The 72,089-nt window shown below is 39.6% G+C and overlaps 3 protein-coding genes, 1 non-coding gene and 1 pseudogene across 4 annotated transcripts; 4 read left to right on the forward strand and 1 right to left on the reverse strand.

The window, feature by feature from the left end:
* Positions 1–142: 142 nt before the first annotated feature.
* LOC120257569 (protein ABC transporter 1, mitochondrial-like) lies at positions 143–4,644 on the forward strand (the record flags this gene model as incomplete). The annotated part of the gene is given in 12 exon segments (XM_039265024.1): positions 143–193; positions 250–467; positions 563–759; positions 761–1,067; positions 1,371–1,597; positions 1,987–2,099; positions 2,102–2,140; positions 2,413–2,571; positions 2,733–2,892; positions 3,438–3,547; positions 3,830–3,946; positions 4,129–4,644. Coding segments are annotated over 12 exon segments (2,088 nt in total), but the record flags the coding sequence as incomplete, so codon positions are not given.
* A 566-nt stretch (positions 4,645–5,210) lies between these two features.
* Positions 5,211–14,476, forward strand: LOC120257570. Its single transcript, XM_039265025.1, has 22 exons — positions 5,211–5,505; positions 5,591–5,712; positions 6,168–6,257; positions 6,371–6,490; positions 6,608–6,691; positions 6,997–7,074; positions 7,629–7,754; positions 7,831–7,920; positions 8,513–8,548; positions 8,647–8,702; positions 9,006–9,153; positions 9,885–10,182; positions 10,233–10,352; positions 10,469–10,509; positions 10,652–11,201; positions 11,447–11,462; positions 11,494–11,586; positions 12,948–12,989; positions 13,123–13,288; positions 13,390–13,473; positions 13,582–13,697; positions 14,234–14,476. The coding sequence occupies exons 1-21, from the start codon at positions 5,211–5,213 to the stop codon at positions 13,675–13,677; spliced, it is 2,751 nt and encodes a 916-aa protein (XP_039120959.1). The 3' UTR covers positions 13,678–13,697; positions 14,234–14,476.
* A 1,159-nt stretch (positions 14,477–15,635) lies between these two features.
* On the forward strand, positions 15,636–20,391 carry LOC120257568 (annotated as a pseudogene).
* Positions 20,392–23,249: 2,858 nt separating this feature from the next.
* Positions 23,250–24,633, reverse strand: LOC120257571 (transcription factor MYB61-like). Its single transcript, XM_039265026.1, has 3 exons — positions 24,293–24,633; positions 24,035–24,164; positions 23,250–23,913 (listed from the first exon to the last, which is right to left on the reverse strand). Exons 1-3 carry the CDS (start codon positions 24,423–24,425, stop codon positions 23,250–23,252), a joined length of 927 nt encoding a protein of 308 aa, XP_039120960.1. The 5' UTR covers positions 24,426–24,633.
* A 33,048-nt stretch (positions 24,634–57,681) lies between these two features.
* Positions 57,682–57,788, forward strand: LOC120257572. The gene has a single exon (XR_005535721.1). It is a non-coding gene; the product is annotated as a small nucleolar RNA R71 (small nucleolar RNA).
* The last annotated feature ends 14,301 nt before the right edge of the window (positions 57,789–72,089 follow it).

Consider the following 72,089-nt stretch of genomic DNA (forward strand, 5'->3'; position numbering starts at 1 on the left):
TTATTATTATTATGTATCAAAAATCACATGAATATTGTAATAATGTGGCAATGCTTTTAAAAAAAGAAAAAACTATTTTTCGTTTTTTTACACGCACGTATTCCTTTATTTCTTCGTGTGAATCACAAATTTTTCTATACAGATGGAGATGGTTGCTTGCTTGTTTGTTGCTGCCCTTTGTTATGAGTATGAGGTTCTTGATAGACCGTTTCCCATGACTATTATTAGAACCCATCTCGTTTCCCATAGACCAGCTACCACGTGTTCCGCACGCGACCGCAGCTTCTGTTTCTCTTTCTATCTCTCGCTCTTTCTTTCTTTCTTTCTTCGTCGTTCGTCGCCGTCGAGACGCGCGAGGTCTACCGGATCTCTCTCCGCCGGTATGCGCACGTTAGTGCAGCTCTGCCATCTCTGCTAATTGGCACTCTATGGCTCCGTTCCAGAACATCCGAAGGCTCGCCGATGGTGTATTCCTTGTTGCCTTCGAAGCCGCCAAGCGATCCCCAGTCTTCGAGGCCGCGAGGGCTGGGGAGATCGAAACCTGGTTTCGAAATCCCTAAAGGAGGTCCCTCGTCTCCGCTACGGATCTCACCGGGCTTACGAGTGGGAGGTCTCGTGAATTCTCTGGCCCTCGGGCCAAGGAATCAGTAGTCTTCTTCTCTGATGGCCCTGAAACGAACGCTTCCGCATCAGGATCCGTTTGTGAGGTGATTCCATCAGCTGTAATCGCGAATCAGGGGGAAAGTTTGGAGTTTGGCAAAAGAATTGCAGGAGTCTAGTGGGGAGAGCGAATTGCAAAGCTCAGGTGGGGAGACGGAAGAACAACGGATGAATGTGGGTGAATCAAGAGATTTGGACGCAGTGAAGGAAGAAAAAGTTGTAACTTTGGGTGATTTGACAAATGATGGTGCAAGTAATGAAGAAAAGGATGTTAATTTGGTTGTTTCTGCAGAGAAGAGGGTAACAGATGGCGGCTGCGCTGAAATTAGTGCTGGCGTCGCTCCAGTGAAGAGGAGAAGGCCGCGGGAGAGGAGAGTCCCGTCGACTCCTTTCAGTAGAGCTCTTGGGTACGTTGATTGGTTCATTAAATCAGCAGAGTTCATTCTTATTGTTTTTCTGAGCTGCGTTCTTGAACTTTTACATTGAAATCCTACCCAAAAAAAAAATTTAAGAAAAAGAAGGAAAACTTCAAATTGTGAATGCAGTATTCAGGCATTCATACAAACTCGCATGTATAAAGGTCCTTACTTCGATGCATATGGATAATGGATCCTCTTTTGGCTTTTCACTAGTAATCAGGCAGTTCTGTAGATATATGCCTTGTAGTGCTCATTCTTGTAAACTCATCTGTCGTTCCATTTGACCAACAGGTTTGCTGGATTGGGAGCTGGGCTTGCATGGGGCACACTCCAAGAATCTGCAAAAAGGCTTGTATTTGGTACGCCTGATTTGGAAGATAAGCAATCTGCAATCTCACCGTTCTTGTCTGAGCAAAATGCTGAACGTTTGGCACTTGCACTCTGTAGAATGCGAGGGGCCGCACTCAAATTGGGTCAGATGCTTAGCATTCAGGATGATTCTCTTGTGCCAAAACCGGTATTCTCATAATCCCCGCTGATTTTATAATTTGATGCTATGTTCCAATTATTTATGGGATATTTTTTCTGGAAAGTCGGTTAGAAAGTGTTCCATGGTATCCCCTCTTTCCAGAACAGGGGGGGTTTGGTTCCTATGTTATCCTGTGAAAGAGGTTTGTTTCTGTGATTTAACCAGTTTGATGAGCAGTTCAGGATTGTCAACTTCTTTGTTGATTGTACATCACTTGTCATGTATAGAAATGTAGCTAGTGTTCATAATAGGTTGTTGTATGCATTTGGTTATGCATCTCTTCCAGCTGAAGATGTGGTCCATCTTGAACTGGTTTGTGTTGAACTTCTGCACTAAGCTTGTGTCTGATGTATTGCTTGACCCTATGTTTTTTTAGATTTTTGGCAGCTTTGGATATTGTCCGGCAAGGTGCTGATGTGATGCCAAGGAGCCAGCTCAATGATGTTTTGGATTCTGAATTGGGTCTCAACTGGTCGTCAAAAGCTCAGAAGTTTTTGATTATGAGCCGCTAGCTGCTGCAAGTATTGGACAGGTCCTTTTTATTTAATGCTAATGATTTTGAAATATCTTGGAAAGATATGTCATGTCCTGAAGTTTTTTACATGGCTTTACCACATTACTGTATATCCTTTACACTCCTTTATCTGCCTTCTTTGATCTGTGTACTGCGAAATGGTGTCATGTCAAAATGCAAAATCAGTGATTTTTCTCTCTTGTCCTTTGTATTTTTAAAACTTAAGGCAGACAAATGCATGATGGTTTGTGTCTTCCAATCATTAACCAGTATCTCATTTCTCTTGTCAGGTGCATCGGGCTGTCCTAAAGGATGGGTTGGAGGTTGCAATGAAAATACAGTACCCTGGTGTTGCAGAAAGCATTGAAAGTGATATTGACAATGTGAGAAGACTTTTGGATTATACAAATCTTATACCAAAAGGCCTTTTTCTTGATAGAGCTATCAAGGTAAACTGGAGCCTTGCAGCTGTAGCACAGTCCTGCAAAAAATTCTGGACACATTTCTTTAAATAATTATTTTCTAAAGGTTGAATTGTCCTTCTATTAAGGAAAAGTTCTGTATGATCACTTGTAATAAAAAGCTAATGATCTCCTTTAATCTTTTCCAGGTTGCAAAAGAGGAACTAGCTCGAGAATGTGATTATTTGTTAGAAGCTGCAAATCAGAAGCATTTTCGAGAGCTATTGTCCAACTCAGAAGGGTATTATGTGCCTATGGTCATTGATGATATATCAAGCAAAAAAGTGTTAACAACAGAGCTTGTTACTGGTAATTTTCTTGTGTATTGTATTCCTTTTTCTATCATGCAAGGATGCTGAATTTTTTTCCTGTTAAGTAAAAATTTTTTCTGACATGTACTTTTTCAATTGGTGAAACTAAAAGTTTTTCCTTTGTTTGCATTGACATGAAAGAACTCCTAGGAGTCATCACTTTTCAATTAGGTGGTGGTGGCTTATGCACCGCTGCCTCTTGTTCTTAGGAATTATGTATGTCAAGCTATATGTTCAGAAGATAGCTGTAGATGCTGTTTTCTGCATATTGAAAATCTGCATGTCATGAACTGCACTTGAATGACTGCACTGCATAAAGACCCTGAACAATCACACATACTAAATATTGGAAACTGGCCAATCATACCGTGTTGTTGATTCTCTGTTTTCTTTTGCAAGGGAGTTATAAGGATACCATAGGAAGTTGAATAATAATTTCCCCATCTTATTGTTTAGTGGAAGCTAGGAAGCATGGATTATATTGACATTTTTACAGCAATATTGACACATTCTTGTGATGAACCATTCTTTTGCAATGCTCAGGAGTCCCTGTTGATAAAGTGGCACTACTAGATCAGGAAACTCGGAACTATGTTGGAAAAAAGCTGCTTGAGCTGACTTTGAAGGAGTTGTTTGCTTTCCGCTTCATGCAGGCAAGTTAAACACTTCTTTTTTTGTTTTTCCAAGTGTGTGGTTCAAGTATCATGGGTTGTTCTCTTCTAGTTCATGTTATAGAAGTTAATAGAGAATAGTAGACACCAGCCCCCTCCATGCTGTGTGTGCATGGTTGATAACTTCAGTATGTGTAGAAAAATGGTTTCTGATCAGATGAACATCAGATATTGTTAGAGAGTTGTGCTTTTTATTTTGGAACTTCTTTGAACCCTTTCCTCTTCCTCTCTGACTGTCTGACATCTTTGTCTTATTGTAAACAGACAGATCCTAACTGGAGCAATTTTCTCTATGATGAACCCACCAAAATGATCAATCTCATTGACTTTGGAGCAGCTAGAGAGTACCCTCAAAATTTTGTAGATGATTATCTTCGAATGGTAATGCTTTTGTTGCATAAATTTACTCTTGGTAGTTTTTGAGCCAAAATTTCCTACTCTCTCTTGATATATTATGTGATCAAGCATGTTCCTGTCATACAATTATATCTATTATGATGATCAAATCAAATCTATGACGCTAATTATTTATTTTTTTTGACTTGAATCCTTTGGATTAACAGGTGATTGCATGCGCAAACAGTGACCGAGATGCAGTTATTGAGATGTCCACGAGACTTGGTTTTCTGACAGGTGAGGAATCAGAGGTAATGCTAGATGCCCATGTCCAAGCCGGTTTTCTTGTTGGCTTGCCGTTCTCCAAATCTGGCGGGTATGACTTCCGTTCAACCAACATCACCCGCAGCATCTCTGACCTGGGCGCGACGATGCTCAAGCACAGACTCACTCCTCCACCTGATGAAGTCTATAGTCTTCACAGAAAACTATCAGGTGCTTTCTTGGCCTGCATTAAGCTCGGCGCAGTAGTACCATGTAGAGAGTTGTTACTTGATGTCTATAGACATTATTTGTTTAGTGATGAGAGCTCACAACTTGCCTCCAGTTCTGTGTAATGTGTATTCTTTTCTTCTTTCCAAGATAGTCAATAATCTTGTGCTGCAAAATGTAGCTTGATTCTTCTGAACAATGTATCCCCCCACAGTGATGATTTACACTAAAAAAATTTTCAATTCACTACAGTTTCGGGTTGTCAATGGGCTCTGGTCCTGATGGGAAACTCAATTTCTCTACCCCGTTGGGGCCGGGATGGGGAATATCCGTCCCGTCCTCAAAATGTAATTTTAAATTATATATATTTAAATTTTTTAAGTTAATATTGCGGAAGATTTGTTGATAAAGGTAAACTTTGAGTTAGGAGTATTTGTTGTAACATTATTACAAATGATTAGAGAGTGAATCGTTGAGATTTAGATTTAAAAAAAAAAAAAATTATACTTATTTATTTTTGAAAATTATAAATTTATTTTAAATAAAAATATATTATTAAAAAGATAATAAGTATGATGTGTTAATTTATAATCAAGATTTGTGTGATGCTAATGCATAATATAACTTGCTCTTAATTTTTTTTACAGTACAATTGAGTACTCGGGTCTCTTGTTATATCGGGTTTCGGGTCCAAACCCGATAATCTAAAAGACCAGCAGCGCTAAGGACACCGGCTTTCGGGTTTCCACTTTCCATATCGAAGTCGAAGCCGCCATTGCTCGCAGTCTACTCCCTGGTCCTTGATGGCGGAGGAGAAATGGCGGATGATCCGCCCCTTCTTCTTCATCCTCGCGCTTCATTGCCCTCGCTGTCTTCCCTCTACACCCGTGGCTTTCTCCTCACACGCACGGAGCTCTCCTCCTTTAGCCGATGCTCGGATGATCACCCATGCTCAGCTCCCCTCAACTCCACCGCCCATTCTGATCCCTTTCAACGTCCAGATCGAGATCATGATCAGTGGTGCTGGACCAGGCCGGCAGTTGACCGGATTGTCATCATTGTCCTCGACGCACTCCGCTACGACTTCCTCTCGCCGAGCACTTTCTTCGAAGGTGAATCTTGGATAAGGTTTGAAGTCTCTGTCTGGAATTTTATGCAATTTAATGTGTTTTTGGGATGGATTTGTTTTGCTTTCAGAGAAGAAACCATGGATGGACAAGTTGACAGTGCTGCAGAGGTTGGCCGCCAAGGAACCATTATCCGCTAGAATTTTTAAGGCCATTGCGGATCCTCCGACGACTAGCTTGCAGCGTCTCAAGGTGGCATATCTTTTGTCTTTATTGTCAATGTTTTCCTATGTGAGAATTTGTTTAGTTTCGCTTTCTTTTATGATGTATTGGCTAGGAAAATCAGGTTAGAAAAAGAAATTATTATTGCATAGATTTGAACATAGTAAATTAGTGTTTATCTTGTTTAGATGTTAGATATGGTATATCTATAGGTGTTGATTTTAAGGTAAGTTAATAAAATATAAATAAATAAATAAAAGAGGAAAAATATCCATGAATTCAGTAGATACAAAGAATTCACCTTGAGAGAGGAAGAAACTTTCCTGCCACCCACCAGAAAATTTGTTGCTTCATGCTTGCTATGCATTGTTCACATTAAACCCCATACTTAAGTTACACCTTGGAAACAGTGATGAGGTTTTTCCTTACAGGTCATGTCTGTTTATAAAGTTCATCTCTGTTTGTTGAATTTTTAAAATTTATAGGGTTTGACTACTGGTGGGCTTCCAACCTTTATTGATGTGGGAAACAGTTTTGGAGCTCCAGCAATTGTTGAAGATAACTTGATACATCAGGTTTGTTTACATGCATAATGAAGAGTGTCAATTGGCAGAGGAAACATCTTTACTCATTAACCCATGGAGCTTTAATGATATTAGTATTGCATTTCTAAACATGATACAAACAGATGGCTCAAAATGGAAAGAGAGTGTTGATGATGGGTGATGACACATGGTTGCAGTTGTTTCCTAATCATTTCAAAACAGCGTACCCTTACCCTTCCTTTAATGTTAAAGATCTGGATACGGTATGCATGTTTAAAGTGTTTGCTTTTGTTGTAATTTTGTGTTGTTCATTTTGTATGGAATTTCGACTGTTGTGCTTATGTTTCCTGGCTTATTGTAGCTGTGAGATTTATTGGCAGGTGGATAATGGTGTCGTCAAACACTTGTTTCCATCATTATACCAGGATGACTGGGATGTCCTTATTGCTCATTTTCTTGGTGTGGTAAGTTAAGGTACTTAACTCTCTAACGACCAACCCTTCTAAAGATTCATAAGTTTCAGCTATGGATATACGCTTTTCACTCCTGTAATCACATGTCTCTATGAGTAATTCATTCACTTGGTTCAATTGGATATCCACCACTATTATGGAAAACATTCATGATGGGCTAAGAATTGTGCTTTGCAATCTTGAGAAAGCTTTTATGGTTCCATTTAGATTATTCTTACCTAGATACCTATTTTTACCATGCTGATGTTTTATCTGTCCCATAATATATCTTTTTAATGGATGCATGTGTATTTTAGGATCATGCAGGACATATATTTGGTGTTGATTCAATGCCAATGGTACAAAAATTGGAGCAATATAACTCTATTCTAGAGGTATTCTTGTACCTTTTTTTTTAATGAATAATCTTGTATCATATGTTACTTTCTTGATAATACTTCTCTTGCGTTTAGTCTTAGTCATTAATTTCCATGGTATTGTTAGGTAAGTGGACAAAATAAGTATAGTGACTGAAATTTGTAGCTAGTAAATAAATATAATATGAATAAACCCTGATCAATGCTCAATGGGTAATCATCTAACTATTCTCTGTTAATAGCTAACTTAGGATGGTTCTAGGAATGTGGCCTGGGATGACTATTTCTTGGTTGCCACCTCTCAGAGTTAGTGTTCGGGCATAAGCTTTTGATATAATAATGATAAAAATTCTCTTTATCTGTTTGCTAAACGTGGACCCGATCATAAGTTCCTGCATAGTTAATACAGAAGAAACCTCATGACCTTCGAGCCATACTTTGTTTTCACCAATTCTTTTCATGGTCTGAATTTTTTTTTTAAGTATAAGTATAAACTTTTTATTTTACATTGAATTTTTTTTTTTTTATTAATTTTTAATACCCTCAGTAAGTAATTGATTGTTCATTTGTAGAGAGTTGTTGAGGTTCTCAAGAACCAGTCTGGACCTGGTGGGCTGCATGAGAATACTTTACTTATTGTCATGGGGGATCATGGCCAAACCTTAAATGGAGATCATGGAGGAGGAACTGCAGAAGAGGTCTTGTTCATACTCTTGTTCTGGCACCTTTTTATTTTCCTGCATTTGAAGCTGATTATAGATTGTATGCATGAAGGTTGAAACATCACTATTTGCAATGAGTTTGAGGAGTCCTCCACCTTCTGTATCATCTATCCTTGATCACAGCACTTGCAAACTGGATTTGGTAAGGCTATGACCTTGATGAAGTGCATCCCCTATGCTCATTGAAACTGTTCCTGAAATGTCTTTAGTTGTTATCTTACCACCTAATACTCGAACTTCACGTATATCTTCGAACAGAATGCTAGTGTATTCGGGTATAGATATTGAAAATTGAAGGCCTATTGTCATAAGCAGTTTGTGCCATAATATCTACAAATACCATTTTGCTTCCCAATAAAGAGAAGATGTTGGCATAATGTATTGAATTTTGATATTTTTTTTGGCAAAAAAATAAAAAAATAAAAAACATAAAATAAAGAAATACAAAATCAGATGCCACAAGCTTCAAAGCTCCATTCAAGAGGCTCTATAAGAAGATTACATCAATTTTGTAATTAGCCTAGAGTCTTATTTTAATTCACCTACAAGCAATTTTACATTGCTGACATTTGTTAGTTGATGGAAATGGTGCCAAATATGACAAGAGAATTATACTCTATAAACACATTTGCACCTAACTTCTTACTGTTATCTTCTTTCCTGATTACAACCAATGCATGCTCTCTCTTAAATTTCTTTTTATTTGGTGCTATGATTTTATTTTGATTTTTCAGGAAGGAGAAATGATATGCACAAGCTCCATGCAACAGGTTATATGCAATAACTAATTCTGATTATGGCTAAGGTGGATTTTCATTTATTAAGCAGTAACATTTCTTTTCCTAATGTTCTTTGATTATTCATGCAGCTTGATTTTGCAACAACTTTGGCAGCACTTCTTGGTATACCCTTTCCTTTTGGAAGGTGCACTCTGAACACATTGTTGTTATCCTTGCTTTTGTATTTGATAATTATAGCCTACACTATGACATGGGATTTGTGTCCATTGACCTTATTCTATATCAATGATTGTCATATCAGTTGAATTATTACTTGGAGACTTTTGATTGCCAAAAATTGATCTGTGGAAATTGTATCTGGAAATCATTAGATATGTGAACATTTACTCATAACATGGATACTGTTCCACTCTTTAGTGCTAGTGAATTGGTTAAGCTGCTTCAGGTTACTGCCTTCTTTGAAGATAATTTGATATTATCTTTGCAGTATTGGGTGTGTTAATCCAGAGCTTTATGCCTTGAGTGGTGGTACATGGGATGGACAATGGACTAAAAATAGAAATCAAGAGTACTGTTCAGATTTGGAAGAATGGATGCAAACCTATACAAATGTTCTCTGCATAAATTCTTGGCAGGTAAATTTTTCTCCTTCTTGTTTCCAGATGTTGTCAGGTGTAAGAGTTGTAAGAATTTGATATAGATGGAAATGATACATAATGTATATTTTAACTGCTAGATAGTTTTCTAGCATCTTTATTTAATGTTTTGGGTGCCTCTATAAGGTATAGGATTCAGGATCCAGTTTTCTGCCTTTAGTATTGATCTAGTTCGCTCCTGTAGATACTTGACATTAGCTCAAAAAGGTCAGGATAGGTTCGGAATTGGGGTTACTCAATTCTCATTTCTGGCAGCAATCAAAATCTAAACATCAATAACTTCTTTAAGCATCTGATTAAAATGATTCTTTTATTGGAGTTAATAGTCCTACATAGGTTAATTTTGTAAATATGAATTTGAATATATAAACAAGGGTCTCATCCTATCAATTTAAGCTTTTGAGTTGAATTGGATGAAAATAATGTTTGGTTTGCATCAAATTTATCAGAACTTGGTTAATTGGCTTGTTATGATTGTTTGCAACGTGGCTAGTTAAATAGACTATGTTTCAAAGGGGATATTAGAGTAACTAATGTCCCATATCGGTTAACTTGGCAAATATGAATATGAATACATGAGTTTGAGTTTCTCGTCCTGTAAGTTCAAGTTTTTGGGTTGAATTGGATTGGGATAATATGTTTGGTTTGCATCTAATAAGAGTTATTGTGCTACCTTCTATATATCTACAAACTAACCATTTAATTTTCAGGTAAACAGATACATTGACATGTATACTTCAACTGCAGTTATTGGACTTCCTTCTGAAGACTTGCGCCATCTCAGAGAATTATATACTCAAGCACAGACTAACTTGCAAAATTCCATTAGTTCGACATGCTCTGAGTCAACCCTTCAAAGGCAAATTGATGCTTATTCTGATTATTTAGGAAGTGTGGCAAAGCTTGCTCGATCTGCATGGACTGAATTTAATTTAATCTTGATGTTTGCTGAGTCTCTGAAATGTGATGATACTGTCCATTTTCGTCCAGATTTTCTTTATCCTAAGAGTAAACAATCTACTTGAGTTAAACTATCTGGTGTCAGGTATTACTTCCAGATCCTTTCAGGCTAGCATCTGCTCTAGCTTTTGGTGGTGATCCGAGCAGCAAGTTTTCCTTTCAAAACAGCTACATATGTGAGTGTTCCCTTGCTCTGTGTGTTCCTACGTTTTTGCTTCGTATTTTTCTGCTTCATCACCATTTCTCTATTTACTTATCAATTATTTGTTGCTTTCTGTATTAGTGGAAGAAGGGAGAGTGGGATGTTTCCTTTTTGGGCACAACTGGTATACTTAACCTGTGGTCTTCAATCAGAGAGGGAAATTGACAATAGAAGTAAGTGTCAATGCTTCAAATGCTAGTGTATTTAGTTCATTATAATGCAGCTCTTGGAATTTCTTGTCTGGGGATATCTGTTCCAATGGTAGTTATGACATAATGCTGGTTATAAAGTTAATTTAACTGTGCTACTTTGCAGGAACCTGCATTTCTTTTTCTGAATATTATTCTGAGGTTTGGGATTATGATTGGCCAGTCAAAGAAGAATGTTGGTTCAACTTCTATGGATGCACACTTTTTAAGCAGCTTGGATGAAGGTTATACTGTTTGGTTGATTTTGTCCGAGATCTTGCCAATCCTTGTGTTATCCTCATTCACCTTCCTGTTGTACAGGTGGATCTCTAAAAGTTCCACTTGGAGAGGCCTCAAATATTTTTTCCTTGTAGAAGCTGCAGCTAGCTATATGCTTTTAATATTTCATTGGATGTCAGAAAGCAATTTTTTAGCAATTCCCATGGCGCTTCAAGATTTGGGGAAGAATTTTGCCCCCCGTATAATCTATGCCATCGGATTTGGGCTTCTAACTTTAATAATGCTTTGTAAAAATCTAAACCAGAAGGAGCAGCCTTCATCTCCAGCTGAACAAACCACTACTGCAACAGTAGCCATGCTTTGTGCTTGGAGTCCTACTGTCCTAATTCTTTTAGGAAGTCAAGGTCCACCTGTGGCTTTAATATATTTATTCGGAGGTATTTTCTCTTCATAGCTTTAGTTTCATGGTTCTTGTGTTGCCTAAAAAAGAAGAGCAATGCAACCATTAGTGTTTGTTAATCACTGCCACTAAAAAAACCATGTTAGTTTTAGGATCATAAGTTGCCTTTCTGGTTGCGGTCACCTTGTTCAAAGCTGTTTTTATTCAACTGTTATCACAATTGCATTTTTTGGTTTAATTTTTGTTGCATTGTTTTGACATTATAAACGATTCATCTAACAGCATGGTGCATAATAAGGTTTACCATAGGGGAGTTCAGATGGAGCTCAAAGCCAGAAGGAAGTCCTAGTCAATGACCCCATTTCTATCACACAATGGAGCCTTTTGGGTGTGTGTGCCTTTTTCTTTTATACAGGTCACTGGTGAGTTGCCCAGCATTTTGAATGGAACTGTATTACCCTCTATCTTACTGCATCTATTACTGGACATGATCTTCTCACCCTGCACTCTATAGGAATGCTACTATATGTCGTTTTTTTATGCAATTGTATGTGCTAGAGAATTTCATTTGGTGTTAATCGTTGAGGAATTGCATCAAACTAACAATGTCGTGAGATTCAATCCTTCCATTGCTTATTTATCATGGGTCTCATGACTTAAAACTTTTGCTGATATAGTAATTATTGTTTCTGAATGAGCATTGATCATAGAGAACCATTTCCTGCCAGAAAATTATGAGCATTTGATGCAATCATTTACATCTCCTGGCTCTTAATGGGGTACAAAGTCCAGAATATCTGACCATAATGTGCACAATTTCATTTTGGATTATCTCTAGGGGCCGTTTGGTTCGTAGTAATGGCATATTACTACATAACAAGATTATCATGGTAATATAAGTGGGAATGTTATATAATTGGGAATATTGCGGTAATTTGATATAACCATGTTTGGTTGGGAACTCTTATTATCGGGAATAGTTCATTGTCGTGTTTGGTTGTTATGATTATCAATTTACTAAAATATAAAAAGTTATAAGATTACCAAGATAATCCAAGATAGACACCAAATTTGATGATAATAGGATTATCAACTTTTTTTGTAATATTTATAAGTTAGTAATGTGATATTATCATCCAGATTACCACCGGTGCAATGCCAAACGTGGTAATATTTTCAGATTACCACATAACACGTGGTAATCTTTCTACATTACCGTGAACCAAACGTCCCCTCGGTGTTTTCATAAAAATCCAGGACTGCAGGATTAGAAGCAAAATTAGCATTGCCATATGACTGGTTCTCCTGTTCCATAGCTAATTTAGCTAAGGTCGTACCTGAAACATGGCCAAAGTTATTAGCCCTTCCAAGTCTTTTGAAAAATCTGTGACAGGTGGTTTGCAAATACACAGACTGAGTCGTGTTCATTTGTCCTCTAGTCATGAGGGCCTGGCTCTTGGGCAGTATGCTCCTGCTCCCGAATTCTTTAAAATCCCTACTGCTGCCCTCTCGAGTGTCCATATGAATTTCATTTTAGGCAACAAGACAATCTATACTTTGTAGATATCTCTGTATATCATCTAGTGTAGCTCAAGGAAGAAACTACTGGCCTTTCTTTCTAGACAAGAAGGCACGTGTACTGCTCATGTGCATCCCTTTATCATTTACATTCATTGTATAATAGGGGCACAAAGAAATTATATTTACAGCATAAGCATTTTACAGATGCAACTTTACTTCAGGTTTTACGAATGAACCATTTGCAATGAGTTATCTGTTGCAGGTGCACATTTGATGGTCTTCGATATGGAGCTGCTTTTGTTGGGTAAGCTGATAAGAAAATTTCAATCTTTTTTTATTGATTTGACAGTATATGCCAGCTAATCTTTTACCCCCATCTTGAATATTCAAATCGTCTTACGGTCTTCATAGAATAATTCAAGTTGTGCAATCAACAGATTTGATGAATTTAACATAGTCCGCCAAGGTCTTCTTCTTGCAATCGACACTTTTGGTGTACTTCACATCATTCCGGTCATGAGCCTTCCACTACTTGTAACGCTTAAGCATTGTTACTCCAAGCACAGCCAAGTAAAGGCAGTTCTTTTCTTAGTCCTGACTCAGGTAAACGTCCGTTGTGTGGAGTTTGCTTATTTTTTTAGAACTTGCTCTGTTTCATATCAATGTTATCTCATATTGCTCGCGATGTTGTCCTTGGATTTCAGCTGTTCTTGAGTTATGGTTTAATCACAGCAGTGACAACTACATTTACAATAGTATGTGTTACAATTCAGAGGCGACATTTGATGGTAAAACCTCTGGGTTTCAGCTTTATCATAAACATGATAATCTCATAACTATGATTAACCATTTACTTCTTAGTGCCTTAATATTCTTTTGTTTTATACATTTTGCAGGTGTGGGGATTATTTGCACCAAAATACGTTTTTGAAGTCCTGGGCCTGCTTCTCACGGACATCTTAATTTGCCTGGCTTCTCTCTGCTACTACTGATGAGATAATATGCGCATGTGGTGAACATCAATCTTGTTCTTTTCTCCATTTATTCTCAGTTAACCCCCCCATTCTTATACAAAAGAGAGTTGAACTAATTTTGAAAAGCCTTTCTTCACAATGACCGCTGTGCATTCCTTGGGCTCCAGAATGGAAGTATTTCCTTTACAAATTTAAAATCAGTCCCAAATCAGACTAACATCTTAGAGAATAGAAACGTGTGGTCTTAGTGTAGTATCAAATCTTATCATCTTATCTGTATATACTTGTTTTTGGTAAGCGTCCAAGTCACACAAGAAACTTGTTACTGTCATTGGCCTGATAATGGTAGGAACTTGTTGCTTTCATTGGCCTAACTATGGTATGACTGTATGAGTTAGTCATACAAAGGACATGATGAACCCCAAGCAAAACAAATAAATAAATAAGTAGATAATAGGCAATAGATTCTAATACCTCAACGACAATCAGTTAATAGCATAGCACTATTTGTCTTTTTTTGTAATTATTAGTACATAATATACATACATATATATATAATTTTCTAACTTCTCAGAAGCTAAAAAGATGATTGAGGGGAAGAGCATCATTGCAGAGTAAGGGAAAGATGAAAGGCGTCGTCTTGTTTGCCAGATGATGAAGATATGAACATCAGAAGACGGTTATGTCGGCAAGGTGGTGATAAGAGAGGAATAGAGTCCATGTGGACTAGTGGATGTGGTCTGTTGCTCTTCAGCCAAATGAAAACACTAATAACCAACAAAAGCCTAATGGAACCATGCATGCTTTTTCTTTTTTATCATTTATGCCCATTCGCTCTCGTTTTCAATCACAACAACTATGTCTCTTCTTTATTAATAAGTTAAAAGGAATAATATATTTTACAATAACAAAAAAAAAAAAAAAAAGGTGACTATCACCATCTTCTGTTATACCGTTCACTGAATTATAAGATGTATGATTGAATCTCTAATTGACAAATATGTTTATTAAAAAAAAAAACTTTTTGAATTCTGTTTGTCACTATGAGATAAACAAAGAAGACAGGTCCACATGAAGAAATCGGATTCTTTTCTTTTTGCTCTTGCACTTGTTCCATTACCAATTCAAAAGAAGATGAATTTCTCTTCTTGCAAAAAGTGAGGTTTCTCTTTTGACAAATTTGGCAACCAATATGTCTGTATGTGTTGCTGCTTTAATTTACTCCTTTTGTTTTCAAGCTTTCAGTACGTGTATATATATATATATATGTATATATATTAACCAAGCAATATCTCTATGTATGCCTTTTTCTTTAAGTTTTTTTGTTTATTATTATTGAAAGGCTCGTTTATTGGTAAGGTGGCAAGTCATTTTCTCATCATTGCTCCACCGCCAATAAATCACGCTAATCACTTGCCTTTTTGCATGCAAACGTGAACCAAATTTACTAATTAATTCATCAAGTGTCTTAAAAAATATTCTTCTTTAGTAGATTGAAAGAAAAAAAAAATTCAAACGAAATAATGCTGATATGAACTCTTGAACTAATCACATGGGATCTCTGACATGACAATGGCTAGATTACAATCTTGACTACTAAACCAACCAATATTTCTACTAAACAAAATCTAATCTCTTTCTTTATTCAAGTTGAGAGAATTAAGCAAAGGCAAGAGTCAATCTTAAATGCTCCTTTTGTCAAGCAGTTGCATGCACGCAGTTCACATGCACAAGCATTCACTACATTACAGTAAGGAAAACAAACATAGAAAAGAAAAAAAAAAATGCATCCATGTAAAAAAAGGCCTTGTATATCATGCAATACAGGAAGGAGCACCATTTATTAATTAAGACAAGAGTACAAATCTCAATACGACAAGTGAAGTCTTCAGTTTCACAGCTACAAACATCTTACTTTTATGACCAAAAAAGAAAATTACCACACTCTCACACACTGCTTTATAAAAGAATGCGCTTTCTGCAGTTCTCTCTCTCTTTCTCTCTCTCTCTCTCTCTTCGCTCTTCACTTCTTGGAGATCAAGCAGTGAAGAGGAGGAACAGAGCAGGAGAAGAGTAAGTAGCTCATGAAGATGGTGAAGCTTCTTGGGCTTGTTTTGTTGGCTCTGGTGAGATTAGTTTTTGGTTCTGAGGAGTGGCATGGGAATGGGACTGAGGTTGAGTCTGAGTTGAATGTGTGGACTGCTCCTAGGCCTCTGCGTGTGGGTCTCACTCTCATTCCTTCTGCTGTTGCTCAAGGAGCTGGTATCTTGCTCGTATCTCTTTGATCTGCTGGTTTTAGCTTCTTCTTCTTCTTCTTCTTTTTCTTTTCATTTGTTTTGATGCTTATGTTGTCCAAAAATCTTAAAAACAAACTATGTTTTTTTTGCTTCTTCTTTTTTCTTTTGTTGAACCATTATGATTTCCTTTTTCACTGTTGCCAATGTGTATACCCAACAAAATTATTGTCATCATTTTGTTGTGATTTAATATCTATACTCGGCAATGACATTGCTTTCGAGTACTTGAGTGAATGCTTGTTTACTTGATTTACTTTTCTCATTTTTTTTTCCTTTTTTGTTTGATTGTTTTTCTTACGCATGCTCCCAGTATACAATCTTCTGTTTGTTTGTTTGTTTGTTTCTTTAGATTTGGACATTTTTTAGTTCTGTAGATTTGTTAAAAAGTATACTATGGCAGCCTTGATGATTTACTGAGAAACAAACTTTTGAAGTAATGAGCAAAACCTTTGTTTCTGATTTCATGTTGGGAATATATTTCTGATGTATGACATGTTTACATGTTTGTAAACCAGCTTAATGACTTCAGATCCATTCAAGTGTCTATGATTTTTTTCAACCAAGTCTTGAGTCTTTATGTTTTGAGGTTTCACGGAACTCCTGTTTTTTTGCTATTTTGAAGAACTTGTAAAGCGTTGATTGCAAGATTTTTGTTACTGCATTACATTGGAGTGCTTGAGCTTGAACTGATTCTTGTCTTGAATATTTCCTTTCTGTATACTTTTTAGTATGTTTGGATGGAACCCCACCTGCTTACCATTTACATCGTGGCCATGGAACGGGAGCAAACAGTTGGCTTATACAATTAGAGGTGAGATTTCTTTCAAATGGAAAGATTTAATTGGTATGTCTAAGAATATCAATGAAGGCCAGAAACTCAAAACCTCATATCTTATCAGCAGCTAAGTGCTTTTGCATATTTTAATTTTTGGTGAATTTGGATAAAAACTTAATTTGTGAATGCCACAGGGTGGAGGCTGGTGTAATGACATTGCTACATGTGTGCACCGTAAAAATACTCATCGTGGTTCATCAAATTATATGGAGAGAGTGATAGAGTTCACTGGGATATTGAGCAACAAACCTGAAGAAAATCCTGGTTTTCCTCAAACCGAATCTCTATATTGCTTGCAGTGAATGTTTATCTTTTCTAGATCTATAGGTGTGAGTATGTACCCATTTTTTCTTTCTTTTGCTCATAATAATTCTGGTTTAACTGCCCAGACTTCTACAACTGGAATAGAGTCAAGATTCGGTACTGTGACGGTGCATCTTTCAGTGGTGAAAGCTATAACAAGGTTGGTAGATATTGTCTTCTTTTATTTCTTAGAATTAAAAAAAGCATGATTAGATGGGACATACTTCTAAATTCTGGCTTCCAATGTCAATCTGTTATTTCCTGTACATAACAGAGAAGTTCTGTTGATGTAGTTGTTCTTTTGGCCTTAAGTCACTTGTGGATTTTTAATCTTATGTACATTCCACTCTCCCTTGGAATGAGTGGGATTATTTAGTTCCTTCCTTGTATATAGCATCATAAACCAAATCACAATCGGGGCTGGATGGATATCACAAGTTTTGTCAAAGTCTTGTTTCTCATAAATGAATTTGTTTTATTCATTATCACCTTTATGGTTCTACCTCTTAAATGAAGTATTTAATCATCATTCTGTGCTCTTGCATTGTGACACACTATCCTCACTGTTTTAATTATAACACATTGGTAGAGTGGTTGCCTGTACTCTAGCATTTAACCATGTAGGTGAGAGAACATCATACCATCGTGTTGTCATCCATGAGCATTTCCTGATCCTTTCGGGTTAGTGTCACCAAACTTGTTTCCTGCTTATTTTTAGCTTTTCTCCATCCACAGCCAATCTTTCTTTCACAAAGGCAACTACCCTTACCCACTGTTGTCTGATTGTTGTTTTCCTAGAAAAAAGACCTCATACTGATGTTTAATGAGGTGCTATTGTCTTTCTTCACCATTTGACTGTGTAGGGGCTGTTGTATAGTTATGTCAAATATCTTTTAGTGGTTCATTTTTGTGAACCAACATCAAACACATAATATAGACATTCAGGACATTTGACAGTTGAGATGCCCAATACTAACAAGGGGAAGCTCAGGCAGTAGTTATATTGGTTATATTCACGAGAAGTGGTTGAACTGTGTGTTCTTCATTTTTCTTTTTCCTTCATGAAAGCAAACCATCATTTCAAATTAAATCTTTTCATATTTTTTTCTCCTTGTTAGATATCTGCGTCTTGTTTTTTTAGGCTGCAGGACTATACTTTCGAGGGCAGCGCATTTTTTCAGCTGCTATGGAGGAACTTATGTCCAAAGGAATGCGTTATGCCAGCCATGTACTGTTTTCCCACAGCATTTGCTTCTCAACCATGACCTGAATTTTTATTTAACTCTCAGCTGTCAATTATTTCTGCAGGCTCTTCTTTCTGGCTGTTCTGCCGGTGGTGTAGCATCGATAATACATTGTGATGAGTTCGAGGATTATTGCCAAGGAGAACTACAGTCAAATGTCTTGCTGATGCTGGCTTGTTTCTTGATGTGTATGGTTTACATCCTATATATCTGCTGATGGGTTTTTGTTTACATTTAGCTTGTAATTGTGGTTCTTAGTTTACTTTTTCACAAAATGCAGTGCTGATGTGGCTGGTGGCCGTAGCCTAAGATCCTTTTTTTCAATGGCGTGAGTGAATCTGCAGGTAATCATTGGTTGTTCTTTTATTGTACTTGATTTTCTGTGTTCAGGATAATGCACCTTAACAGCAAGAATTTAACTCAAAATCATTGTTCCACCTTAATCTACGTTCTATTGGCAATATTATGCCTCATTTTACTGATGAAATGCAAACAATAACAAAAAGTCAAATGTTCACAGGGAGTGGGGAGGAGCTTGCCTGCAGCTTGTACCAACCACATGGATGCCACTTCAGTAATGTTACTTTTTTCTAATAAAGTTTACTAAGAATATTACAAAAGGCTTGTAAAGGGTCATACTAATTCTTTGTGTTTTCCTCTTCTTGTTGCAGTGCTTCTTTCCGCAGAACTTGCTGCCACATATTTATACTCCAACCTTTGTTTTGAATGCAGCATATGATGTCTGGCAGGTTTTTACTTAGCTCTCTCCAAAACTGTGGTTGAACATGCAAATACTGCAAATATAGACACTTGAAAATAATTTACCAGCTGCTCCAAGATGTATATGCCACATAACATAATTTATTTATTATATATTTTCAGCTCCAGGAAAGTTTAGCCCCCCGGAGAGCTGATCCTCAAGGTTATTGGCAACAGTGTAAGATGAATCACGTTAACTGCAATGCTGGCCAAATTCATGTCTTGCAAGGTATTACTCAGGGATCTTATCCTGATCTCATTTGAAAATGTGTGTGGGACTTGGATAGAATTCAATTTACATGCAAATGTTCTTGGTAATTCAGGGTTCAGGAACCAAATGCTCAACGCAATAAAGATGTTCTCATTGTCCAGGCAGAACGGGCTATTTATCAATTCATGTTTTGCTCATTGTCAGTCAGAGAGGCAAGATACATGGTTTGGAAATAATTCTCCCCGTCTTGCTAATAAGGTAAACTTGTCATTCTATACAAGTGGTTCTTCATTTCTGCATTGTTCTTGACTTCAAACAATGTGAACTTGATAAGCTTAATAATTATGATGAAAGTCCATTAGAGCATTGCTCGAATTAACTTTAAAACCTCTGTCAATTATGCAAACAATGTATCAGATGCTTATGATCATGATTATTACCAAACGAGAGGCTTGGAACTGTAGAGATATTATTGACTATAAATAACTTACATTGGCTTTCATGTCTAGGTGATAGAGATTTGAGTAATATTGATGTTAACATATGGATACCATTGCATGAATTCAAAACCTGTTATCATGTGCAGGGAATTGCAAAATCTGTTGGTGACTGGTACTTTGACCGATGTGGAGTTAAGGCGATAGACTGTGCATACCCGTGCGACAAGAGTTGCCATCACCTAGTATTTAGTCGAACACATTATAATTCTTCATTTCTCCCAAATCTCAATTTTTGAGCTGTATCTGACCACAGCCACCATTCTTCCAACTGATACTCTGATGGAATGACTCATTCTTCTGAGTGGCTGGAAATAAGAATGCTTCATCCAGAGAGACATTGAGAGTAAGTTCTTTACTTGCTATCATTCAATATCCGGCAAGTCAGATTGTCGGTATACTATTCTTCCCCCATGGGTTCATTGTTATAGACATTGCTACTATAGATATGCAGATTGTGCAATTACAGAGTGATCATAAAAAATGTATTATTCATTTTATTGTTATTTGTATGATCTTGGAGTATAATGTCACATGTTGTCGACATTGATAAGAATTTATCAAAGTTATATCTATATAGATCTTATACAAATCTGTGCTCTTTATTTTCTTCTGTCTCCTGTCTTGCCTTTCCTATGCGTGAGTACATTCATGATGTTAATTGCATACAGTAGAGACCGGTAGAAATCAACAAAAGCAATGATGACAAGATCAAATCTGAATATGAGTATGCTGCAAATTCCATTGCAGTTGTTGGCTCTTCCCTTTAAGTCTCCACTTCATTGGTTTCATCAGTGCAAAGAATCACGACTACTGGTCCAAAGTTCATAAATCATTCAACCACAGTGACTTCACCATTGAAATTTTACCCATCTGACATGATGATGTTCATGCTCTGATGCTAGACCCGGTTTAATTGTCATCACAAATATTACGCTAATTCCTTCACATATGTATTTTAACATTCGGATCACGTATAATAAATAAATCATACCCGATGGGGCTATGTGCATGTCCTTTGACAGTAATGACGTCTGATGTTTGAGTTGAAGTTTCTTCTTTGCTATCATGTTGTATCTGTTGGGACGCAGTGGCTTAGGACCATAGTCGCATCAGCGCTGTCGGGAGACGCCCTCTAGTTGATATCTACTCGCCGACCCTCCTCTAGCTGCGGTTATGGAGAGTTAGAGTGGTGGTCACTATCTTAACGTGGTATCGGTACATTGAGTTCTTTGTGATTAGGATCTTGGGTCCCACATCCAGCTGTGGGCAGTGTGGGAGACGTGATGGGCTAGGGGCCAGTAGTCGCATTCGCGTGGGAGGCAGCTCCTCTAGTTGATATCTGGCCGACCAGCCCCTTCCCAGCTGCGGTTATGGAGAAGTTAGGGTGGTGGGTCCCTGTCTTAACAGTATCCTCATTATCTAATAGTTTGTGGATCTTAAGGCTTTGAATCTTGTGCCTTTTTACTCATCTGTCTTATTGTATTTATGTGAGTTTGTCTGGTTATTCCTTGATGGTACCAACAGCTGAGAGATGTAAAACATGGATTCAGAAAATGACAATCATATTTGTGGCACATCATTTAGTTACATTGTTGATAAATATTGGCTTCTGTGGTGTGGTTTAAAATGTTTTGTTATGAACTCTAGCACTAGACTTGTTGGTTTTGTTTATTTGTTTGATTGCTTGCATCTTAAGTAGTAAATGCTTATCAGTTGGGCCATTATTTTTAAGGTCTGCACTTTTTGATCTTGATGCCTGTAATGTCGTCATCGATATAGCCAATGAGGCTTGTCCCCATGAAAGGGGCTTGCACCATTCCTCTTTCCATCAATGCTTTCATGGACCATTATAGTTGAGAATACTTTTTTTGTTCATCTCATTCCCTTTGAGTTCATTCTTTATATGATACATTTCTTTATTCAAGCATGCATTCCATTTGTCTACAAGTTTTTTTAATCTTCATAAATTGCTCACCTTCTAATTCTTTGTGGTTGTTCGACATAATAATGCATTTCGACATGGTGGAACATCTATGCTAATATGATTGCTTTTTAATGACATTAAGTCAGTGTGGACTATTCTTGCTTAATGATCAATGAGATAGATGTTTGCATTCTTGTGTTGTTCTTGTTCATGGTGGTCCATCTCCATCAGTGCTACCATGTTGAGAAAGTTCTCATTGCTGAAGGCACTTTGCTGCATAGATAAGAAGAGAGAGAGAGAGAGAGAGAGAGAGGTGCTTGTATAGAGCAATGAGAAATCTTTTTTTACTTTTTATTTCAATTACTCAAAAAAATATGAGAATTTGCTTTCTAAATGGTCCCTTCTTGCTTGATTGGCAAAACATGAGTCATATTCCTAGAAGTCATCTTTAATCCAATTGCTGTATTGTGTTTTAGCAATCATTTCTGAAGCAACTGCAATTATTGTAATGATAATTTTTTCTGCACATTTCTCAACTCCAATATGTAGTTGTTTTTTTAGCAGCAGAGATAACTGGTGAGTACTGGCAAAGATGGAAATTAACTGAAGCTGATGTATGGGGCTTTCATGTTCTCTATTTAATTGATGGTGAAAATTGAATTGAAGGAGTCACTATCTTTCCAGCAGTCGGTGAATTCAATAGATTCTGATGTTTTTGGTCTGATCTCAGACACTTGCAAATGAAGCAGAGATGATTTGAAGTAGCTATCAGATGAGTGATCAAGAGGCAGACAGCAGCTATAATTCATGCCTCCAAAAAGCATAAAAGTGAGCAGTAGCCCCTCCATTCAACTTCGCTGTTGATGTTGCTCAGCTAAAAAAGTTGGAAGATAAAGTAAATATCATCAAATCAAATGCCATACATACAACAATTCATTCATATTTTTCACAATGATCACTAGAGGAAGCATCAATGAAAGTGATGCTGCTGGCTGCTATCAGAAAAGGCAAATATCAAAGAAACCTTTGTTTTTCAAGAACAGAGATTTCAATGGTTTTTTTAACAAGTGAGAAGCTGAACTCTGTGGAACAAAATCAAAAAGAAAACAAAAAATTTATATAAGAACACTGGAACAAGCTTTATTCTGTGCCAAACAAATTGCATGTATGTTCAAGCATGACACAAGAGAAGACATGGTTGTTTTTCTTTTTTTTACTTTTCTTTCCTTCCTTCTTTTTGGATCGTGGAGACGATATATACATGAGAAAAATCTATGTCACATGAGAATCCTCTCTTTATCTCTTTTCTATGAATCAGAGCTCTCCATGTATAAAAATGGGTGTTTTCTTTCGATTTCCTTTGATGTACTTTCCTGTTGTTCTGTTTTGCTTTTGTTCATCGCCAGAAATGCTTACCATAAGGATGACAGGAGGTTTGCTGCTCTTGCTGATAATTCTGATTCAAGAAGCAGAAATCCCATCATCCATGGCTAACAAATGGTTTTTCAGCTTTGATATCAAAGAGGTTGACCTCCATGGCCTCGAAGTGCTGCAGAAACTGGGAAGGAGCCTTGAAGATACTCTGACCATTTGAGGTCCTCTGGTTCTCCATCAAGATGGATTTGAGCTTCACTGTCAGATGTCAAATCTGACCAAGAGAAGATGCCACCACTCTCAATGAGAGAACCATTGCTTTGCAACTCAATGCCACTGCTTGCACTACTGTTGCTTGAATGGCTTCCCTCCCAGTACTGAACTCCATGCATCACTGACTTTGTACCACCCATTGAAGGAGTAGCAGACATGAATGAACCAGTGTTACAATTCAGTTCTTGCTGCTGCTGTTGTTGTTGCTGACTGTTGAACCAGAGGAATACACTGGGAGCTGATTGATTGTGATTCATGAGTTCAAGAGGAGGAAGATAAGAAGTTGTACAAGTAGTAGTCATTGCACTTGCAGGGGAAAGGAGTTTGGGCTTGTCATTGATGTTTGTGGCGGCTGTAGGTTTATTATGATCTTCTCCTCCGGCTGCTGTGCCGTCTTCGGTCTCAGACAACAATGGCTTGTGGGTAACAGGGTCAATGCCTCTCTGTTTCAGTTTCTTCTTTATACAAGAGTTCCAGAGGTTCTTTATCTCATTGTCAGTTCTTCCTGGCAACTGTGCAGCAATCTGAGACCACCTGTTTGATTTTGTTCATAAATTTAAATGTGTCAGAAAAACAAAATAATAATAATAATAATAATAATAATAATAATAATAATAAAATGATCTTAAACTGAAAACATGAATGAATCAAATACCTGTTTCCTAAAACTGCATGGAGTTCAATAATGAGGTTCTCCTCCTGCTCAGAGAATGTACCTCTCTTCAAGTCTGGCCTCAAATAATTTATCCACCTCAATCTGCAGCTCTTCCCACACCTCTGCAGACCTGAAACATTCTCTCATTTTTCATACACTGGATATTCATAGGATTTTCAAAGGATGTATATATATATATACAGAGAGAAATATATAGATAGATAGATAGATAGATAGATAGATAGATAGATAGATAACCTGCAAGTTTGGGAACAGAGCTCCAACAGCCATGGCCATACATGGTGATGTGATTCAAAAGCTTCTCATCCTCTTCAGGAGACCACAAACCTTTCCTCAGCTTCTGCTTGTAACAACATGAATGCCTGCCCATTCTGCAATGTAATTCTCTGCTTTCCAGACAAAATAATATTATTCAGAGTTTGTCAGGAATGTGTTGGATAGAGATTGGAGAGCAAATGCAACTCTTCTCTCTCTCTCTCTCTCTTGTGCTCTTCTTAAGAAAAAAAGAGGAAGGTCATAATCAAAGTGGGTGTCTTCTTTGGACTAGTTCATTTCATTTATATCTCTTCTCCACCATGAATGAAATGGAAGCAAGCAACTCCTTTTAAATTAAAATTTTAAAATTATTTAGAAAAAGAACAGAAAAGAAAACCTGTGGACCCCACTCTTTTAAAAATTATCTTTTTTGTTTTTATTTAATTTAATTAGTCGTTTAAAGTTTTATCTTATCCTCTCTTATAACCTTTCTACTCAGTATTTTAAGAACCCCACCTCATGCGATTTTTAAATCTCGATAAAAGGGATAACTCGTCTAGCCTTCTCTCATCGTCCTTTAAGCGTTGTGGTGAGCAGAATCGAGAGGGTCTCCTAGTCCCGATGTCAGACGAGGATCTAAGCGACTTCGAAATCACGCCAGGCGGTCATCCGATTGCATCTGCGTGGTGGTCTTGTTTGGCGGTGTTAGAGTGTTTTTGTTTGGTGTAGTACGTTAGATGTCTCCACTTATGGGTTCTTTCATTGCTAAGCTTTCTCATTAAATACGTTCTTTATGCTACTGCTAGTGGTTCAAATTAAATTCAGAAGTGACTTTACTTCTCCATGTTTTTATCCCAGTTATTTATGATGCTTATTGTGTGAATTTATATTATCCTTGCAAAGGTTAATTAGTAATGCTTTAGCAGCTTTAATTTCTTCTCGATGCGACTCATGATCGTGCTAGGATGTGCGATGTTTTGATTGATAGCTCTTATAGTATCCAATGATATTTACGTTACGATCCTTTATAAGATAGTGTTATACTTGGAATCCAAGACTCCTAAGCTAATTTAGTGAAAGCTTAGGAGTCATTTGAATTGATTTTACGCTCTACTAGGTTCTTTTGTGAGAGTTAAGCTGAGGTCGACTCGGATTTTTGTGAGCTTATGAGATATCGTAAGTATCCACATATAAATTATACTACGTATATGTAATTTTTGAAACTTATTAAATTCCAGTAAAATACGATATTTATTTATTTTGAATAATTAAATTTCTTAGATATTATTCGAAATTATATTTAAATAATTAATACTAATTTGCGGAATTATTTTAAATTATTTAATATTCTAATTAATGAGATTCTTAGAATTCCTCACGTGTTGATTTAGTTAAATTTGAATTTTCAAATAATTCTTTTTAACCTGATTCTTTTTACTTTTGAAATTTCATATTTCTCAATTTCGGATAATTATTTAAATTTCTGAATTCATGTGTTTAAAGTTCAGATTATGTATTTATTTATTTATTTTGAATTTAGGGTATTATTTAAATTTTTATTAAAGAATATTATTATTTTTATTATTCGTTCATATTAGTATTCCATTAACCTGAGTGTATTTTGATATGACAAAAATAGGGATCATATTCTTGTATTCTTGTACTTTCGCTTGTTTTTGAATTTTTGTTAGTTCATCGTTTTGTAGACAAAAGGTACTTTGATATAAAATTAGTCCCCAACTAACTTTGCAATAACCATCACATCGGGGTTAAACATGTACGCGTGTCGACCGTATTTTCTGTTCTAGAAACTATGGTTTTCCCCACTTTGCTTGAGTCGATTGCAGGAATATCGACCCTTTTATTAATTTTTGCCCGGGTCACCGAGGGTAAAAATATGACTTTTGTTTTTCAGTCTCGGGATCACCGAGGTAAATATATAAATTTTGTGATTTGTTTTGGGCAATAGTTGTTTGGGGACCTATATGCTTAATTTTTGACATCTATGTAAAGTGAATTAAACTTATGGTTGGTTTTTGCAAATTATTAAATTATGATTTTTGATAAGTGATCCCTATATTTTTAGTGGGTAGCTCCTTACTGGTCAAACTCATAAATTTTGTTGTTATTTTTCTTCGGATCGGGGTAGAGGTCATTGACGGATCAGCTTAGCGAGGATCGTTGGGCCACCCGATCAATCTTCTTAGCATGTAATAAGTCCCGGGCTTTGTTGTGGGCATAGTTTTTTATTTGATTAAATTTGTAGCATGCAAAGACACTTAGTTATTTCTTTTTAGTCATGAACTCCATTCTTTGCTTTCTAAATTTGCTCTACCTCGTTAGACTTTTTGTGATTTGTTGAGAAACGGGTTTGAGGCCTTACATGCCCTACTGGGCCCTCGACTTGGTAGTGTGTGGCCGTTTGTCAGTGCACTGGGCCTGGGGAGCCAGGTTCGGGGCGTGACAAATTTAGTGGTATCAGAGCGTTCTCAGTTAATCTTGATCCTAGTATTTCTGATAGACCTTCGATTTAGAGCTGCTAGGGATGACTTATGTGTTAGCTTTACATTCTCAAGAGCTAGTTAAACTTTTTAGAGTTTTGTCTAATTTTGATTGGGTTTGCTCTGATGGAATGGCACCCCGTAGAGTCTGCCAGAGGGAGTGTTGGAGAGTTATTTTGGGCGGGCATCGACTTTCTGCGGATGCCCCGACTGAAAGTAGGGGCGGAAGGGTGGATAGAGATGAAGCTATGATGGAGTTGGTTCGAGAGGTGGTAGGCATGGTGCGTGACCAGAGACAGCACAGCAAGCCACCACCCCACCACTGCCGCCTCCTCCTCGCTCCGCCTACTTCCCTGGGGAGCTTAAGGAGAAGACTATTATGGAATTCAAAAAGATCGGGTCCGTTATCGTTTGAGGGCACTACCAATCGATGATGTGGAGGTTTGGGTAGAAGAAATGGAGAAAGCTAGCTGACGGGAAGTGTAATAAGAAGAAAAGCTTAGGTTCGAGTGCATACGCTCAAGGGACCCGGCAAAACCACTCGGGTGCAGAGGAGAACTTCGCGATTCGTCGAGTGAAAGGAGTTTGAATCTTGGGAGCAGTGAGGAAAAGCCCTTTTCGTAAATACTTCACCGTAGACAAGATGGTGCGCTTTGAGAGAAAATTCATTAACTCTGACGCAGGGAGTACGTGCTTGATGAGTATGAGATGGAATCTAGCCCTAGGCTTTCTAGGTATGCTCCGAAGTTGGTTGATGATGATCAAAGCGTGGGCTCGACGCTGGGGAGGTCTGCAGCACATATTCGGAGGGTTTAGCCGCTTTTACACCCACCGCTATGCGAGGAGGTGGTAGGGCGCTAAGTCATTGGACAATCGTTTGGGGTGACACCCGTGGATCAAAGCGTAAGATTTCGTGATAGATAGAGATAGAAGTTTTGACAACAAGGGAGACCGTATCTGGGAATCGAGGAAGATCCAAGTCTGATGTGGGTCAGAATAAGTCTCAAACAGTGGGTGAGCCGCCAGCTCAGAGATCTCGAGGATTGCCACCTGCTTCTTCTCGTTCTGGCCAGAAGAAATGCTCTACTTGTGGTGGTGCGCACGACTCTAAGATCGGAGCGTTCTGTGGGCATGTGTCTGGCAAGCTCGAGCACCATATTGCCGAGTGTCCCATGTATGCAGATCTTCGAGCACAAAGATCCTCTGACGTTCAAAAATTCTAGGTCATGTAACCAGCAACTAAAACCTCGTGGTTACTGGGCTGGGCGTCAGCGAGGAAAGAGGAGATGGTCGCGTGAGCAACCCTCATCCTCAACTCAACATAAAGTTGGAAGGCCGAAGACACAAGGACGAGTTTATCGATTGACTCGGGGAGGATGCTCATGCCTCAAAATGCAGGTGGTGTCGTATATTATCGCTTATTCCACATATGCACGTGTCTTATTTGATTCCGGAGCTACACATCTCGCTTTATCTCGTCGCTTTTATTCGAAACATGTTTCTACTGCTACTACTTTTTGAGTATGATTTGTGTGTTGCTACCCGGTGGGAGTTGATATTGTTCTTAGTAGAGCATGTGAGAACCTGTCCCATTATTGTTGCCGGTCATGAGTTGCTAGCTCGTCTTCATGTTATGGGTATGACTGACTATGATATCATTTTGGGAATGGATTTTTCTCGTCTAGATTTCATGTCTGTAGTTGATTGTTATGCAAAAAGGGTGGTGTTTAAAATCCCTCGGTGAGCTGAGTTCACCTTCGTGGAAATGAGTCCGTGTCACCGCCTGCGTGTGATTTTCCGCTTTACAAGCTCGGAAATTACTCTTGAGTGGTGCTCGGGGGTTTCTTGCAACATTGGTGGAAGTTGAATCGGAAGGGCAGTGTTAGAGGATATTCGGTGGTCGAGAGGTTTTACGAGTGTTTTTCCCGAGGATCTTCCCGGCTTGCCACCGCATGACGAAGTGGATTTTTGGTATTGATTTGATTCCCGGGAGCGAGCCACATATCTAAGGCTCCTTACGGGATGGCACTGCAGTAACTTAAGGAGTTAAAGAAGCAACTGGAGGAACTACTTGAGAAAGGTTTTATTCGCCCCAGTGTTTCTCCGTGGGGCGCTCCAGTTTTGTTCGTGAAGAAGAAGGATGGCAGTATGCGATTATGCATCGACTACCGAGAGTTGAACAAGGTGACAGTAAAGAATCGATATCCATTGCCTCGGATCGATGACCTTTTTGATCAATTGCAGGGTTCTCAGGTGTTTTCAAAAATTGATCTCGGTCGATATCACCGAGTGAAGATCAAGGCGGGGGGATGTGTCGAAAGTCCGCATTTCGGACTCGTTATGGGCATTATGAGCTTTCTTGTAATGCCTTTCGGGTCGACGTAATGCCCTACTGCTTTTTATGGATTTGATGAATAGAACATTTAAACCTTTCTTGGATAGGTTCAGTAGTGGTTTTATTGATGATATTCTGGTATATTCGAAGAGTCAGGGAAGAGCATGAAGAGCATCGAGGATTGTACTAGGCATCTTGAGAGAGAAGAAACTGCATTTGCAAATTCTCTAAGTGTGAGTTCCGGTTGGGACGGGGGTAGCTTTCCTTGGTCATGTGATAACTAAGGATGGGATTTCATGATCCCAAGAAGATAGAAGTCGTTGTTGAGTGGAAGAGACCTACGAATGTGGCGAGATCGCAGTTTCCTGGGGCTAGCCGGTTATTATAGACGGTTTGTGGAAGGGTTTTCAGTGTTGGCGGCACTCATCGACCAAACTCACCGGGAAAGGAGCAAGTTTTTCGATGAGTCGATCACGGTATGAACAAAGGTTTCCAAGAGTTGAAAACACCGGTTGGTCTCCGCACCTATTCTCACACTTCCATCTCCTGGTGAAGGGTTTACCATTTATAGTGATGCTTGTAAAAACCTGGTCTTGGGTGTGTATTGATGCGGAATGGTCACGTAGGTGGCTTATGCTTCTAGGCAGTTGAAACCATCTGAGGTGAACTATCCCACTCATGATCTGGAGTTAGCTGCGGTGATTTTTGCCCTGAAGATATGGAGGCATTACTTTGTATGGGGAGACTTGTGAGGTGTTTACGGATCACAAGAGCCTTAAATACATTTTTCACTACGGAGGAGCTGATATGAGGCAGAGAGGAGATGGTTGGAGTTATTGAAAGACTATGATTCGACCATCGCCTATCATCCCGGAAAGGCAAATGTGGTAGTCGATGCCCTTAGTAGGAAATCTTTCGATGAGCGTTGCTACATTAATCACCTCCCGTAAGCCTATCATGGAGGATTTGAGACGAATGGACCCTACAAGTGGTGTTAAAGGACACCCGGCGTGTATTTGGCAGGTTTAGTGGTGAGACCTACTCTATCTGAGAGGATTAAAGTAGCACAAGAAGTGGATGGTTATCTGCAGAAGGTTCGGCAAGAAGTGGAAAGGGGCACCCAAGTTCAGTTTAGAATTCATGAAGATGGCTCAGTAAGATTCGGTGATCGGATTTGTGTTCCAAATAATTCAGAATTGAAGAAGGAAATCATGGAGGAAGCTCATTATACCAGCTACTCAGTGCATCCTGGAAGCACCAAAATGTACAAGGATTTGAAGGATATCTTTTTGGTGGAACAACATGAAGAGAGATGTCGATGCAGTTAGCAGTACATGATGCTTGACACAGTCAGCAGGTCAAGGTGGAGCATCAGAGGCCAGCGGGACTTCTGCACCCTCTTCCCATTCCTGAGTGGAAGTGGGAGAACATTGCTATGGATTTTGTATTCGGGTTTCTCGAACCAGAGAAGGCTTCGACAGTTGTGTGGGTGGTGGTGGGACGGTTGACCAAGTCCGCTCACTTCTGTCGCTGTGATCGGGCATGACTTTAGAGAAGTTAGCGAGTTGTACATTGATCAGTGGTGAGACTTCATGGTGTTCTGTTACTTTTGTGTCTGATCGGGATACGCGGTTCGTGGCACACTTCTGGAGGAGTCTACATAAGGCCTTAGGAACCAAATTGACGTTCAGCACAGCTTTTCATCCGCAAACTGATGGGCAGTCTGAGAGAACAATTCAGATTCTGGAGGATATGCTTCGGGCTTGTATGCTGATTTTGGGCCTTCTTGGGATCAACATTTGCCATCTGATAGAGTTTTTCTTATAATAACAGTTATCAGTCAAGTATTCAAATGGCTCCTTATGAGGCAATCGTATGTGAGATGTAGAGTCACCTATTTGTTGGGATGATGTGGGAGAGCGTAAATTGTTAGGGCCGAGATTGTGCGGTTGACGGTGGAGAAAGTTCGTCTTATCGAGAGATCGCGCGAGCGACTCGAGTAAGCGAGTAAAAAGTTGCACGAGATAATAGGAGAAGAAGCTTGGAGTTCCAGGTGGGTGATCATGTGTTCTTAAGAGTAGCTCCCACTAAAGGAGTTATTCGTTTTGGTGTGAGAGGAAGCTCAAACTCTTGGTTTATCGGTCCCGCTTTGAGATTTTGGAACGCATTGGTGAGGTGGCATATCGACTTGCATTACCACCTTCAACATCCTCGGATACATGATGTGTTCCATGTTTCTATCAAGAAGTTCATTCGAATCCCCGACCATGTGATACAATTTCTTCGACTTTGAGCTTAGCAATGATTTGACGTATGAGGAGCAAACCTATAAAGATTGTGGATTTTTAAGGAGCAAACATTGAGAAGCCGGGTCATTTCTTATGTCAAGGTTCAATGGAGCAATCATTCAGAGCGTGAAGCAACTTGGGAGTTGAGTCCTGAGATAAAAAGGGAGATATCCGTATCTTTTTGATACCTTAGGTACGAGTTTAGAGGACTAAACTCCTTCTAAGGAGGGAGGAGTTTGTGGACCCCACTCTCTTTAAAAATTATCTTTTTGTATTTAATTTAATTAGTTTCATTTTAAAAGTTTTATCTTATCCTTTCTATAACCTTCTACCCATATTTTTAGGCAACCTCCCACTGCGCGATTTTTTTAAATCTCAATAAAAAGGGATAACTTCAGCAGTCTTCTCCCTATCGTCTCTTTAGCGCTGTGGTGGCAGTAATCGAGGAGTTCTCCTAGTCCCGATTGTCAAACGAGGATCTAAGCGACTTTCCAAATACAAGGTTAGGCGATCATCCGATTTAGCACCTTTCGTGGTGGTCTTGTTTGGCGATGTTGGGTGTTTGTTTGGTGTTGTATGTTAGATGTTCTCCGCTTGTAGGTTCTTCATGTTCTTTTAAGTTTCTATTAAATCGCTCTTTATAGTTCTCGCTAGTGGTTTCAAAGTGAATTCGGAGCAAGCTTTACTCTCCATGTTTTATCCCCGGTTATTTATGGATGCCATTGTGTGAATATATATATTATCCTTCAAAGGTTAATTAGTAATGCTTTTAGCAGTTTAATTTTTCTTCGATGCACTCGATCTTGTTTGGGTTAGGGATGTGCGATGTTTTTGATTGAGGTCTTATAGTATCCAATGATATTTATTTTTCACGATCCTTTATAAGATTAAGTGTTATACTCGGAATCCAAGACTCCTAGTTAATTTGTAAAGTTAGGGTTATTGAATTGATTTTATGTCTATAGGTTCTTTTGTGGAGAGTTAAGTGGGAGTCAACTTGGATTTTTGTGGATTTAGCGAATATCAGGTAAGTATCCCACATATAAATTATACTATGTATATAGACTTTTTGAAACTTGTTAAATTTGTGAAAATATGTATTTTTATTTATTTATTTTTGAATAATTAGATTTACGTATATTATTCAAATTATATTTATATAATTAATACTAATTTCGAATTATTTTTAAATTATTTAATATTCTAAATTAATGAGATTCTTTAGAATTCCCAGTGTTGATTTAGTTAAATTTCAATTTTCAAAATAATTCTTTTAAATCCCGATTCTTTTTTACTTTTGAAATTTCATATGATTTACTATTCAAAAATTTCAATTGGATAATTATTTAAATTTTTGAATTCATGTGTTTAAAGTTCGGGATTATGTATTTATTTATTTATTTTTGAATTTAGGGTATTATTTAAATTTTTTTATTAAAGAATATTATTATTTTTTATTATTTGTTCATATTTGTATTCCATTAAGCTGGTGTATTTTGATATGACAAAAACTGGGATCATATTACATTTGATTCTTGTACTTTGCTTGTCTTTGAATTTTGTTAGTTCATCGTTTTGTGAATCAAAGGTGACTTTGATATAGAAAATTGGTCCCCAACTAACTTTGCGAATAACCTCACATCCTGGGGTTAAACACGGCCAGTGTCGACATCGTATTTTGTTCTAGAAACTATAGTTTCCCAACGCTTTACGATCGGGCTTCGCGGAATATCGGCCTTTGTTAATTTTTTCTGGGCTCACCGAGGGTAAAAAAATATGACTTTTTGTTTTGTCTCGGGATCACCGAGGGTAAATATATAAATTTTTGTGATTTGTTTTGGGCAATAGTTGTTTGGGGGACCTATATGCTTAATTTTTGACATCTATGTTAAGTGAATTAAACTTATGGTTGGTTTTTGCAAATTATTAAATTATGATTTTTTTGATAAGTGATCCCTATACTTTTTTAGTGGGTGCTTCATCTGGTGCATCAAAGCTCATAAATTTTTGGTTGTTATTTTTTTCTTTCGGATCGAGGGAGTAGAGGTCGTGTGACGGATAGCTTAGCGAGGATCGTTGGGCCACCGTCAATCTTCTTAGCATGTAATAAGTCCCGCTTTGTTGTGGGCATAGTTTTTATTTGATTAAATTTGTAGTAATCTGCTAGCAAGACACTTGAGCTTATTTCTTTTAGTACTGAACTCCATTCTTGTTTCTAGTCTTTTGCTCTCTGTTAGATTTTTTTGTGATTTGTTGAGAACAGGGTTTTGAGGCCTTACATGCCTACTAGGCCTCAGCTTGGTGGGTGTGTGGCCGTTTGTCAGTGCACTGGGCCTGGGGAGCCAGGTTCGGGGCGTGACAAATTTAGTGGTATCAGAGAGTTCTCAGTTAATCTTGATCCTAGTATTTCTGATAGACCTTCTGATTTAGACTGCTAGGATGACTTATGTGTTAGCTTTACATTCTCAAGAGCTAGTTAAACTTTTTAGAGTTTTGTCTAATTTTGATTGGGTTTGCCTTGACTGAATGGCACCCCGAGTAGGCCAGATGAGGAGTGTTGGAGAGTTATTTGGGCGGGCATCGACCATGGATGCCCCCAGCTGAGTAGGGGCGTAAGGGTGGATAGAGACGAAGCTATGATGGAGTTGGTTCGAGAGGTGGTAGGCATGGTGCGTGACTGAGAGACGAGCAACAAGCAAGCACCACCCCCACCACCAGCCTCCTCCCGCCTCCGCCTACTTCCTGTGAGCTTAAGGAGAAGACTATTATGGAATTCAAAAGATCCGGGTCCGTTACCGCTTTGAGGGCACTACCAATCCTGATGATGTGGAGGTTTGGGTAGAAGAAATGGAGAAAGCTTTTGCATGATGAAGTGTAATGAAGAAGAAAAAGCTTAGGTTCGGAGTGTACATGCTCAAGGGACCGCAAACCAGCAGTACAGAGGAGAACTTCGATTCGTCGTGGAAAGGAGTTTTGAATCTTGGGAGCAGTCGAGGAAAAGCCCTTTTTCACGTAAATACTTCACCGAGAGACAAGATGGTGCGGTTTTGAGAGAAAATTCATTAACTTGAGCGAGGGAGTATGTCATTGATGAGTATGAGATGGAATTCGACGGGCTTTCTAGGTATGCTCGAAGTTGGTTGATGATGATCAGCGAGGGCTCGAGCGCTTTGAGGGAGGTTTTGCGAGCACATATTTGGAGGGTTTAGCCGCTTTACACGACCGACTATCAGGAGGTGGTAGGGCTAGCTAAGTCATTGGACACTGTTTAGGGTGACACCGAGGGATCAAAGCGTAAGATTTTCGAGAAGAAGAGAGATAGAAGTTTTGACAACAAGGGAGACCGTACATCTGGGAAACTGGAGGAAGATCCAAGTCTGATGTGGGTTAGAATAAGTCTCAAACAGTGGGTGAGCCGCCAGCTCAGAGATCTCGAGGATTGCCACCTACTTCTTCTCGTTCTGGCCAGAAGAAATGCTCTACTTGTGGTGGTGCGCATGACTCTAAGGATTGCGAGCAGGGTTGCTGAGGGCATGTTACGGTGTGGCGCTCGGAGCACCATATTGCTGAGTGTCCACAGATGCAGTCTTCTGGAGCACAAAGATCCTCTACAGTTCAAAATTCTAGGCATGAACCAACACCTAAACCTCGTGGTTACGTGGGTCGGGCGTGCGAGGGAAAGGAGATGGTCAGTGAGCAACCCTCATCCTCAACTCAACATAAAGTTGGAAGGCCAAGACACAGGGGACGAGGTTTATGCATTGACTCAGGAGGATGCTCATGCCTCAAATGCAGTGGTGTCAGGTATATTATCAGTTTATTCCACATATGCCTGTGTCTTATTTGATTCTGGAGCTACACATTCGTTTATCTCGTCTGCTTTTATTCGGAAGCATGTTTTGCTCATTACTACTTTTTGAGTATGATTTGTGTGTTGCTACCCCGTGGGAGTTGATATTGTTCTTAGTAGAGCATGTGAGAACTGTCCCATTATTGTTGTCGGTCATGAGTTGCTAGCTCGTCTTCATGTTATGGGTATGACTGACTATGATATCATTTTGGGAATGGATTTTTGCTCTAGATTTCATGTTGTCGTTGATTGTTATGCAAAAGGGTAGTGTTTAAAAATCCACAGGTGAACCGAGTTCACCTTTCGAGGAAATGAGTGCGTGTCACCGCCTCGTGTGATTTCCGCTTTACAAGCTCGGAAAATTACTCTTGGGTGGGTGCTCGGGGTTTCTTGCAACATCTGGTGGAAGTTGAATCGGAAGGGCGGTGTTAGAGGATATTCGGTGGTCGAGAGGTTTTTCCGATGTTTTTTTCCCGAGGATCTTCCTGGCTTGCCACCAGGCAGAGAAGTGGATTTTGGTATTGATTTGATTCCGGGAGCGAGCCACATATCTAAGGCTCCTTACAGGATGGCACCTGCAGAACTTAAGGAGTTAAAGAAGCAACTTGAGGAACTACTTGAGAAAGGTTTTATTCGCCCCAGTGTTTCTCCGTGGGGCGCTCCAGTTTTGTTCGTGAAGAAGAAGGATGGCAGTATGCGATTATGCATCGACTACGAGAGTTGAACAAGGTGACGATGAAAGAATCGATATCCATTGCCTCGGATCGATGACCTTTTTGATCAATTGCAGGGTTCTCAGGTGTTTTCAAAAATTGATCTCAGGTCAGGATATCACCGACTGAAGATCAAGCGGGGATGTGTCGAAGTCTGCGATTTCGGACTCGTTATGGGCATTATGAGTTTCTTGTAATGCCTTTCGGGTTTGATCTAATGCCCCGTACTGCTTTTTATGGATTTCATGAATAGAACATTTAAACCTTTCTTGGATAGGTTCAGTAGTGGTTTTTATTGATGATATTCCGGTATATTCGAAGAGTCGGGAAGAGCATGAAGAGCACTCGAGGATTGTGCTAGGCATCTTGAGAGAGAAGAAACTGCTTACGTAAATTCTCTAAGTGTGAGTTCGGTTGGACGGGGTAGCTTTCCTTGGTCATGTGATAACTAAGGATGGGATTTCGCTGATCCCAAGAAGATAGAAAAGTCGTTGTTGAGTGGAAGAGACCTACGAATGTGGCGTAGATTCGCAGTCTCTGGGCTAGCCGGTTATTATAGACGGTTTGTGGAAGGGTTTTCGGTGTTGGCGGCACCATTGACCAAACTCACCGAGAAAGGAGCAAGTTTTTCAGTGGTCGATCGATGTGAACAAGGTTTCCAAGAGTTGAAACACCGGTTGGTGTCTCGCACCTATTCTCACACTTCCATCTCTCGGTGAAGGGTTTACCATTTATAGTGATGCTTGTAAAACTGGTCTTGGGTGTGTATCGATGCGTAATGGTCATGTGGTGGCTTATGCTTCTAGAGCAGTTGAAACCATCTGAGGTGAACTATCCCACTCATGATCCGGAGTTAGTCGCGGTGATTTTTTGCCTCGAAGATATGGAGGCATTACTTGTATGGGGGAGACTTGTGAGGTGTTTACGGATCACAAGAGCCTTAAATACATTTTCACTGCACGAAGGAGCTGAATATGAGACAGAGGAGATGGTTGGAGTTATTGAAAGACTATGATTTGACCATCAGCTATCATCCTGGAAAGGCAAATGTGGTAGCCGATGCCCTTAGTAGGAAATCTTCAAGATGGCGTTGCTACATTAATCACCTCCCGTAAGCCTATCATGGAGGATTTGAGACGAATGGACCTACAAGTGGTGTTAAAGGACACCGCGTGTATTTAGCGGGTGTTTAGTGGTGAGACCCTACTCTATCCGAGAGGATTAAAGTAGCACAGAAGTGGATGGTTATCTCGAGTAAGGTTCGGCAAGAAGTGGAAAAGGGGCACCCAAGTTCGCTTTTAGAATTCATGAAGATGGCTCAAGTAAGATTCGGGTGATCGGATTTGTGTTCCAAATAATTCAGAATTGAAGAAAGGAAATCATGGAGGAAGCTCATTATACCGACTACTCGATAGCATCCCCGGAAGCACCAAAATGTACAAGGATTTGAAGGATATCTTTTGGTGGAACAACATGAAGAGATGATCGTACGGATTAGCGTGAGCACGTTGCTTGACACGTCGGCCAGGTCAAGGTGGAGCATCAGAGGCCAGCGGGACTTCTGCACCCTCTTCCCATTCCTGAGTGGAAGTGGGAGAACATTGCTATGGATTTTGTATCTGGGTTTCCTCGAACCAGTAAAGGCTTCGGCAGTGTTTGGGTGGTGGTGGACGGTCGACCAAGTCCGCTTTCACTTCTTGGGCTGTCGACGGGTGGCATGACTTTAGAGAAGTTAGTCGAGTTGTACAATGATCGATGTGGTGAGACTTCATGGTGTTCCTGCATTACTTGTGTCTCGATCGGGATACGCGGTTCGTGGCACACTCGGAGGAGTCTACATAAGGCCTTAGGAACCAAATTGACGTCAAATGACAGCTTTTTCATCCCATAGCGATGGGCGACTGCGAGAGAACAATTCAGATTTTGGAGGATATGCTTCGGGCTTGTATGCTTGATTTTGGGCCTTCTTGGGATCGACATTTGCCATTGATAGAGTTTTTTCTTATAATAACGCTTATCGATCAAGCATTCAAATGGCTCCTTATGAGGCACTGTATGGCAGGAGATGTAGGTCACCTATTTGTTGGGATGATGTGGGAGAACGTAAATTGTTAGGGCCAGAGATTGTGCAGTTGACAGTGGAGAAAGTTCATCTTATCAGAGATCGTCTGCGAGCGTACTCGTGAGTAAGCGTAAAAAGTTATCGCAGATAATAGGAGAAGAAGCTTGGAGTTCCAGGTGGGTGATCATGTGTTCTTAAGAGTAGCTCCCACTAAAGGAGTTATTCGTTTTGGTGTGAGAAGGAAGCTCAGCCCTCGGTTTATCGGTCCGCTTTGAGATTTTTGGGAACGCATTGGTGAGGTGGCATATCGACTTGCATTACCACCTTCACTGCCTCGTGTACATGATGTGTTCCATGTTTCTATCGTCGAAGAAGTTCATTCGAATCCGACCATGTGATACAATTTTTCTCGACTTTTGAGCTTAGCAATGATTTGACGTATGAGGGAGCAACCTATAAAGATTGTGGATTTTAAGGAGCAAACATTGAGAAGCCGGGTCATTTCTTATGTCAAGGTTCAATGGAGCAATCATTCAGAGCGTGAAGCAACTTGGGAGTTGGAGTCTGAGATAAAAGGGAGATATCCGTATCTTTTTTGATACCTTAGGTACAAGTTTAGAGGACTAAACTCCTTCTAAGGAGGGAGGAGTTTGTGGACCCCACTCTCTTTAAAATTATCTTTTTGTTTTTTTTATTTAATTTAATTAGTTTCATTTAAAAGTTTTATCTTATCCTTTCATAACCTTCTACCCATATTTTAGGCAACCTCCCACTCGCGATTTTTTTAAATCTCAATAAAAAAAGGGGATAACTTCGCAGCCTTCTCCCTATCGTCTCTTTAGCATTGTGGTGGCAGAATCGAGAGGTTCTCATAGTCCCGATTGTCAAACGAGGATCTAAGCGACTTCCAAATACAAGGTTAGGCAGTCATCTGATTTCTGTACCTTGTGGTGGTCTTGTTTTAGCGGTGTTGGGTGTTTGTTTGGTGTTGTATGTTAGATGTTCTCTCGCTTGTAGGTTCTTCATGTTCTTTTTAAGTTTCTCTATTAAATACGTTCTTTATAGTTACGCTAGTGGTTTCGATGAAATTGAGCAAAGCTTTTACTTCTCCATGTTTTTATCCTCAGTTATTTATGGATGCCATTGTGTGAATATATATATTATCCTTCAAAGGTTAATTAGTAATGCTTTAGCAGTTTAATTTTTTCTTCTTGATGCACTTTGTCTTGTTTGGGTTAGGGATGTGCGGTGTTTTGATTGAGGTCTTATAGTATCCAATGATATTTATTTTTCGATCCTTTATAAGATTAAGTGTTATACTCGGAATCCAAGACTCCTAGTTAATTTGTAAAGTTAGGGTTATTGAATTGATTTTTATGTCTATAGGTTCTTTTTGTGGAGAGTTAAGTGGGAGTCAACTTGGATTTTTTTGTGGATTTAGCAAATATCGGTAAGTATCCCACATATAAATTATACTATGTATATAGACTTTTTGAAACTTGTTAAATTTGTGAAAAATATGTATTTTTATTTATTTATTTTTGGATAATTAGATTTTACGTATATTATTCAAATTATATTTATATAATTAATACTAATTTCGAATTATTTTTAAATTATTTAATATTCAAATTAATGAGATTCTTTAGAATTCCCACGTGTTGGTTTAGTTAAATTCCGAATTTTCAAATAATTCTTTTAAATCCTGATTCTTTTTACTTTTGAAATTTCATATGATTTATGACTGTTCAAAATTTCTGAATTTCGGATAATTATTTAAATTTTTGAATTCATGTGTTTAAAGTTCAGATTATATATTTATTTATTTATTTTGAATTTAGGGTATTATTTAAATTTTTTATTAAAGAATATTATTATTTTTATTATTTGTTCATATTTGTATTCCATTAACTGGTGTATTTTGATATGACAAAAATGGGATCATGTTACTGTATTCTTGTACTTTGCTTGTCTTGAATTTTGTTAGTTCATCGTTTTGTGAACAAGGTACTTTGATATAGAAATTAGTCCCCAACTAACTTTTGCAATAACCACATCCTATCGGGGTTAAACACCCGACCGTGTCGACACGTATTTTTGTTCTAGAAACTATAGTTTCCCACGCTTGCCGTCAGTGCAGAATATCGGCCTTTGTTAATTTTTTTGGCTCGGGTCACCGAGGGTAAAAAAATATGACTTTTTGTTTTGTCTCGGGTCACCGAGGGTAAATATATGAATTTTTGTGATTTGTTTTTGGGCAATAGTTGTTTGGGGGACCTATATGCTTAATTTTTTTGACATCTATGTTAAGTGAATTAAACTTATGGTTGGTTTTTGCAAATTATTAAATTATGATTTTTGATAAGTGATCCCTATACTTTTTAGTGGGTGCTTCTTGGGTACATCAAGCTCATAAATTTTAGTTGTTATTTTTTTCTTTCGGATCGGGAGTAGAGGTCGATGACTGGATAGCTTAGCGAGGGATCGTTGGGCCACCGTCAATCTTCTTAGCATGTAATAAGTCCCGTTTGTTGTGGGCATAGTTTTTTTATTTGATTAAATTTGTAGCAGCTGTGCAAGACACTTAGTTATTTCTTTTTAGTGCTTTGAACTCCATTCTTGTTTCTAGTCTTTGCTCTCGTTAGATTTTTTGTGATTTGTTGAGAACAGGTTTTGAGGCCTTACATGCCTACTGGGCCTCAGCTTGGTGGGTGTGTGGCCGTTTGTCAGTGCACTGGGCCTGGGGAGCCAGGTTCGGGCTGTGACAAAAACGGTGGAGAAATGAGGGAGAAAAGGTTAGAAGTGTGGGGAAGATGAGTGAATAGTGAAACCCCAAAAAGCTCCTAAAAAGACCCCTCGGGATGAGTCTTGAGGGGCATCCTTGCGGCCGCAAGGATGGTCCTCAAGACTCACTGGATGAGTCCCAAGTGGCATCCTTGCGGCCACAAGGATGACCCTTAGGATTTTCCTGACGCACATCGATTCTCCACACATTGCACACTTCGTTTTTGATTAAAACCTTGAAAAATAAAGTTGGAAACATCGATAAAACACTCAAAACATCATCAAGCTTGCATCAAAAATAAGAATTGCTCAAAGACCACATAACAAACAAGAAAGCACAAAGGCTAAAGAACTAAGAAAAACGATGAAAATGCAATTACAACCAAACCACACAAAGAGTGCAAGTTAAGCACAAAAACACAAATTAGAACAATAATACGAGAAATGAAATGAACTTGGGTTGCCTCCCAAGAAGCGCTTGTTTAACGTCATTAGCTTAACGTGCATTACCTCAAACAATCATGGTGGAACAAATGTAGGGAAGTTACCTCAAACCTTTGGGGCCGTGTTGCCACTTGGAAAATAATGTTTCAACCTATAGCCATTGACTTTATACGCGCCTTTTGTTGGGTGACAAATTTCCATGGAGCAATGAGGAAATACATGTAATACTGTATATGGCCCATACCATCTCGACATCAATTTTTCCGGGAAAAGCCTCAGTCTTGAATTGAAGAGAAGCACTTGATCACCTACTTGAAAGTGCTTAGCTTGTCTTGTGCGTCAGTCGTGGTATTCCTTTGTCTTTTCTTTGTCACTCACAGAGCTATTATATGCCATGGCTCGCCATTCATCCAACTCACTGAACTGGAACTTTTGCTTGTGGCTGATTGTATGAGAGTCAAAGTTTAGTTGCTTTATAGCCCAATAGGCCTTGTGCTCTAATTCGACGGACAAGTGACAAGCTTTCCCATAGACCAACCTATATGGAGTTGATCCAATAGGTGTCTTAAATGCCATTCTATATGCCCAGAGTGCATCATCAAGTTGATCTGCCCAGTCCTAACGTTGATGACTTACCGTTTTCTCCAAGATTCTCTTCAATTCCCTATTAGCTACCTCGACTTGACCACTTGTTTGGGGGTGATATGCAGTTGAGATTCTATGTGACACCCCATATCGTTTCAAGATTTTCTCGAGCTAGGAGTTGTAGAAGTGAGTGCCCCGGTCACTAATGATTTCCCTTAGAGTGCCAAATCATGAGAACAATTTCTTGAGGAATTTCACCACAACCCTCGCATCGCAAGATGGAAGTGCTTGCGCCTTTACCTATTTGGAGACATAATCCACTGCTACAAGGATGAATTTGTTACCGTGAGAACAAGGAAATGGTCCCATGAAATCTATCCCCCAAACATCAAATATCTCACAAGCCAGGTTCCATGATTGCGGTATTTCATCTCCTTTTGAGATATTACCGCCTCTTTGGCACTTATCACAATGTCGCACCATTGTTTGAGCATCTTGAAAAATTGTGGGCCAGTAAAACCCTGCATCAAGATCCTTCTTAGCCGTTCTGCTACCACTGTAATGCCCCCAGTCGGGCTCGAGTGACAGTGAGAGAATATCATGTCCTTCTTTCACCGAAAGACATCTCCTAACAATGTGATCAGCACAAACTCTAAACAAGTAGGGGTCATCCCATATATAGTGCTTCAAATCGGCGAAGAATTTTTTTCTTTGTTGATGAGTAAGCCACTTGGGTGGGATCTTTGCTGCAAAATAATTGGCATTGTAAGCGAACCACGAAGTCTCATCCTCTATCACTATTTGAATGCTACATAGTTGTTCCACTGGGAATGTGTCAGTTATCCTTTCTCTCTTCAACTTCTCATCATTAGGCCCTTCAAGACGTGATAAGTGATCATCAGCCACATTTTTTGCCCCATTTTTTATCCCTTATCTTTAAATTGAACTCTTGTAGTAGAAGCACCTGACGGATCAATCGAGGTTTGGCCTCTGACTTATTCAACGGTATTTGAGTGCGAGTGATCGAGCATAAACAATTACCTTGGATAGCACCAAATATGACCGAAATTTATCAAAAGCAAAGACCACCGCTAGCAGTTCTTTCTCCGTGGTAGTGTAGTTCTCCTGTGCATCATTTAAAGTCTTACTTGTATAATAGATAAGATGGAAGTGTTTATCCCGTCTTTGTCCTACTACTGTACCCACTGCATGGTCACTTACATCACACATCACCTCAAAAGGTAAATTCTAATCTGGACAAACCACTGTCAGTGGTCGGGCAATTGCTGAAAAGTCTTTGATGAACCTTCGATAAAACCCTGCATGTCCCAAAAAGCATCTGATTGTCTTTACTGAGCTCGGGGGAGGTAGTTTCTCAATGGTGGAAACTTTCGCTCTGTCTACTTCAATTCCTCTCCTTGAAATCTTATGACCGAGTACAATGCCCTAATTGACCATAAAGTGGCACTTCTCCCAGCTAAGAACCAAATTAGTCTCCTAACATCTTTTTAACACTTGCTCAAGATTTTTAAGGCATAACTCGAATGAATCGACGAAGACCGAGAAATCATCCATAAACACCTCCATAATGTCTTCCACAATATTCTCGAAGATTGCAAGCATGCATCTTTGGAATGTAGCCGATGCATTACACAGCCCAAAGGGTATTTGACGGTACGCAAATGTCACATAAGGGCAAGTGAAAGTAGTCTTCTCTTGATCTTCTGGAGCGATAGGAATCTGAAAGTACCCTGAAAGACCATCTAAGAAACAGTAATAAGAGTATCCCACAAGTTTGTCAAGCATCTGGTCAATGAACGGTAAAGGGAAATGATCTTTCCTCATAGCATCATTGAGTTTCCTATAGTCGATACAGACTCTCCAACCTGTGATGGTTCTTGTGGGAATAGCTCATTTTTTTCATTAGTAATGACTGTCATCCCCCCTTCTTTGGCACCACTTGCACTGGGCTTACCCAAGCACTATCAGAGATCGGGTAGATAATGTCCGTATCAAGCAAAATATGACTTCATTCTTCACGACCTCTTTCATGTTGGGGTTGAGTCTTCGTTGGGGAATTGCTGTGGGTTTGTGATTATCCTCCATTAGTATTTTATGAGTACAAAAAGATGGGTTGATCCCTCTAATGTCAGAAATCTTCCAAGCAATTGCCTTCTTGTGCATTCTCAACATGCTCAAGAGTTAGTCCTTCTGTTCCCTTGTTAAATCCGAAGCGATGACAACAGGGAGTGTCGATTCTTCCCCTAGGATGGCATATTCTAAGTGCTCAGGGAGAGGTTTCAATTCTAGCTCTGGGTGTTCTTCAATTGATGACTTTACCCTTCCGTAGTCTTTAAAATTGCATTCGTGGATCTCCTCCATTTCTTCTAAGTCACCATCACTGGTCAAGCTATATTCCTTCACTTGAAGTTCTGCCTCAATTGTATTCAAATATTCTCTCTGGACGTCGTTCATCTCTTCTATGCTTTCGAGTGTTGATTGAATATCCTCCTCACTATTTAAATAGGTTAACTCGGGTGGTCTCTCCAGTCTATTGCCTAGTTCTTCATGAAGATACTGGGGCTGACCACTGGATGAAAGCAAGTCTTCTGCCAACTTTCCCCATTTTGATTCAAGAAAATTGTTGAAGATCGATTGAGCTCCTTGATTCTGAACAAATTGCATAAGTGAGTCCTCACAAAGGCCTTCCTTCCATTGATTATCATTGAAGTCCATGTTGTCCCCCTGAACTAGTTCATCTGAGTAAAGAGGGTAAGGATACTGCAGGTAGAAGGTATTAAAATAGCTGTTAGTTATACACATGATTAAAGTAAAAAGATAAGAAAGAAATACAAAGATGTACTGTTTACAAAGGGTTAACAACTAAGAACAAGAAAAGCGCAAAAACACAACAAATGAGCTAAAATAAAAGAAAAAGAAAAGGCTAAATCAACAAGTTTAAAGCTTTCCAAATATTCCTCAGTGATTGGTCCCCAGTAACGATGCCAAAAACTTGATCGACATAGAATGTGAACACCCGCAAGCGCACGGGGTCGTCAAGTAATAAACCACTCGCGCACGCATGAGTGGGTCATATTCTCAAGGGGCCTGAGGAGCTACTTTACTCACTTCTTACCTATTGTTTAGCTCACTGATTCTAATTCAAGAGAAAAGAAAAAAAGAAACAAAGTGAAAAGTAAGAGAAATTCTTAAGAAATATGATACGATCAAAACACGGGAGAAGCTCAAGGTTGGAAAACGGTCAAGGATGCGAATCCCCAAGGGGGTTACTAAAGTGAGTAGGAAATTGAGTAGTTAAGCACATGGCTAGTTGGACCGAGAAAACCAAAACTTAGGTCAACCCGATGGTCACGGCAATCGACCTCTAACCCGGTGCAAGTGTTGAGTACAAAATTTCTTCCGCCCAACTTCCCACATGGTTGCAAGGAGAAATATGGTTTTCACAAGTTAGGGTAGAAACAAAAGTAGTTTTCAACCCTAGGAATGGAGGGGTACAAATACCCGATGGTTACGGCGTACTTATATAATAATCCCTTCCTAGTTTGGTGAAGTCTAGCACTAAGGCAATGGTCATGCTACAAAGTGCTACCAAGAAATTGATACATCACTCAATCAAATGTACCAAAACAATCAAGAACACCAAACAAGAATCATAACAAGCCAAACATGCATAAACTACTCAAATAAACCAAAACATCACAAGTTCACCCCCAAGGTTCACTTACATCCTGTGACCTAGGGGTTTAGTTGTTCATGTTCAACAAAGAAACCAAACAATCTATACCAACAACTAAAATAAACATGAGGAACACTCCCTCTAATGGTGAAGGCTAGATGACAGTTGAATCCCGGGAGAAAACCTTCCGAAGACGCCACTTGCAGGGGTGGCTTCCCGTTGTCTTCAACCTCCAGGAAATGTAGCCCTAGAAGTAGACCCTCCTAATTCTTGCTCTCCCTACCGAGAAATGCTCAGATTTCCTCCCTTTTTGCCTTCCTCAAGCTCGGGTTCAAGGTGGTGTGGAAGTGCTTCTCTAACCCTAGCCATCTCTTGCCCAAAGAAGATGATGATCTAGGAGGGAAGATCTCCAAAAAGAAGCCCTCAAAGGTTTTTAAACCCTCCAGTAACGATAGGTAAACGGGTCAATATACCGGCCGTATGAAGACCCCTCGGGATTTCCAGTTTTCTGCCGAGAAGCCTGTGATAACATAAATAACATAATATAGGCCTCTATTAGGCCTGAAATGCAAAAATAACATAATTTAGACCAAAAGGGCATCGGTTCAACAAATAAATGTAATGATTAATACCAAACAAATACATGCAAAATACATACTTTTAGACATTTATCAAACATCGCCGCACCTAAGCATTTGCTAGTCCTTAAGCAAACAAACATGAATAACTAAGGGAAAGAAGATAAACTGCTGAAAGTGCGACCTCAAGCTCAAAGGTAAAGGACCTCACAAGCACAAATGCACAGAAATCAAGGAGTGACCTGGTCAATAAATAGTGAAGTGATATTAGCTCTGCCTCATCTAGAATGCCCCTGTGAGTGTGTGCAAACTTCCACCTTGACCTCCACACCCTGATTACCCCAGGATGCCCTTTTACCTCACACATAATGAAGATGGCATTAAAGAGGTAAAGACCTCTTTAATAATCGGTTAAAAGTCTTTTGGTTCCTCAACACAATTCTAACTCTTAAGTGATTATGAAACAAGTTCCAAGAGATGACAAGAGATATGTTATTTCCTTCCCACACATATGTACACAATTTCTCATTTTTTTTGTCCAGCTAACATAGACTGCACAAAAAAGAATCTTTCAGATGGATCCACATGTTGTCTAGGTACAAGAGTCACCCTCTTACTCGATTACAGTCTATATAGATGCATTCATGACTATAAAGCATAGGAATTATGACATAGACCCCCTTTTTTTTTTATATCTCGTGATCCCTGATAGACTACCTGCTATAAACTTCACTTAAGGTTAGAGAAAATAGTAGAGGAACTCAAAAGCTTTTAAAAGTGCATTGAAGATAGCATTTAACATATTAATTCCAAAGTCATCATGATGGGTTGGCTGGAGCGTACAAGGTGAAACTGATTGTGAACATGTATGCAGGTGCACTAAAGATGAAACAGAGCTACATTCAAGCACATGCGATGTACAGCTCACAACTATCATTCTACCAAGCCAAGAAGCAAACCATCCCCATACCTAAAGTCGTACATTGCCCTTAATTTACCTAAGTCAGCGAAGAAAAATGGCGAATGAAAAAAAGACAATAAAACACAGAATTTGATTAAAGAAACTTCCCTGATTTCTTGGTGTGATTCCTAGTTGCTCCACATGGATCAGGGGCATGCCACACAATGAGGGTGATAAGTGCAAGCTCCTCAAAATCAATAACCCTGCAAAGCACAAGGAGCCTATCATCATTCACAATTTGTAAAGAGGAAATGGAAAGAAAATACGGTGAGGAGAGTGCCAACATAAATAAAAGAGGAGCATAGTAGGGGAAAGACCCTAGCTAACTCAAAAGTACAAGTTTGAATAACACACAACAAACAAAACAGAAAAGAAAAGCAGATACAAAATAAACAAAGGTATGCCACGGGTCTAAGAGGCTGGAGAAAATGAGAATGCAGACAAGTAGTGGAAACACAGGTCGATGAAGATGAGCTGCGAGGAATGGTTAGGAGTTCGACTAAGTTGTGCTCAATCATTTGCTAGTCGTTGTGATGATCTCCCTCCGTCCCACTCTCAAGGCAATGGAACCTGCTTTCGGACCTCGAGTCAGCGAAATAACTCAAACACAGGCTGCCAAAGATGGTGAACCCTCTCCATCATCCCGGTCAGACTCGGGACTCGATCTCGTTGTCACGTGAAGTGCCGAGGGTCCTGTGAGCATGATCCTTGCTGCTGGGCAAGGCGATAAATACTTCCCCGCTTCTCAACAATCCCAATGGAGACAAGGGTCGGAATCCCTAAGGGGCCAATAGATCCCACCACAATCATATCTTTAGTGTGCTCAATCAATCCCATGCTGTGGATGAGTTGAGTAATGTAAGGTCCCGCAAAAATAGATCCCAAACGAATGAACTTCCCTTGATGGGACAAAGTCTCTGCCACTAAGTGTCCCATATGGATAGTTCGACGCGCAATGATGTTGTACAACATAATCAGATCATGGCGCGTCACTACCCCAGTAGAGTCATTTCTGCCCCAATACTCCTAGTCAAAAGAGGATGAATATATCGGTGAGTAAGGTTTGTGAGTTGGGAGGCCTTTCGTGTTCGAGAGCTAGCCGAGATGGAACTCCAATAAGATGCATTAGCCTTCAACTGTGAGGCTTCATCAACTGATTGCTTGAACGCGGATGATCTTAGGTAAGCTTCCATATATAACCCCAAATGCACACCAATATCATCCTCAGAAACACGACGTTTCTTCCCAAAAGCTCGGTAAGTGATGTGGTTGGACTGGTGAATGAATGGGTATTCCTTGACCATTTTCATGGAGCTAAGGACCTCCAAGCAAAGTTCCTTGAATGTGACTTCTTTAATTGAAAATAATTTGTCCCAACTATCATGTGAAATGAGCTCCAACACCATGCCATCTAATCCCAATGTGTTCAAAGCTTTCCAATCAAATTTTCTAACCGTGCCGAACACCATGCGTGATAGGAGTGCATAACGTGTTTTAAGTTCTTCTTTAGAAAACCTTGGTTCTTGCGCGGGAGGAGAAGGTTCTCTCCTAGCTCTCTTGGGAGCAAATCCCTCGATGGGAATCCTGCACAAACATAGTAGCGATCATCCAACTAGGTTACAAGCAAATTAAGCACCAAAGGAATGAAGAAAGTCAAGAAAATGCCTAATGCTACAGTACTTTAGGAAAAAATTTTCAAGACCTTTGCTTGTAAAAGTAACCGAAAATTTTACAAATCAAGGAAAACACTTTGATCATCACTAATAGTCCACACCACAACAAAAATCCAAGACATTCCACTCAAAAAAGCAAGAAGAGCTCAACGTTTTGAGTGAGAGAACAAACCCTAGCCCTAGAGTAAGATGAGTGAATTTAATGGTTGGATCCGGCCAAAGGATAGCTCAAACTCCATATTTTTGTCACTAAAATTGAAAAGAGGAGGAGGAGAGCAAACTAGTGCAAAAAAAATGAAAGAAAACGGTCAAGAAATGAGGGATAAAAGGTTAGAAGAGTGGGGAAGATGAGTGAATAGTGAAACCCCAAAAAGCCCCTAAAAAGACCCTGCTCTGGTGGTCTTGCCGACCATCTTTGCGGCCGAAAGGATGGTCCTCAAGACCCTCGGGATGAGTCTTGAGGGGCATCCTTGCGGCCGCAAGGATGGTCCTCAAGACTCACTGGATGAGTCCCAAGTGGCATCCTTGCGGCCGCAAGGATGGTCCTTGGGATTTTCCTGACGCACATCAATTCTCCACACATTGCACACTTCGTTTTTGATTAAAACCTTGAAAAATAAAGTTGGAAACATCGATAAAACACTCAAAACATCATCAAGCTTGCATCAAAAATAAGAATTGCTCAAAGACCACATAACAAACAAGAAAGCACAAAGGCTAAAGAACTAAGAAAAACGATGAAAATGCAATTACAACCAAACCACACAAAGAGTGCAAGTTAAGCACAAAAACACAAATTAGAACAATAATACGAGAAATGAAATGAACTTGGGTTGCCTCCCAAGAAGCGCTTGTTTAACGTCATTAGCTTAACGTGCATTACCTCAAACAATCATGGTGGAACAAATGTAGGGAAGTTACCTCGAACCTTTGGGGCCGTGTTGCCACTTGGAAAATAATGTTTCAACCTATAGCCGTTGACTTTAAACTTACCTTTTGTTAGGTGACAAATTTCCATGGTGCCATGAGGAAATACCTGTAATACTATATATGGCCCATACCATCTCGACTTCAATTTTCCCGGGAAAAGCCTCAATCTTGAATTAAAGTGAAGCACTTGATCACCGACTTGAAAGTGCTTAGCTTGTCTTATGTGTCGGTCGTGGTATTACTTTATATTTTTTTGTAACGCACAGAGCTATCATATGCCATGGCTCGCCATTCATCCAACTCATTTAACTGGAACTTTCTCTTGTGGTTGATTATATAAGAGTCAAAGTTTAGTTGGTTTATAGCCCAATAGGCCTTGTGCTCTAATTCGACGGGCAAGTGACAAGCTTCCCCATAGACCAACATATACGGAGTTGATCCAATAGGTGTATTAAATGTCATTCTATATGCCTAGAGTGCATCATCAAGTTGATCTGCCCATTAATTAGGGTGATGACTTACCGTTTTCTCAGAGATTCTCTTCAATTCCCTATTAGATACCTCGACTTGACCAATTGTTTGGGGGTGTTATACAGTTGAGATTCTATGTGATACCCCATATCATTTCAAGACTTTCTTGAGCTGGGAGTTGCAGAAGTGAGTGCCCCAGTCACTAATGATTGCCCTAGGAGTGCCAAATCGTCAGAACAAGTTTTTGAGGAATTTCACCATGACACTCGCATCGTAAGATGGAAGTGCTTGTGACTCCACCCATTTGGAGACATAATCCACTGCTATAAGGATGAATTTGTTATTGTGAGAACAAGGAAATGGTCCCATGAAATCTATTCCCCAAACGTTAAATATCTCACAAGCCTGGTTCCACGATTGCGCCATTTCATCTCTTTTGGAGATATTACTGGCTCTTTGGCACTTATCATAATGCCGCAACATCATTTGAGCATTTTGAAAAATTGTGGGCCAGTAAAACCCTGCATCAAGAACCTTCTTAGCCGTTCTGCTACCACTGTAATGCCCCAGTCGGGCTCGAGTGATAGTGCAGAGAATATCCTGTCCTTCTTTCACTGAAACACATCTCCTAACAATGTGATCAACACAAACTCTAAACAAATAGGGGTCTTCCCATATATAGAGCTTCAAATCGGCGAAGAATGTTTTTCTTTGTTGATGAGTAAGCCACTTGGGTGCGATCTTTGCTGCAAGATAATTGGCAATGGCAGTGAACCACGGAATCTCATCCTCTGTCACTATTTGAATGCAACATAGTTGTTCCACAGGGAATGTGTCAATTATCCCTTCTCTCTTCAACTCCTCATCATTAGGCCCTTCAAGGCGTGATAAGTGATCAGCAGCCACGTTTTCTGACCCCTTTTTATCCCTTATCTCTAAATCAAACTCTTGTAGTAGAAGCACCCAACGGATCAATCGATGTTTGGTCTCTGACTTATTTAGCAGGTATTTGACTACAGAGTGATCAGTATAAACAATTACCTTGGATACAACCAAATATAACCAAAATTTATCAAAAGCAAAGACCACCGCTAGCAGTTCTTTCTCCAGGGTAGTGTAGTTCTCCTGTGCATCATTCAAAGTCTTACTTGCATAATAGATAGGATAGTAGTGTAGTTCTCCTAGTCAATAAACGGTAAAGAGAAATGATCTTTCCTCGTAGCATCATTGAGTTCCTTAAAGTCAATACAGACTCTCCAACCTGTGACGGCTCTTGTGGGAATAAGCTCATTTTTTTCATTAGTAATGACCGTCATCCCCCCTTCTTTGGTGCCACTTGCATTGGGCTTACCCAAGCACTATCAGAGATCGTGTAGATGATTGCTTCCCTGCAAGTGTACGGGATCGCCAAGTAATACCTCGTGTGAGAACACGAGGATCGTATTCCACAAGGCTAAGGATCTCCTATTACTCCTTCTCGAGCTATTATCTAGCCTAAGATCTCAAGTGATGGAATTTACTCTACTAGATATAATTAAACCTAAAACAATATTATGAACAAATTAGAGAGAACAAGCAATAAGCAAGCAAGAAATTCAATGTAATGCAAAGGCCTATGGATGTGGATCCCCTTGAGGGGTTATCATGAGACATGGATGATGATTAAAAGATGCAAGGTTAAAATGTACTATGAGATTCCAAGATTAGAACAACCCTAATTTCTCAGTGATTGACCCCTAATCCCATACAAACATAGATAGGAATTTCTTCCAAAATCCATATTCCTACGATTGCATTAAGAATGAGGAAATCTCACTTAGGAGTAAACCAACTCTTCTTCGGATTAAACCTACATGGAGGGCTACCAAACACCTGATTTCTCGGCGTGATGATACAAGTATCCCCTTCTAATCCATTCATGATCTAATACATGCGAGCAAGTCACATCTACATGCATCACTCATAAAAGAGCTATGGATTTCTCCTTAGTGTAGCAATTAGCATGAAAACAATGGATTAAATCTCAAAATTACCCAAGCATGGAATTAACAAGTAATCATCCAAAATACATGATAAATTCCCCCAAGGTTCACCAACACCAGGTGGCCTTTGGGGTCTAGTGTGTCATCATCCCACAACAAGCAATACAAACAAGCAAAACATGAAACAAAAGCATAAATGACACTCTTTAGATGAAATGATGGAGGAGGAGGTAAAGAATGTGCCGAATGATGCTTCTTCTAACAAAGGAGTGCCAAATGATGCTTCCTCTAGCCGTGGGTCTCCTTCCTTCAAATCGTGGTAGATCTCCCCTTGAATGATGTTGCCTTCTTGCCTTGAGAGTCTTGGACCTTGGCCTTGGATGATCTTCTAGCTTCCTTGCCTTTCTTCTCCTTCCCAAGGTCGCCCCAAGCCTCTCAAGTCGTCTCTCAAAATATGGCCAACAAAAAGTCCTTTTTTATGCCCTAAAAGTCAGTATATATATACCCCCGAGTCATACGGGTCGTATGGGGGTCTTATAGCACTCAAAAACCTAGATTCTCATTTCATACGGGGTGCATATGGCCTCCATATGGCCCCGTATACTGGGTAGTATGGAAATCTGGGTAGACACTCCAAATCATTCCGCTGCTACAGTGCATATGGCCCCCATACTGGGTAGTATGGGGGGTGGTATAAAGTTTCAGTTTTCTTCTCTTTTCTCCCAAATGTATCTTCTTGTCCTCCATGGCTTCCTTATGCCCTACAAAGCAAATAGTAGATGATTAAGCGCAAAACAGGCATCAAACCTCACAAAATACATGCAAAGTGAATACGATATATACATTTAAACATCTACATTTAGACACTTATCAAATATCCCCACACATAAGCGTTTCTTGTCCCCAAGCAAACAACTCATGAAAACACAAAGAGATTGAAAAGTGGCAAAATGCATTACCTCTGGCATCACGTAAATATAAGACTCCAAAAGCAATGGACAATGATACATAGATGTTGAGTCATTGTCAATAAGCATAATAAAATTATCCTGTCTCAACCCTTATACGTCTGTGCCGTGTAAGTGAATCTTATATCTCATTTGCCCTGATCAGGTCTAACATAAGGACTTCAATCAGTATAACTCCAGATGCTAATCACTCCACTTACAAAGAATACTAAGTCTTAAACTACTAAGTGCTACTTTAATGGGCAAGTAAGATCCTTCTAATTCCAAAGCTCGAAACTAAATCCTCTTTCTTCTCAAAACCTTTGGTAGGTAATCAAAAAGATCACTAGGGTTTTTATTTTAATAGCCTCATTCATTTTTTTTTCATTTTCATTTTCATATTCATTTTTTTGGAGTCTGACTAATGTAGACTGTACAAACATCATTTTGAAATCTTTCTGAGGGTGCACATGCTGGTTAGGCACAAGAGCCACCCAACCACTCCATTACAGTCTACATAGATGCATTCATGCTTTAATAGCAGAGGAATACTGACAAAGACTAATTTTTTTTCTTTCATTTCATTCTTTTTTTTTCATTTCACACACTCACCCTAGATCACATCTTCAAAGTACTCTACATGACACAACACTAGGATTAGCTCAACAAGACTTAGAAGTTCTTAAGAGTCCATTGAAGGATAGAACTTAGTGCTCTAAGGCCAAGTACTCAAAGTAGTGTGTTACGCATACAAGAGAGTTTGAGTAGTCACATTGGCTATTCCCAGGGCATCGACAAAAAATTCGGTGCACATGACAATACTAGGGGTAAAACAGGATTCAATAAAGCATAAAAACAAGTAACTCACATCAATCATTAATCCAAGCTAAAATAATCTTACAAGAATGAACAAAGCAATCATAGGTAACACTAGCATGTAACAAATGGTACTAATACATGAAATATACCCATCCCCACACTTAGTGTTGTGCATAGCCCTCAATGTACATTAATCATGAAAAACATGGCAAATCGGTAATGAAAATAAAAGATGATGGTGAAAATGAACTTCCCCGTTTACTCTTGTGCATGTGGAGAGGTGTGGCCCAACAAAAGATATGGTGAGCTATGCATGTCGGGTCCGGCTTCCACCAAATGGAAGGAGGGCACACCAAGCTCCCTTAATGCTCTGCAAAGTATAAAGGGGACATCATCATTCCACAAAAACTTACAAAGGAGAGATGGGGAGTAATCATGCAAAAACTAAAACAAAATACAAAGAGAACTCAAAAACTAGAAAATAAAGTCTAAACAATAAAATAAAGTCGCCATGCTCATCCTTGTCCTTAGAATTAGGTCTCTCTTCACAACATGACATCTTGTTCCATGTGGTCACCCGTGTGGTGCAAATATCACTCCATGGATGATTGTCAATTTCTTCATCCACAACATTCCTAAGAAATATGAAAAACTCAATCAAGCATAGAGGAATCCAATATAATTCAAAATGTAGTGCATAGGATGAAGAAACAATGAAAAATATGATGTATCGTGTTCATACGGCCGTATGGGGGTCGTATGGGTATTGTTCATTTCGAAAGAACCTCCCAAAAAACATGAAAATCAAAATTTTTTTTACATGAATTCAAGGGAGACTTCATCCATAACAATCACACTATCTAAACTAAGCAAAATGCTAAAGAAATTCCACACAAAATCTCCAAGAATGCCCAAGAAATGAAAAAGATAAAACTAGGGCATTGAAAAAGCATACCGACGAAATCTTCAGAAAACTAGCGTTAAACTCGAGGAAAACTACTAGATCAATGTCTCAAATGGATGAGAAGAAGATTTAGGAGAAAAAATTAGGAGATTTGGCCAAGAAATGAGTGAGAAAGAAGAGAAAATGTCGGTGGAAAAAGAGAGAAAAGTAGAGAATGGAAGAAAGAGAAGAGAGAGAAGAGAGATGAGGGTTAAATGGGCAAGAACCAGGCCATATGGGTATGGCCTGAGAAGGCTTCTCGGGCATTCTGGATGGCATCCCAGATGGCCCAGAATGGGGGGCCGTATGGGGGGCCATCTGGGACAGAGCCGAGGCTCTGTTTGGTGCCCCAAATGGCACAGACGGCCTCCATACGGGTTATAGATGGCCGTATGACTAAGATTTGCTCTCTAAACCCGAAAATCCTGCTTCAAATGATGTAAAAATGATATGGCAAGCTTGAAGACTTCTCCAAAAATGAATGAAATGAATAAAACAACGATCTAGCACATGAATTAACACCTAAACATGAGTTTCTCAAGAAGTTGCACAAATACACCACAATTAGAATGACAAGAGCAATGTGCCAAGTGTGAGAGCATGAACTTATTCAAAAGTGAAATGAACTAGAAGCTAAAATATGAATAATGAAAGAAAACACCACTGAATGCTTGGGTTACCTCCCAAGAAGCGCTTGTTTAACATCACGAGCCTGACGTACCTCATTCCTTACCTCATAGGGGCCTCAAAGAGTTTGAAGCCACCCCTGGTTTCCCTTGTAGTGTTGTTTCTTCCCGGTAAATTCAGCGATAACATTGAGAAGACCTCGAATTGTTCATAAATGGAGAGGGGTGAAAAATTTACCTTTCCTGCACGAGATGAGGAGTGATGAAGCTTGGTACCTTTCTTTTTTCTTCCATGAATCTCCCTCCACACTTTCTTCATAAATGATTCTTTTTTCTCTTTTTCCTTAGCATTGGTACAGGTTACCTTCTCTTTTGGTTGCTTCAAGTTGCAAATCTGAGGATGGTAGTGAGGTTCTTCTTGTTCTTCACTCTCCAACTCTCCCAAATACTCATCCAAAGGGTTTATCGAGGGTACCTCCTGCACACAATCAAAAATTAACCTATCAGTTTCATCAATGAAGTAGAGTGTGTTATCATGATCTAAGTAATGTTTCATAGCAGCCGGGAAAGTGTACACCACTTTCTCTTCTCTGACTCTTAACGTTAGTTTCCCTCCTTTTAAATCAATTAGAGCACCCGAGGTGCTGAGGAATGGTCGGCCAAGAATCAGTGGTATCTCCACATCCTCATCGATGTCCATGATGACAAAATCCATAGGAAAAACAAATTTGTCCACTCGGATAATCACATCTTCAACAATCCCATGAGGTTTCCGTGTTGATCGATCCGCCAGTTGTAAGGTCATCCTCATGGGCCTTAACTCATCCAAGCCAAGTTTCAAATACATGGTGTAGGGCATGACATTTATGCTAGCCACCGAATCCGCTAGAGCATTTTCTTGGACTCCACCTTTAAGCATACATGGGGTAATGAAGCTTCCCGGAACTTTCAACTTTTGTGGGAGTTTCTTTTCTAAAATAGCCGAACAATTGCCCGTAAGTCCAACCGTGCCTTCTTCCTCAAACTTTCTCTTGTTCATGAGGAGCTCTTTTAAAAACTTGGCATATTTCGGCATTTGAGTCAATGCTTCAACTATCAGGATGTTCAAGTGGAGTTGATTGAAGATGTTGATGAATTTTCTGAAGTGAACATCCTCCTTGCCATGCTTCAATCTGGTTGGATAAGGGATTGGAGGCTTGTACTCAGATGATTTTGACGGTCCTTGTTGTGTCTTGTCATTTCTTCCCTGATTTTTGCCTTCACTACTTTCTTCAACTAGCTTGGGGTCTTCCCCGAAGGCTACCGCAGTTTTCTTGACACTTGGGTCAACTTCGACCCTTGTCTCCACTTGCCTCCCGCTTCTAAGAGCAATGGCCTTCAAGTGCTCCCTCGAATTGTCTTCCGTGTTACTTGGAAGCACCCTAGAAAATGTTCAGAATTTGCCTTCACGAGTTTCCCTACTCGATGCTCAAGTGACTTTACCGAAGCTTGGAGGTTTCACAAGATAGAACCTATCTCACTAAACAGTTTGGCGTGCTGAGTGAGCTGAGTATTCACCTTGCCAAATTGTTCGTCCATGCTTCTAGTTAGGCTACTAAACCTGTCATTAGTACTAAGCATGAACTTGGCAAGGACATCTTCAGTAGTAAATTTCTTCTCAAAGGCCGGTTATTGAAATTGAGATCCTTGAGGTGGTGCACCTCTTTCTTGTTGGCCTTGGTTCCATAAAAAATTTGGGTGGTTCTTCCACCTTGGATTGTAAGTTGAGCTATACAGGTTCCCTTGATTTCTTTGCCCCCCAATATAGTCGACATTCTCAATGGAAGCAATAGAGGAGATAGCAATTGGACATTGGGCTGCATCATGCCCACCACCACAAGTGTTACAATTCATCATTGATTCCGACCTCGAACTACTGCCCATAAGAAGATCAAGCTTTCGTGTCAACACATCACCCTTTGCGGCTAAGGCATCATTGCTACTAACTTCATAGAGCCCAATAGTCTTTTGTGAAGATAATCTTGAGGCCCAATTTGATTCATTGCTCTTCATAGACTCAAGTAATTGCTCGGCCTCATCGCGATACTTGTTGCTTAGGGAACCACCCGCTGCGGCATTAATAAGTTGGCGAGTAGCAAAATTCAGCCCGTTGTAAATGATTTGTACTCGCATCCATGTGGCAAAACCATGATGGGGGCACCTTCTAAGGAGATCCTTGAATCTCTCATAGGCTTCAAACAATGTTTCGCACTCCCCTTGTTTAAAGGCTGAAATTTCTTGCCTCAACTTCGCCACTTTGCTTGGGGGAAAATACCTCCCAAGGAATTTCTCAACCATATCCTTCCATGTTTTTATAGACCCCAGAGACAATGATGTAAGCGAATGATAAGCTCCATCTCTCAAACTGAATGGAAATAGTCTCAAATGGATAGCATCGTCCGACACAACATTAATCTTGAATGTAGAGCAAATTTGGAGGAACCAGGAAAGGTGGTCATGCGCATCTTCATTTGCAAGACTATTGAATTGAACCGAGTTCTGGACCATGCCGATTGTACTTGCTTTAATTTCAAAGTTGTTGGATGCCATGGATGGTGCTTGAACACTAAACTCATCACCCGTGAATTGGGGTCTTTCATACTCGTATAGAGTGCGTCGCTCTTCGGCCATAATTGAAGACTCTCTATCCTCAATTTCAATGTTCTGTGTACCCGACCCTTCACCAACTTCTCTCAATCTCCGATGTAAAGTTCTTCCAATCTCATTATCCAGTGTAATCAAGGTCGATGGATTTGAACGTGTCATGCACAGTACCTTGCAAAACTTGACAAGGTCCCCTTGCGTATATCCCGCAAGTGCACGGGTTTGCCGAAGTAATAATCCAGGATGAGCGGGTATCAAATCCACAGGGAGTAGGGAATAAAAACACTTAATCCGCTTCTTAGCTATGTGAAAGATCAGTAGTGATAAGTGTGCCAATGATTCAATTCTCAAAAGTAAAAACAACAAGTAAGAAAGCACGAGTAAAGGAGGAGGTAAGGCAATCGATAAAGATGAGGTACTCGGATAATGCTCCGCCTAGGACAATCGTTTCAAGTTCAAGAACCCTCTATTATGATTCCTAATCGATGCAATGGTGAGTCATGGAAATCCTTAAATACATAGTCCCAAACCTAAGGTCAACTATGCCTAACTCTATACATGTCCGGAGGAGAGATTAGATAACCTCTCAACCTCATACTCGAATAGAGTTGCAATGAGCTCAAGGGTTTTCAATTGATAAATCTCTTCCTAATTATAGACCTAACCGTTTGGTCCAGGTGGAAGGTCCCTAACCACAATTAAGCCCCAAATACTAAGATCACCTCAACGCTTCACTCCATTGCACGCGCAACTAAGCCCCAGCGGAGGGTCATCCCTTAGACCATTCACTCTATTATGGCCACAAAGAACTCGAGGAACGGAGGTAGAATCTATCACACCGGAGGGGAAACGGGACGCTCGTGTACCTATCGATTCACTCTCTCAACCCTGTCCAACCTAGCTTTGTCTAACGCTCGTGGTGTGTTACTCACTCACAAGGTTACCAACAAGAACTCTCAACCCTAGTGTCACTCTAGGGGAAATGTTCATACAATCAAGCATTGAAGGTTGGAACTCACAACAAACATCAATTAATTGAAAGCATAATAAAGAGATTCAATGAACCAAATACATCCTAGGGTTCATAAATACCCAAGTACCCACTAGGGGTTTAGCTCTCCATGGAGCTAAGTATAATCAAAGAAATAGAATGTAAAAGCAATGAATCCATAGAGAAACACCCTCTATAGTCGTGTCGATGGTCTTGTGGAAAGTCCTCTACTCGTCGTCTAAGGATTCCCTCGTCTGGTATAGGATACGCCTCGATGGAAGCTCCCCTACCAACCTTCTTCCTAAGGAATGACGATGTCAGAGCCGTAGAACCTCTCCAAAACCTTAGCCAATACCTCGCCAAACCCTAGCCAAAACCCTCTCTCAAGTTGGGGAAAAGATGAAGAAAAGAATGCTGAAATCGGGGCTGAATCGGCTTTAAATAGGGCTGGAATTGGGTGACCACACGGGCCTGTAGATTTTACACAGGCCCATGTGGAATTTCCACACGGGCGTCTATAATTTCCACACGCCCGTGTGAATTCTCTGAATTCCTGTTTTCTCGGGCGGCTGTGAACAGTGTTGCTATGGTACTTTCGCTACAGTATTTTGCTACAATACCTGCCCTAAAATACTTCCCGAGTCCATACTTTCATCGAGGTGACGCAAACGGGCACACGTTCACGTTGTGGATCACTTTGCTTCTTTAATGACAGACAAGTTGGTGGAAATCTTGTTCTATGTGCATAAGTCAGAATGCTTGAGTGTGACTACCCTTGTGCCTTTCCAAATGGTTGTGCTAACTCAAATACGAGGAGGTTGGCACACACTTTAGCATCTCACACCCGACCTATGTCTTCGCGTTTGAACCTTAGCAAGATTTCCTCCAAAATCGGTGCATTATGATCCACATTGGCTTCTTTCCTTCATACTCGGCCTCACAACCCTACCTGCATAAAAGTAACATAAAAACACACATATTAGTGTAAAAACTCGAGAAAAGTAATGCTCAATATAAAGAAAGAATGCTTCGTATTCATATCACACAAGCACTTATCAAAAACCAAGAAAGATGATATAAAGTTAAGATCAAAAGAAAAGAAAAATAACAATAACAAATGAGTAAAGAATTGAATGTCTAGAGTAATAATCTAAAGTTTCCTAAAATTCCATAAAGGCCCCTGGCAACGGCACCAAAAACTTGATCCCCGGCAACGGCGCCAAAAACTTGATTGCTTCCCCACATCAAACCTCACAAAATACATGCAAAGTGAATACGATATATACATGAAAACATCTACATTTAGACACTTATCAGTAGACAATGCCCGCATCAAGCAACTTTATGACTTCATTCTTCACGACCTCCTTCATGTTGGGGTTGAGTCTTCGTTGGGGAATTTCTGTGGGTTTGTGATTATCCTCCATAAGTATTTTATGAGTACAAAAAGATGGGCTGATCCCTCTAATGTCAGAAATCTTCCATGCAATTGCCTTCTTATACCTTCTCAGCACGCTCAAGAGTTGGTCCTTCTGTTCCCTTGTTAAATCCGAAGTGATGACAATAGGGAGTGTCAATTCCCCTAGGAAGGAATATTCTATGTGCTCAGTGAGAGGTTTCAATTTTGGCTCTGGGGGTTCTTCAATTGATGACTTTACCCTTCCGTAGTCTATAAAATTGCGTTCCTCGATCTCCTCCATTTCTTCTAAGTCACCATCACTGCTCAAGCAATATTCCTTCACTTGAAGTTCTGCCTCAATTGTATTCAAATCTTCTCTCTGGACGTAGTTCACCTCTTCTATGCTTTCGAGTGTTGATTGAATATCCTCCTCATTATTTAAACAGGTTAACTCGGGTGGTCTCTCCAGTCTATTGTCTAGTTCTTCATGATGATACTGGGGCTGACCACTGGATGAAAGAATGTCTTCTGCCAACTTTCCCCATTTTGATTCAAGAAAATTGTTGAAGATCGATTGAGCTCCTTGATTCTGAACAAATTGCATAAGTTTGTTCTCACGAAGGCCTTCCTTCCATTGATTATCATTGAAGTCCATGTTGTCCACCTGAACTAGTTCATCTTAGTAGAGAGGGTAAGGATACTGCAGGTAGGAGGTATTAAAATAGCTATTAGTTATACACATGATTAAAGTAAAAAGATAAGAAAGAAATACAAAGATGTACTGTTTACAAAGGGTTAACAACTAAGAAGAAGAAAAGCGCAAAAACACAACAAATGAGCTAAAACAAAAGAAAAAAAAAGGCTAAATCAACAAGTTTAAATCTTTCAAAATATTCCTCAGTGATTGGTCCCCGGCAACGGCGCCAAAAACTTGATCGACACAGAATGTGAACACCCGCAAGCGGACAGGGTCGTCAAGTAATAAACCACTCACGCATGCACGAGTGGGTCGTATTGGCAAGGGGCCTGAGGAGCTACTTTACTCACATCGTACCTGTTGCTTAGCTCACTGATTCCAATTCAAGAGAAAAGAAGAAAAGAAAGCAAAATGAAAAGTAAGAGAAATTCTTAAGAAATATAATACGATCAAAACACGGGAGAAGCTCAAGGTTGGAAAACGGTCACGGATGCGAATCCCCAAGGGGGTTACTAAAGTGAGTAGGAAATTGAGTAGTTAAGCACATGCTAGATGGACCAAGAAAACCAAAACTTAGGCCAACCCGATGGTCACGACAATCGACCCCTAACCCGGTGCAAGTGTTGTGTACAGAATTTCTTCCACCCAACTTCCCACATGGTTGCAAGGAGAAAGATGGTTTTCACAAGTTAGGGTAGAAACATAAGTAGTTTTCAACCCTAGGAATGGAGGGGTACAAATACCCGATGGTCATGGCGTACTTATACAATAATCCCTTCCTAGTTTGGTGAAGTCTAACACTAAGGCAATGGTCATGCTACAAAGTGCTACCAAGTAATTGATACATCACTCAATCAAATGTACCAAAACAATCAATAAAAGCAAACAAAAATCACAACAAGCCAAACAAGCATAAACTACTCAAATAAACAAAAACATCACAAGTTCACCCCGAAGGTTCACTTACATCCGGTGACCTAGGGGTTTAGTTGTTCATGTTCAACAAAGAAACCAAACAATCCGTACAAACAACTAAAATAAACATGAGGAACACTCCCTCAAATGGTGAAGGCCAGATGACAGTTGAATCTCGGGAGAAAACCTTCTGAAGACGCCAATTGCAGGGGTGGCTTCCCGTTGTCTTCAACCTCCACGAAATGTAGCCCAAGAAGTAGATCCTCCTAATTCTTTCTCTCCCAGCCGAGAAATGCTCGGATTTCCTCCCTTTTTGCCCTCCTCAAGCTAGGGTTCAAGGTGGTGTGGAAGTGCTTCCCTAATCCTAGCCGTCTCTTGCCCAAAGAAGATGATGATCCAGGAGGGAAGATCTCCAAAAAGAACCCCTCAAAGCCTTTAAAACCCTCAGGTCCCGATTGGTAAATAGATCAATATACCGGTCGTATGCCGACCCCTCAGGATTTCCAGTTTTCTGCTGAGAAGCCCATGATGAGCTACATCAATCGCTACAGTGAAACTACCTCAGTAACACTGCTACGTTTATCATAAAATGTAATGAAAACAAAGATAAAAAGAAACAAGAACGAGAGGCAAAAGTAAGTAAGAGGTAAGGCAATCGATAAAAGTGTAGTACTCGGGCAATGCTCCCCCTAGGATTAATGTTTCAAGTGCAAGAATAACTATTACACTTTCTAATCAATACTAAATGAGTCATGGAAATCCTTAAGCACACGGTCCCAAATCTAAGGTCAACCGTGACTAACTCTACACTATGTCCCTACGGAGAAATCACTCAGTCTCAACACCTCACACTGTGTAAAGTTGCATGGAGTTCTAGGGATCCAAGTGATAAACCCTTTTCCTATGTAGACCTAACCCTTTGGTCCAGGCAAAAGGCCCCTAGTTACATTTAAGACCCAGACACTAGAGTCACTTCAATGCTTCAGTTTGTTGCTCGCTCAACTAACACTAGCGGAGTTCATCCTCTAGAACTTCACTCTATTATGACTGCAAAGAACTCAAGAAAATGGAGGTAGGATAAATCACACCAGAGGGGAAAGGGGACACTTCGCTACCTTTCGACTCACCTTCTCAACCCTCTCCAATCAGGCAATGTCTAACCCTCGTAGTGTGTCACTCATCTGCAACGATAACCAAGATAGACTCTCAACCCTAGTGTCACTCTAAGGGAGAAATCATTCAATAATCATTTAAGATTAGAACTCAATTGAAACATCAATGAAGGAAAGCATAATAAAAGATCAATGAAACAATAACATCCTAGGGTTTAGAAAATCCAAGTACCCACTAAGGGGTTTAGCTCTCCATAGAGCACAATACAATTAACAATGAAATTGAAAGTAAAAGCAAGTATTCCATAAGAAAACCCCCTCGGTAGTCATGTTGATGGTCTCGTGGAGTAGCCAAATCTTCTCCAAACGTCCCCTTGTCAAACTTAGGGCACACCTGGCCGGATCAATGTCGACGAAAGCTCCCCCAATAACCTTCTTCTAAGCAAATCACGGTGTCAAATCCCTCAAACCACTCCGAAGACTTGCCAAAAGCCTCTCCAAACCCTAGCTGATGGCTTCCCAAACGATGAAGAAAAGTGGAAGAGAAGAGGGGAAAAAGATCCCCAAAATTAGGCTGAATCGCGGCTTAAATAGGGTTGGAATTGGGGATCCACACGCCCCCGTGGATCTGCCACACGGGCCTGTGAAATTTCCACACGCACATGTGGATTCTCTAGAAATTGTGTTTTCGGCCGGCTGTGAACAGTAATTGCTACATTACTTGTTGTATTGTTTCACTACAGTAACCTGCTACAATACTCGGTCAAAACACTCCTAATTCCACACTTTTTATTGAGGCAACATAATCGGGCACACGTTTATGTCGTAGATCGCAACTCTTCTTCAATCAAAGGCTTCGTTAGTGAATATCTTGTTATCAATGCACAAGTCAGGATACGCAAATGTGACTGCCTTTGTGCCCCTCCAACTCATTGTAATGACTTGAATTCATGGAGGTTGGCACACATTCACGTATCCTGAAGTCCCACTTGTGTCTTCGCATTTGTTCCTTCCAAGATTCCACCGAACAGTGCGTTCACGATCTACTTTTGGCTTCTTTTCTTAATACTTAGCTTCACAACCCTACATGCGCAAAAGAACACTAATACACATGTATTAGCGCTTAAACCTGATAAAAGTAATGCTCATCGTAAGGAAAGAATACTTCGCATTCTTAACACACAAGCACTTATCAGACATACATGCTCACGTAGCCAATGGCGATTCACCTTAGTTACAATATTTGTATTATTTAGTTTAGGAGAAATTTTAACATTGGATGTTCTCATGCTCTAGTTTTTACTTGAATTTCTAGGAATTTTTGCCTGATTAATATTTGTGCAATACTCACATACGAAACTCTTTTGGAAACTCAAGTTCTATATTTAAGGGACTAATTTGTTTTGTTTCTTGTTCTATTTTGCCAAAAAAATGGAAAACGAGAAGAAAGAAAAAAATAGATTGTTTAATTATGCATTGGGGGTGGAAAAAGCTACCACCTTTGAAGTATGAAGCTACTCTCATAAGTTAGGTACTAGTTATGCCCTAATGAGAGAAAGAGTAATCTCATGGGATGAGTGAAAGCTACCACCCCGGTAGAAAGAGATACCACCTCGAAAGTGTGAAAGCCACCTTAGCGGCCACTACAGAAAGGGCTACCTTAGAGGATGTGTGAAGCTACTACCATCCTTTTGTTTTATTATGCTTGTAGATAAATAAGTCCCTTATACTTAGAACTTTGAGGAGTATACTTTGGGTTTACTTGAGTGAGTTTACACACACTTACATGATGTGGGGTTTGTTGTCCTTTTTTATTCAAGTTTTTAGCTAGAGCACTGATTTTCCGCATTTGGTGTTGAAAGTTCCCTTTCTTGTAGAATGCTCTCATTGCATGCTTTAATGAACCTAAGGCCAAGCACTTTCAATTTTTTCTTCTTTTATGCTTCAATGTTTTAGTTTTGCTTGAGGACAAACAAAAGCTTAAGTGTGGGAGAGTTTGATAAGGGCTTGTGTGTTAAGAATATGAAGTATTGTTTCCTTACAATGAGCATTACTTTTATTAGGTTTAAGTACTAATACATGTGTATTTGTGTTCTTTTGCGCATTTAGGATTATGAAGCTAAGTATTAAGAAAATAAACCAAAAGTCTTGTGAACACACTATTTGGTGGAATCTTGGAAGGAACAAACGCGAAAACACAAGTGGGCTCTAAGATACGTAAATGTGTGCCAACCTCTATATATTCAAGTCATTACAATGAGTTGGAGGGGAACGAAGGCAGTTACGTTTGTGTATCTCAACTTGTGTATTTATAGCAAGATCTTCACCAATGAGAACTTTGATCAAAGAAGAGTTGTGATCTACGGTATAAACGTGTGCCTGTTTAAGTTGCCTCTATGAAAAGTGTGGAATTGGGAGTGTTTTGTGGAGCACTGTAGCAAATCACTATAACAATACAATGTAGAAGTTACTGTTCACAACTGGCTGAAAATATGGTTTCCAGAGAATCCACACAGGCATGTGGAAATTCCATAGGCCCATGTGGAGAATCCACAGGGGCGTATGGATGACAGATTCCATCCCTATTTAAGCAAGGACTCAACCCGATTTTTGGAGGAATCTTTCACCCTTCTCTCCAACTTTTCTTCATCTTTTGAGAGGCCGTCGGCTAGGGTTTTGAGAGGCTTTTGGCAAGTCTTTTGAGTGGTCCTACAGATTTGACACTGTACTTCTCTTGGAAGAAGGTTATTGAGGGAGCTTTTGTCGGCACTGATCCGGCGAGGTGTGCCCTAGGCCAGACAAGGGGACCTTTGGAGAAGAAGAGGCTACTCCACAAGACCATCTACATGAAGACTGAGTGGGTTTTCCTATGATTACTTGTTTTTACTTTCAATTTCATTATTGATTGTATCTTGCTCCATGGAGAGCTAAACCCCCTAGTGGGTATTTGGATTTTGTAAACCCTATGATATTAATGTTTCTTTGACCTTTTATTATGTCTTCCTTAATTGATATTTTTAATTAAGTTTCAATCTTGATTGCTTGTGGAATGATTTCTCCCTTAGAGTGACACTAGGGTTGAGAGTTCATCTTGGTAACCTTTGTGCATGGGTGACATGTCATGAGGGTTAAACAAAGCTAGATTGGAGAGGGTTGATAGGGTAAGTTGAGATGTAGCGGAGCATTCGCTTTCCCCTCCGATGTGATTTATCCTACCTCCAATTCCTAGAGTTCTTTGTGGTTGCGATAGAGTGAAGAACTAAAGGATGAACTCCGCTGGGGCTTAGTTGCGTAACTAGGGGTCTTTCGCCTGGACCAAAGGGTTAGATCTACACATAGGAATAGGGTTTGTCACTTGGAATCCCTAGAACTCCATGTAACTTTGTATAGTGTTAGGTGTTGAGGCTGAGCGATTTGTCTACCGGGACATAGTGTAGAGTTAGTCACGGTTGGCCTTAGTTTTGGGACCCTGTACTTTATGATTTTCACGACTCATTAAGCATTAGTTAGGAAGCATAATAGTAGGTCTTGCACTTGAAACATTAGTTCTAGGGAGAGTATTATAAGAATACTCCACTTCTGCTGATTGTCTTTCCTCTCAATTACTTGGGCCTCTCATTCTTGTTTCTTTTGTTTTTGCTTTTATTACACTTTATCAAAACAATCATTATTCATCTTTGCTTGGTTAAGAATTAACCAACTACTCGATTAGAGTTCTATATAGAAACATTCATGCTTCATTAGAAGAGGAATATTGACATAGACTTTTTTTTTCTTTTTTTTCACATTCACCCTAGATCATTCTTTAGACTACTCTACATGGTACAATACTAGGACTAGCTCAACAAGACTTAGAAGTTCTTGAGAGTTCATTGAAGGATAGAACTTAGTATTATAAGAACAAGTACTCAAAGTTGTATGTTAAGCTTACAAGAGAGTTAGAGTAGTCATGTTGGCTATTCCAGGGGTATCAACAAAAACTTCAGTGCACAATATAATACTAGTGGTGAAATAGTATTCAATAGAGCAAGAAAAGCATGTAACTCACATCAATCATTAATCCATTCTAGAAGAATCTCACACGAATGAATAAAGCCATCATTGATAACACTAGCATGTAAACAATGACCCTAGTGGCCCTAATACATGAAATACACTCATCCCCACACCTAGTGTTGTACATTGCCCTCAATGTACGCTAATCATGAAGAACAAGGCAATATAAGCAATGAAAACAATAGAGGAAGATGAAAATGAACTTCCTCAGTTCATCTTGTTCAAGTGGCAAAATATTACCTGAACACAAAGTACGACGAGCTATATATGTTAGGTCTGGCTCCCATTAAATGTGGAGGGGCTCACCAAACTCCCTTAATGCCCTGCAAGGCAAAAAGGGATATCATTATTACAAAGAAAAATTTTAAACACAAAGATTAAATACTAGGGAGTAGTCAAACACACTTACTAGATAATAGAAAATGGAGTTCTACACATATGTCCAGGTGTCGCACGAGTATGTAATTATTTCCCTTACTCTCTACCTATACTATCACACGTAGGGTGGTCGGCCCAAGGGGTGCCACATCCCCTAGTATGGTTATGCCCCTCGTGCGCTCAAGTAAACCTATACCACAAATCAACCTAATCATGTGAGGGGCCTATGAAGATAGCTCCTAGTTTAGCATCTGCCTCGCTGAAGGAGCAGCCACAGCAACAAGGTGTCCAAGATGAATGGGTTGTTGCTCAAGAATGCCAAACATAGCATACAAGTCTGATTGTGTAACCACACCAATACTATCCTTTTCGGCCCACATTAGAGCGGCGAGAAGAGCATTAATATATCTCATGCTCGAGCTCTTCAAGCGGGTGGCTTTTTGGGATTCTTCACTATTGCTAACTACTAAAGTGATCCAATATTGGTTTTCATTCATGTGTCATTGAAAGTTTATTTATAGTCGGCCAAATGGTACCGTGTAGATGAACTCATCATCATAGATCCCCAAGTATTTTGCAAACTCCATATGATTCATCTCATGAGGTTTTCCAAAGGCTTGAAAGCCAATGTCTCCTAGTCTTCTAGCTTCCACAGCCCTGTCATCTTGGTGTGCTTCAAAAGTACTTAAAACCTCCAAAGTTAATTGGTGATAGGTAGGGTTATCAATCAAAAACAACTTGTCGCAACAATCATGTGAGATAAAGCCTTTTACTTGTTCATCCATCCAAGTGTTCCGAAGATACCCCAATCAATATAACGAAATATGCAAATGGTTTTGTCTTTAAAATCTCGTATTTTGCTTGATGATGAGCACGTTTGAAGTGAGGCTCCTCGGGGTTGGTGTTGTGTTTATTAGGCATTTGGAGGTGGCTTCTTGATGTTCGAGCATCCCTACAACAAAGATAAACCTAATCAAGCTTAAAGGAATCCAACATAATTCAAATTATGATGCAAAAGGGGGAAATTGGTAAGAACACGAAGGACAATGGTCATACGGCCGTATGTGGGTCATATAGGTACTATTCATTTTTGCAAGAGCTTCCCATAAACATGAAAATTAAAAACATTTTACATAAAATCAATGCAAACCTCAACCACAATAATCACACCACCAAAGTCAAGCAAAATGCTTGAAAACATTGATACAAAAACTCCAAGAACACAAGAAAAATGAAGAAAATAAAATTAGGGCATCAAAGAGCTTACCGATGAAAGCTTGAGAACACTTGAGTTAAACCCTCAGGATACCACTAGATCTATGTCTCAATGAAGTGAGCAAGAGATTTAGGATTGGAAATGAGGTGATTTGGTTGAGAAATAAGTTAGAAAGAAGATAGAAAAATCGGTGAAGAAGAAAGAAAAGAAGAGAGAGAAAGGTTGTAGGGGAGGGGAAGGCCTTCAAGGGCCTTGGCCGAACCATGCGGCCCTCATTGAGGCCACATGCCCTAAGCAACCCCCTCGGGTTTGACTCATGTGGCCTCCATGGAGGCCATATGAGTTAGGTATTTTTCTTTGTATTCAAGTTTCTTCTTCCAAACTTTCAAATAAGGCTAAAAATTGATTTAGGACTCCTCCAAACAAGAATAAAATGACTAAAACTTCGATCGAATGCATGAAATACACCAGAAACATGTGTTTCTTAACATAATTATTGATTAAACAACAAGAAAGATGACGAAAAAAATATACAAGGAATACGAGCATGGATTTATTCACATAAATAAAACACAAAGAAAATGACTTCGAGAATGATAAAACTAACACCTAGAATATAAAAAATGAAGAGTAAACCCCCGAATGCTCTGGTTGCCTCCCAAGAAACACTTGTTTAACATCAAGAGCCTGACGTACCTTGTCACTTATCTCATCGGGGTTCAAAAAGTTTGATGCTACCCCAGTCACCTTTCTTGAAGGCCGTAAACCTCTCCAAAAGCCTAGCCAAAGCCTCTCCAAACTCTAGCCGTGGGTGCCTCCAAAGATGAAAAAAGATAAGCCAAAGGATGGAAAGAAGGATCTCTAAATCGGGCTGAAATCACTACTTAAAGAAGGTTGGAATAAGGGCATCCACACTGACATGTGGAATTTCCACACGGCCGTGTGAATTTGCATAAATTCGTTTTTTAGCGGCATGTGAACAATAACTGCTATAGTAAATTGCTGAAGTGACCTGCAACAATTCTCCACCAAAATACTCCCGAATCCACAATTTTCATCAAGGCAACATAAACGGGCAGATGCCCATGCTGTAGATCACGTTGCATCTTCAAATAAAAACACATTTGATGACAATCTTGCTAGCATTGCACAAGTCAGAACACATGAGTGTGACTGCCTTTGTGCCCCTCCAATTTGCATATTCACTTGAGCACAATGGAGGTTAGGGCACACACTCACATGTCTTTTAAGCACAACTTGTGTCTTCACATTTGTCCACTCCAAGATTCCATCAACAAAGTGCAAAACACAATCTACTTTTGGCTTCTTTCTTCCATACTTGTCTCCACAACCCGACATGCACAAAAGAACACAAATACACATGTATTAGCGATAAAATCTGAGAAAAGTAATGCTCATTATAAGAAAAGAATACTTCGCATTACTAATACACAAGCACTTATTACTATTTATTATGATGCCTTGAATAAGTTAAAGGGTAGTTTCTGGGGTCTTATTTCTTAAGGTTTCTGCTATAGTAGTATTACTAAATTCCTATGCACTCAAATTAAGTCCATTGTAAAATGTTTGAAAAATCATCCAATCCTAGAATCTATGATGTGAACATCTATGGAGAAGATCCTTAAACCTTTCCATGTCTTGAACAAAGATTCTGTGTCCAATAGGATATATGATTATATCCCATTTCAAAGCTTCATTAATAGCCTAAAGGGAAAATATCTAACAAGGAATGTGATAAGATTCCCTTGCGTATATCCCGCAAGTGCACAGGTTTGACAAAGTAATAATCCCGGATGAGCGGGTATCGAATCCACAGGGAGTAGGGAATAAAAACACTTATCCGCTTCTTAGCTATGTGAAACATCAGAGGATAAGTGTGCCAATGATTCAATTCTCAAAAAGTAAAACAACAAAGTAAGAGAGCACGAGTAAGGGAAGGAGGTAAGGCAATCGATAAAGATGGGGTACTCGGATAATGCTCGCCTAGGACAATTGTTTCATGCAAGAACCTCTTTATTATGCTTCCTAATCAATGCAATGGTGAGTCGTGAAAATCCTTAAATACATAGTCCCAAAATCTAAGGTCAACTATGCCTAACTCTATACATGTCCCGGAGGAGAGTTAGATAACCTCTCAACCTCACACTGAATATGAGTTGCAATGAGCTCTAGGGATTCCAAGTGATAAATCTCTTCCCAATTATAGACCTAACCCTTTTGGTCCAAAGTGTAAGGTCCCTAACCACTATTAAGCCCTAGATACTAAGATCACCTCAACGCTTCACTGCTGCACGCTGCAACTAAGCCTCGTGGAGAGTCGCCCCTCAGACCATTCCCTCTATTATGGCCGAAAGAACTCGAGGAACGGAGGTAGAATCTATCACACCGAGAGGAAAGTGGACGCCTTGCACCTCCCGACTCACCCTCTCTCCAACCTAGTTTTGTCTAACGCCGTGTGTGTTACTCACTCACAAGGTTACCAACAAGAACTCTCAAACCCTAGTGTCACTCTAGGGGAAATGTTCATACAATCAAGCATTCAGTTGCAAATCAACAAACATCAATTATCGAAACCATAATAAAGAGACTCAATGAACAACACATCCCAGGGTTCACTGGCTGAGTACCACTCAGGTTTAGTCTCTTCCATGGAGTTAAGCGATTAACAGCAGACATCGGTAAAGCAATGAATCCACGAAAGCCGCTCGAGAGTCATGTCGATGGTCTTATGGAAAGTCTCACCGTCAGTCCGCGATTCTCATGTCCGCAGATAGGATTCTATCGAAAGCTTTCCCTCATCAACCTTCTTCCAGCGAATGCGTCGGAGCCGACAGAACCTCTCTAAAACCTTAGCTTATCAATCTCAAAACCCCTAGTGTAAACCCTTCAGCGAAAGATGGAGAAAAGAATATTGAGAATCGGGTTGAAATCGGCTTTAAATAGGGTCGGAATCGGGCATCTACACGACATGCTGGATTTTTCACACGACCGTCGACTTTCCACACGCGCGCAGTACTCACAGCCCGCTAGGATTCTCTCGAATCAGATTTTTGGCCTCTGTGAACAAAGCTCGCCATGGTACTTTTGCTCGCAGCTTTTTGCCACGCGTTCGGCCTTAAAATACTTTCCCGATCCATACTTCATCGAGGTGATGCAAACGGG

This window comes from Dioscorea cayenensis, unplaced genomic scaffold, assembly GCF_009730915.1.
Source record: "Dioscorea cayenensis subsp. rotundata cultivar TDr96_F1 unplaced genomic scaffold, TDr96_F1_v2_PseudoChromosome.rev07_lg8_w22 25.fasta BLBR01002187.1, whole genome shotgun sequence".
NCBI lineage: Eukaryota > Viridiplantae > Streptophyta > Magnoliopsida > Dioscoreales > Dioscoreaceae > Dioscorea > Dioscorea cayenensis.

Bases quoted from the DNA above. Each gene is read 5' to 3' on its own strand.
- LOC120257570 (XM_039265025.1), top strand. From the start codon at position 5,211: ATGGCGGATGATCCGCCCCTTCTTCTTCATCCTCGCGCTTCATTGCCC. The intron at 9,154-9,884 runs GTAAATTTTTCT...TTTAATTTTCAG, and splicing joins TCTGCATAAATTCTTGGCAG to GTAAACAGATACATTGACAT. The intron at 10,183-10,232 runs GTAAACAATCTA...TATTACTTCCAG, and splicing joins AGATTTTCTTTATCCTAAGA to ATCCTTTCAGGCTAGCATCT.
- LOC120257571 (XM_039265026.1), bottom strand. From the start codon at position 24,425: ATGGGCAGGCATTCATGTTGTTACAAGCAGAAGCTGAGGAAAGGTTTG. The intron at 24,165-24,292 runs GTTATCTATCTA...AGAATGTTTCAG, and splicing joins CTCTGTTCCCAAACTTGCAG to GTCTGCAGAGGTGTGGGAAG. The intron at 23,914-24,034 runs GTATTTGATTCA...AAAATCAAACAG, and splicing joins CATGCAGTTTTAGGAAACAG to GTGGTCTCAGATTGCTGCAC.